This window comes from Euleptes europaea, chromosome 4 (assembly GCF_029931775.1).
Source record: "Euleptes europaea isolate rEulEur1 chromosome 4, rEulEur1.hap1, whole genome shotgun sequence".
In the NCBI taxonomy this organism is placed as follows: Eukaryota; Metazoa; Chordata; class Lepidosauria; order Squamata; family Sphaerodactylidae; genus Euleptes; species Euleptes europaea.
In genome coordinates, this window is record NC_079315.1 from 110,688,105 (window position 1) to 110,759,374 (window position 71,270).

Below are 71,270 nucleotides of genomic sequence, written 5' to 3' on the forward strand. Positions count from 1 at the left end.
GGCTGTGGCTCAGCGGTAGAGCATCTATTGGGCATGCAGAAGGTCCCAGGTCCAACCCCGGGCATCTCCAGTTAAAGGGACGAGGCAAGCAGGCAATGTGAAAGACCCAGCCTGAGACCCTGGAGAGCAGCTGCCAGTCTGAGTACACAATACTGACTTTGATGGACTAATGGTCTGATTCAGTATAAGGCAGCTTCATGTGTTCATACAGTTGTGCAGAAGGTCCCAGGTTCAATCCCCGGCCTGTCCAGTCAAAGGGACGAGGCAAGCAGGCGATGGGAAAGACCCCCGCCTGCGACCCTGGAGCGCCGCTGCCGGCCATGGCGCCTCGGGGTGGCGAAGGGTCCGGCTCGGCAGAAGGCGGCCCCGGCCGTCCCCTTCCCCACGCGGCGCGCCCTGGGCGCAAAGGCCGGCCGAGCGGCGGCGGCGGCGGCGGCGCTGGGCAGGGCCGGCTGCGCTGCGCTCCGCCCCGCCGGCAGGCGAGAGGGCCGGCGGGGCCGAGGGGCGGGAGGGAGGCGGTCTCCAGGGCGCAGCCGGGGCGGCCGGCCGAGCTGCTTGCGTGCCGTCCCCCTCCCCTCCCTGCCCTCCCCTCCCCTCCGCCGCGCGGGCTCTATGACCCCGAGGTTCCGAGCGCCGATGACACGCATCCCGAGGCTCAGTTACGGAAGCAGCCTCCGCAGCAGCAGCCGCCCCAGCTGCCTCCGCCGCCCCCGGCACGGAGGGCAGCCCCGCGCGCAGCAGCAGCAGCCCGCACCGCTCCCGGGAGAGCCGCGCGACGGAGTAGGCAAGGGCGGCCCGAGGCGGCCGGCCGCCCCGACGGGCTCCTGCTGCTAGGCTGGGGGGTGGCCGTCGCCGCTCCCCTGGCCGGAGGGTCCCCGCCCGGCATGGAGAAGCGGGGCAAGCGGGTGGACTGCCCGGCGCTGCCCCCCGGCTGGAAGAAGGAGGAGGTCATCCGCAAGTCCGGGCTCAGCGCCGGCAAGAGCGATGTCTACTATTTCAGGTGAGCCGGACTCTGGCCTCCCCACCCCACCCCGCAGGTGGGCCGGGGTCGATGGAGGGCTCGCCCCGCTTTCCCCGGCTCCCCCCACCCTTCTCCTCCGCCCGGCTGCGGAAGTGCGGAGAGGCTGGGCGTCGCCCCGGAGGCTCGTTTCGCAAGGCTGGTTGGGGCTGCCCGACCGGGGATGGCGGCGGCGCCTCTGAGCATGGGCAGAGCGACTTGCCTCCCCCTCTTTCCCGGCTGTCGAAACGCTCCGGGCTTCCACGCATCTGGGTTAGGCGGGCGCCACTTCGGGGGGGGGGGAGGTCGTTTGGAATGTCCTGCCTTGGGCAGGGGGTTGGACTAGATGACCCCCGTGGCCCCTTCCCGCTCTGTGTGTCTGTGATTCTGTGACCGTGTGCGGGAGGGCTTGTGGGGCTTTGGGTTGTAGTACTTCGTGAGGACTGGCAACTTTTCTGGGGCACGTTCCCAATCTCCCTTTGCTCGTTTTACAGCTCCAGTGGGGGTCTGCTGAGCTTGGGGTTGCGGGGTTCTGAGTGCCAGCTATGGGGGTTGCCATAAGACACTCTCCAGGAACAGAGGAGCATGCCTATTATATTAGGTGCTTGGGAACACAGGCAGGACGATGCTGCTGCAAGTTTCTTAGTTTGTGGGCTTCCTAGAGGCGCCTGGCTGGCCACTGTGCGAACAGACTGCTCGGCCTCGGTCTGATCCAGCATGGCCTTTCTTATGTCCTTATGACACAGGGCTCCCCCCCCCCACAAGACACAGCTGACCTGGGGACCCCTTAAGGTTTTCAAGGCGAGAGTCGATCAGAGGTGGTTTGCCATTGCCTGCCTCTATAGGACTTCACGGAGGTGATGAGAGGGCATCTTAGCCATCTTCTGGGCATGGAGTAAGGGATCACTGGGGGTGTGGGGGGAAGGTAGTTGTGAATTTCCTGCATTGTGCAGGAGGTTGGACTAGATGACCCTGGTGGTCCCTTCCAACTCTTATCTATGGTGGTCTCCGATCCGAGTACGAACTGGTGCTGACGGTACTGAGCTTCTGAGATTTGATGAGATCGGGCTAGCCTGGGCCACCCGGGTCAGGGCAAGGCACAGTCTAGGCCAGTCATAATAGTACACGCCATCTCCGACGCCCTTTCCTTCTGGACACCTCTCCCTGGGCCATTTTACCTGGGTGCTTCATTCCCCACCCCGTCCCCCTCTTCCCAGCACTTCCAGTCTTCTCGCTTCAAAAGAACTGGGTTTTCCAGCTCTTATGCCTGGCAACCTGGCAACCTTTCTTGCCTGGCAGCATGGATGACTAAGGGCAGGCCTAAGGGCAGGACCCAGCCCCAGAAGCCCTCTGACCTGACCCCGGATAGTTTTACCACCCTTCAGTGTTTGCTTTGCTTCTCTCCTGCCTGGCTTTCAAGGACTGGGTTTCGCCTCGTGGCAGCGCTAAAACTTTTGCTCGCACTTTCACTGGCGAGAAGGGAAAAAAAGAAAACGTGTTGTTTAAAAAGCTTCACGGAGAAGTGCGCCACGCTGAAAAAGGAATGCTGTTGTTTGGTGGGGTTTCGCGCATAATGCTCTCGGTTGCGCTCTTCCGTGTCTGCTGGGTGGTGAATTGGCTTGTACATCCTGACTGGTCAGGAAGGGGGTCAGGGTGTGTGACGAGAGGCATCCTCCCGTTCCCCGCCAGGTTCTCTCTGGGGAACGGTGACCCCTGAAAATGCAGAGCCAGCGTGGTGGTGCGGCTAAGAGCGGTGGCTTGGAGCGATGCAGTCTGATCCGGAGAGCCGGGTTTGATTCCCCACTCCTCCACGTGAGCGGCGGACTCTGATCTGGAGAACTGGATTTGTTTCTCCCCACAAAGCCAGCCGGGTGACCTTGGGCCAGTCACAGTTCACTTAGAGCTCTTTCAGCCCCGCCTACCTCACAGGGTGTCTGTTGTGGGGAAGGGAAAGGAAGGTGATTGTAAGCCAGTTTGAGTCTCCCTTAAGTGGTAGAGAAAGTCGGCATATAAAAACCAACTCTTCTCCTTCTTTTTCTTCTATTTCCATGTGCTCTGGGAGGGAAAAGCGAAAGGAGCCTGGTCTCTCAGTACAGGGCCATCGCCCCTCCTGTGAAGGAGTCTCTGGCCCAGCCCTGCCTGTGTGTCATAAAGAGTTACTATGACATGGGATCACTGCCAGAAAGCAGGACAAAGCAGGAAACTAAGGATCTCCCTCCTGGTGCCCTGTCAAATCTCCCGAAATAGTGCATTCCCCACAGGGCCTATCATAGGAGGGCCATTTGGCCTGGGCCTCGCCTTCTCGGACGGGGTGCCTCAAATTTAGACTTTGACGTTAATCTCCGAATGAGGTTATATAGTCACAGAGATACCACTGACAGGACTGAAAGAAGATGGACGTTCATCGTACAACTTCAAAGTTGTGTCGCCTTAGAACAGGGGTGGGGAACCTTTTTTCCGCCAAGGGCCATTTGGATATTTATAACGTCATTCGCGGGCCATACAGAATTATCAACTTAAAAATTAGCCTGCTATATTTGGTCAAACATTTAGCCAAGAGGCACGACCAGAGACGGCTCCGAGTGTCTGCCACATAGAGTGACTCACTTTTGAGCTCTGCTGTCCCCAGCTGGGCCCAAGAGATTCAGGCAGGGCAGCATCCTTCTGAGCTAGAGATCTGCCAGGACCCATGAAGGGCCAGACCAAATGATTTCGCGGACCTCATATGGCCTCCGGGCCTGACGTTCCCCACCCCTGCCTTAGAAGAAGAAGAAGAAGAAAAGTTGGTTTTGATATGCTGACTTTCTCCACCACTTAAGGAAGAATCAAACGGGCTTACAATCACCTTCCCCACAACAGACACCCTGGGAGGTAGATGAGGCTGAGAGAGCTCTAAGAGAGCTGTGACTAGCCCAAGGTCACCCAGCTGGCTTCGTGTGGAGGAGTGGGGAAACCAACCCGGTTCTCCAGATCGGAGTCCACCGCTCCAAACCACCGCTCTTAACCACTACACCACGCTGGCCTTACTGGGCAGCACGCTATGAATGAACCACCTCTGTCAGTGGTGGTGGGGCTGGGGGCCGTGGCGGGCCTGGCTCCCTACCTCTCTCCCCGGTCACCGCCGGGAGCCTCAAAAAATGCGGCCCGTGCCTCTCTCAGCCTCTAAGAGACCCTCACCACAAACCGGCACTATTCACACATGTCGCTTCCCTCCTTCACTCATCCCATGTAATTTTATATATTTATTTGATTTTTTTTAAGTGTCTCAGGACAACTTACAACATGAAAACAGTGGCCGTTAATGTAGGGGCTGTTTCCCCGCGATCCCCCCCGCCGGCTGCTTTGGGGTTTCCTTTTGATCGTGCGTGCCTTTCCCGACGGTCAGCCGTCGCCTCGCGCTTTCCCACGCGTTTGGCTTGCGTTTTCCGGATTCTGGCTGAAACAGCATCTGGAAAACACGGGCAAAGCTCGCGGGGAGAGCAAGGTGGCCTGACATTTGGGAAAGGCACACGAAATCAAAGGGAAGCCCCGAACCAGTCGGCGGGGGTGACCGCGAGGGAAACAGCCCTGCATAAAACGGCCAGAGTAAATGAGTTAAAAACAACATAAAAGCAGATAACAAATATAAAATATTAACGTTCAAAGGTTAAACTCTTAACCAGCGCCGTGTAGTGGTTTGGAGCGGTGGACTCTGATCTGGAGAACCGGGTTTGATTCCCCACTCCTCCCCATGAGCGGTGGAGGCTAATCTGGTGAACTGGATTTGTTTCCCCATTCCTACACCTGAAGCCAGCTGGGTGACCTGGGGCTAGTCACACTCTCAGCCCCACCTACCTCACAGGGTGTCCGTTGTGGGGAGGGGAAGGGAAGGTGAGTGTAAGCCGGGTTGATTCTTCCTTAAGTGGTAGAGAAAGTCGGCATATCAAAACCAACTCCCCTTCTTAAAATATGTGTCTAGCACCGTACTGCTAAGGATAACAATGTCACCCCTGCTGTGTGCCCTCTTTAAAAGAGGTACCCTGTTTTTCAGTAATGGCTTGTGGCAAAAAAGTTCAAAAGGCAACCTTTGTTTTACAACCTGTCGCAAGGCGATGTTCCAAGCTACGGGCCCGTCATGCTTACGAGGCCAGGCTGTGCTTGAAACCTGCCCTCCACAGGGCCTAGAACACACCCATGCGGGCCTGGCGCAAGCCCCTCTGCTTGAAGGGAGCCATGTGCCCCCAGCCGCGCTCCTCTGTTCTTTCTCGGCCCATGCCCGGGACAGGCTGTTCCTCCGTCTTGATTCCCCGCGAGGGAAAGGGTCTGATGTCCATCCAGCGACTCCCTCCCGTGGATCTGTTATCTCCAGATGCTGCCAATCCCGCCCCGCCTCCCTCCCCGTCCTCGGCTGTCTCCAGGTGACACCGCCCCACACCCCTTCTTGTTTTCTGCTGCCACGTTGCATTCTTCTGCCACTGTGGTTGTGACTGTTTTTATTTTTTTGCTGCGCGTCGCGAACACTTCTGTTACGGCGCTTCTCGCTTGCTAGCTATTTTTTTAAAAAAATTATTATTTTAGGTTGTCCTGGCAGCTCCTTGCGAGTTTACAGACCGAAGCTTTACGCTGAACTTTCTTCTGCCTTTTTTTTTTTTAATGAAGAGGAAACATTTGGAGGCTGCAGTTAGAAACGGAGGAAGGATGAAGTGGGGTGGGGGTGCTTAACCCTTTGCCGGCTGATATTATTTCAAAATAACCCCCTCCACCTCTTTCTTCCCCTTCTTTTCAATGGGGAAAAATACAAAGGTCTCAATAATTTCCCCTGTATGGGGAAGGGAGGGCCCTGACCTGGATAGCCCCAGGTTAGCCTGATCTCAGAAGCTAAGCAGGGTCGGTCCTGGCTAGTGTGAATGTGAGACCTTCAAGGAATACCAGGATTGTGACACAGAGGGAGGCAATGGGGTAGGGGGCTGTGGCTCAGTGGTAGAGCCTCTGCTTGGCATGCAGAAGGTCCCAGGTTCAATTCCCAGCATCTCCAGTTAAAGGGACGAGGCAAGCAGGTGATGTGAAAGACCCCAGCCTGAGACCCTGGAGAGCCGCTGCCGGCCTGAGTAGACAATACTGACTTTGATGGACCAAGGGTCCGATTCAGAATAAGGCAGCTTCATGAATTTTTGTGTGTTCATCTGTTCACTTCTGTTTTGCTTTGAAAACCCTACTGGATTGCCAAAAGTCAGCTGTGACTTGACGGCTCTTGCACGCAGGGAAGGGAGGTGCAGCTTGGAGAGGAAAAATGGCTGATAGGGAAAGGGTTACGATTCCCTCACCCCCCTTTCTAATCGCAGTCTTCAATAACTTTTTTTAAAGCCAAAAATCAGGGGAAAGTTACTCAGAATGCTGTGTTCTGTAGGTTTCCCTTTTTCTTAATATGGAATTTAAAAATGTGCGCAGGTGACCTAGCAGGGTTTCGACTGGCATGATATTTTTCAGGTTTTACACGCAAGGGTCAGCAAGGGGGGGGGGCTTGGCTGGGATCACACAATGAATTGGCAGATCATGAGAAGGAAGGCATCTTGGCCATCTTTTGGGCATGGAGTAGGGGTTACTAGGGGTGTGGAGGGGAGGCAGTGGGGAATTTCCTGCATTGTGCAGGGGGTTGGACTAAATGACCCTGGTGGTACCTTCCAATTCTATGATGTTATGATTCTATGATTTTATGGTGTTAGCAGCGGGGCATCCTAGCCCAGCTCTCTGGAACTGCCCATTTCTTTCTCTGCCATCCCGCTTCCTGCAATCCCGAAAAGGACAATTGTACACAAATTTGCAACTCATGTCATATCAGAATTCTGTAAAGTGTAAGCCTTAGGGCTGTTGTGCCGAGTTGATCTGCAGTGCTGGGTTTTACAGACTGGGGAGTTTGCGTAATGTCTGAATCGGTCAGGTTTGGGTACTCTGGAATTCATCTCGGCGGACTGAACCGACTGTGCATGAGACGTGTGTAACTTGTTTTCCCCTCTGCATGGTCAGAGGAGATGGTTGCTGCCCACGTGTGCGACGTTTAGGGAAAAAGCAACCTGAAAATGTCCCCAAAGTGGCCCAACAGATCTGCACCTAATTATTTGGAGGAAGCGGCGGAGGCCATAGGGAGGGACTGTGGCTGTGGCTCAGTGGTAGAGCATCTGCTCAGCATTCAGAAGGTCCCAGGTTCAATCCCCAGCATCTCCAGTTGAAGGGATTAGGCAAGTAGGTGATGTGAAAGACCTCTTCCTGAGACCCTGGAGAGCTGCTGCCCGTCTGAGTAGACAATACTGACTTTGATGGACCGAGGGTCTGATTCAGTAGAAGGCAGCTTCATGTGCTCATGCGTACTGCGCTGCTTTTCGTGTACAGAAGCTGATGTCCAGCAGCTACCTTTTAAAGTGAGTGGCTGCATCTGACCGCTTCTGGATTCATTATTCGAGTAGCTGAGACATTAATATAAATTGTAGGAAGCTTAATGGGTTGAGGAGAACAATGCTTTTAGGCTCCTCTTCTTAGCCGCAGCACATTTCCGTCACTGCTCTGCCTTTTCTCGTCCTCCCCCCCTCCCCAAATCCTATTGCTGGTATTTGAGGGTCAGGCTGCATTTGATCCTGGCACATTCCGTGCCGCTTTAAGAATCGGGCTGTCAGGGCGGAAGGCGTGTGCTGTTCCGGAGCGAGACTTTCTTTTCTGCAGGCCTCGATATCTTTGTCCCCGAGTGACCCACCAAGTGATAGGAGGCAGTTTGCAGGCAAGGGCAGGAGAAGAGCTGAGCAAGAGCTGCTCCACCGTTGCTGACTGATGTACGCAACACGGGTGCGGCTCCTGCCAAAAGGCCTCGACCTGCTGAGGTAGCTTTGCTCGGTTTTGGCAGAACACCCAGCCATACCAGGGTGTATCCGGCCATCTGCAGACTCTGCGGAGCTGGACTTTCCTGCTCCCCCTTCCTTCTGCAGTAGATCCTCTCTAATGGCGTAGGGGCTAAGGGTGTGTGTCTGCTAGGGTTGCCAACCTCCAGGTACTAGCTGGAGATCTGCTATTACAACTGATATCACATGAACACGTGAAGCTGCCTTATCCTGAATCAGACCCTGGGTCCATCAAAGTCAGTATTGTCTACTCAGACCGGCAGTGGCTCTCCAGGGTCTCAGGCAGAGGTCTTCTTCTTCTTCTTCTTCTCCATAGAGGAAATGCTAGCAGCAGGTTTTGACCAATCCTTTCCCCGCATTTCCAGTGTGGGTAGGGTTAGCCAAAGTAAGAGGGGTTAGGACCCAGTTTTTTTGTTTTTCCCCCCAAGTCACAGCTGACTTATGGTGACCCCATAGGGTTTTCAAGGCAAGAGACATTTGGAGGTGGTTTGCCATTGCCTGCCTCAGTGTCATGCCCCTGGGATTCCCCGGAGGTCTCCCATCGAAATACTTGCCAGGGTAAAGGCTGAGAGTGTGTGACTGGCCTGAGGTCACCCAGCAAGCTTCCACGGCACGATTCGAACCAGGGTTTTCCCAGGTCCTAGTCCGACACCTTAACTACTACACCACGCTGGCTCTCAGAGCCCATGTACCATAATAGAAATACTGACAGAAGCTTTTGACCAGTCCTTCTCCTGCATTTGCAGCATGGGTGGAGTTAGATGAAGTAGGAGGGACTAGGGTCCAGGCGCGCGTGTGTGTGTGTAAAGTGCCGTCAAGTCGCAGCCGACTTATGGTGACCCTTTTTGGGGGTTTTCATGGCAAGAGACTAACAGAGGTGGTTTGCCAGTGCCTTCCTCTGCACAACAACCCTGGTATTCCTCGGTGGTCTCCCATCCAAACACTAACCTGGGCTGACCCTGCTTAGCTTCTGAGATCTGACAAGATCTGGCTAGCCTGGGCCATCCGGGTCCAGGTACCATGGTGGAAACGTTAGCAGGAGCTTTAGACCAATCTTTCTCCTGGATTTGCATCCCTGTTTCTACTCAAAAGAGCCCCCAACTAAGGTAGCTTCCTTCCCCTTTTACCTGCCCGACCGGTTGCCCCTTTTCCATCTGTTCTCCAAAGCTCAGGCCCGACTTCCGAAACTGTGGGTGGTTTGGCAGCCGCTGTTCCTACTAACTTCTAGCTGCTGCAGTCGTCTTGTTTGTGGGCTTCCTGGAGGCACCTGGTTGGCCACTGTGTGAACAGACTGCTGGACTTGATGGGCCTGGGTCTGATCCAGCAGGGCCTCTCTTATGTTCTTATTATATTCTTAGGCCTGCTTTACATGTGGATCCAGTTGAGTGCAACAGACCAATGGGCATGCACAGGGCTGGTTTTGTGCAAGCTGTTGGTCGGCATGAGGGTCACCAACCTCCAGGAATTAGCAGGAGATCTCCTGCTTGCAACAGATCTCCAGCCAATAGAGATCAGTTCACCTGGAGAAAAGGGCCACTTTGGCAATTGGACTCTATGGCATTGAAGCCCCTCCCCTCCCCAAACCCCACCCTCCTCAGGCTCCACCCCAAAAACCTCCCGCCAGTGGCGAAGAGGGACCTGGCAACCCTAGTCGACATGCCAGTCTCTCCATAAGTGTCTGGATGTCAGCCAGGCTGCTTTGAGAACGTGGAGAGTTCTGTTCTGGAGCATCATGCAAAGAAGCTAAAAGAAGAAGAAGAAGCTAAAAGAAGGTTTTTATATGCCGATTTTCTCTACCAAGGGAGGATCAAATTGGCTTTCAATCACCTTCCCTTCCCCTCCCCACAACAGACACCCTGTGAGGTAGGTGGGGCTGAGAGAGCTCTAAGAGAGCTGTGACTAGCCCAAGGTCACCCAGCTGGCTTCATGTGGAGGAGTGGGGAAACAAATCCAGTTCTCCAGATCAGAGTCCACCGCTCCAAACCACCGCTCTTAACCACTACACCACGCTGGCAAAAATGCGTCCGTCCCCCCAAGTACCCCAAAACCGCAGCCGTATCCCAAATGTTTATCCGTGTCCTTTAAAACGAAGGTTAGCAGCTGGGTTTAACCTCAAGCTGCATTTTCCAATCAGAAAAACAGCAATGCTTTACTATGATAGCTGTGCACACGCTCTGCACAGGTCAGCGCCACCAATAACAGTAATTTCCTCTCTCTCGAGGACTCTGGCAGCTGCTGGGGTGTGCAGGGGCGGGGGGCAGAAGCGGGCAGATGCTGCCGCTGAGGATCTGCACAAGAAAAATTCTTGACTCCCTTGCCAAGCTAACAGTTCCCAGGATCCTTTGAGGAAAGAAGAAGAAGAGTTGGTTTTTATATGCCGACTTTCTCTCCCACTTAAGGGAGAATCAAACCGGCTTACAATCACCTTCCCTCCCCCTCCCCACAACAGACGCCCTGTGAGGTAGGTGGGGCTGAGAGAGTGTGCCTGCTAAAGAATCTTTGTGGATGCCAATTGGGATTGGCTGCAGCTGGGATTGGCTTCAGTTCCCTGCTGAGTGGAAGATCCGGGTTTTGGCTCTGTGCAATTTTGTGCCGTGGCTCTTAGTCTCTTGATCTCACAGGGCAACCCCTACCAAACTTCAGCGGCTGGCCTGGTTTTTGGTGTTTTTGGCCCGAGGTCTGCATCTGGGGCTCCATCCGCTTTTGAGGGCTCCGAGCTGGACACAGGCTCTTCCTGTTTTGCCAGTCCTAGAAACAGGAAGGGATGTCTTATAATCTGGAGCTCTCCGAAGCAGGGCGAGATTTAGGTGTGGCCCGCTTTCCTTAATCTGCTGCTCCCAATGCCTCCACAGCTTTTCAACTAGGATCAGGATCTCTATGAATATATTTATTTACAGCTTTTGCCAGAACATAGTAAACAATTACAATCTTTAAAAAAAAAGGATTTTAAAAGGGTAGGTATCAAATCTAAATGTATCGCCATAGCTCTGTGAGGTCTTTCTTAACCCACGGGTCGATTGTTCGCCTTGGTATTTGTATGAGAACATTGTTCATAAGTTAACACCTGTTTTATTCTCCCAAGCACCCAATTATATTAAAAAAAAAATCTGCATTCCAAACCGTGGTTCGATTAGGAGTGCTTAGGGGCAAAAAAAGGCCTTACAGGTAGAATCATAGAGTTGGAAGGGACCACCAGGGCCATCAAGTTCAACCCCCTGCACTATGCAGGAAATTCACAACTGCCTCCCCCCTCCACACCCCTAGTGACTAGAAGATGGCCAAGATGCCTAAGGTCACAGAATCAGCATTGCTGACAGATGGCCATCTAACCTATTCTTAAAAACCTCCAGGGAAGGAGAGCTTACCACCTCCCAAGGAAGCCTGTTCCACTGAGGAACCGCTCTGTTAGAAAATTCTTCCTAATGTCTAGACGGAAACTCTAGACATTAATTTCAACCCATTGGTTCTGGTCCGACCTTCTTGAGCAACAGAAAACAACTCAGCACCCTCTATATGACAGCCCTTCAAGTACTTGAACATGGTTATCATATCCCCTCTCAGTCTTCTCCTCTTCAGGCTAAACATACCCAACTCCTTCAACCTTTCCTCATAGGACTTGGTCCTGAACACAGTACTCTAGTTGAGGTCTAACGAGAGCAGAGTAAAGCGATACCATACTATAGAGGTAGTTTATAGAGAATTTGTGGAAATGCTTGAACCTCTGAAGGAGGATGCTTTGAACTCGGAAATGTGGTATAAAAAAAATTACAAATTACAAATTATTGATTAACCAGAAAAAGAAGGCTTATATCAGGATTCGGATTTGGGAGACCCAGGTTCAAATCCCCACTCCACCATAGTAATTTACTGTGTGAACTTGGGACACACACTCCCAGCCTAACCTACCTTGCAGGATTGTTGTGAGGATAAACTGGAGGAGAAGAGTATGATGTAAGCCGCTTTGGGTCCCCACTGGGGAGAAAGCAGGTATAAATGAAGCAAATAACTAAATAACAGTTTTCAGGAGCTTTGGCCTGCTGGCCGGGGCTGCAATCCGAGGGACCGATGCTCTTGGCAAATAGGGTTGCCAACCTCCAGGTACTAGCTGGAGATCTCCTGCTATTACAGCTGAACTCCAGCCGATGGAGATCCGTTCGCCTGGAGAAAATGGCCGCTTTGGCAATGAGACTCTATGGCATTGAAGTCCCTCCCCTCCCCAAACCCCGCCCTCCTTAGGCTCCGCCCCAAAAACCTCCTGCCAAAGGCGAAGAGGGACCTGGCAACCCTACAAATAGTTAAGCCATTCAAGAGCTGGTTGAAAAGCTCCTGCAGGCCAGGCTACTTGCCCGCCTCCTGTCTAGTTAGAATCATAGAGTTGGAAGGGACCATCAGGGTCATCTAGTCCAACCCCCTGTAAGGTTCCCAGCTCCAGGTTGGGGAATACCTGGAGATTTTTGGGGGTGGAGCCTGAGGAGGTTTTGGGGAGGGGGAGGGACTTCAACGGGTTATAACGCCATAGAGTCCGCCTTCCAAAGCGGCCGTTTTCTCCAGGTGAACTAATCTCTGTTGCCCGGAGATCAGTTGTAATAGCGGGAGATCTCCAGCTACCACCTGGAGGTTTTATACTGCAATCTTTTTTGTTAGATATATGTTTCACTACTATATATAAGTAACTACTTATATAGCAGGCTAACTTTATATCTGTTCTACCACCTGGAGGTTGGCAACCCTACCAGTTAGGCGTATACCCCTGAGCAGCGGTTCCCAAACTTTTTGAGGCATGGAGCATTTTTCAGGAGAGAAATTGGTCACGGAGTACGAATTTTCACCTAGCACATACATACTAAACCGAATGACAGCTGTATTTTTCTTTCCAGTCTCTTCACGGAGCACTAGGAGATGTTTTGCGGAGCACCAAGTGCTCGGTGGAACACAGTTTGGGAACCGCTGCCCCGGAGAAGACGAACTTGGGACACAGTTGTTGCTTTCCCAAGAACTGCCTGTGAAATGTGTTTATAAATTCCACGAAGAGCTTACACGCTTAGAGAAAGAGAGAGTGAACTAGCCAGGCTGTAAATACTGGTTGCTTTCCCCTGTAAAGGGAGGGAAAGAATACAGCGCGGCAATGTGACAACAGCCGAAGGTGCGCACCGAAATAGCAACACTCCCATGTTCTCTTTCTCCATGTTCTCTTTCAGCCAGCCTGGTGTAGTTGTTAAGATCGGTGGTTTGGAGCGGTGGACTCTTTGAGCTCTCTTTCTGATGTGCCGAACAGTGAATCGAAGGCTCTCTCTTCTGAGAGCCAGTGTGGTGCAGTGGTTAAGAGCGGTGGCTTGGAGCGGCGGGCTCTGACCTGGAGAACCGGGTACGATTCCCCGTTCCTCCACGTGAGCGGCGGAGGCTAATCCGGCAAACTGGATTTGTTTCCCCACCCCTCCACATGAAGCCAGCTGGGTGACCTTGGGCTAGTCATACTCTCTCAGCCCCACCTACCTCACAGGGTGTCTCTTGTAGGGAGGGGAAGGGAAGGTGATTGTAAGCTGGTTCGAGTCTCCCTGAAGTGGTAGAGAAAGTCGGCATATAAAAACCAACTCCTCTAGGAAAACCCCCCAGTAAGAACCCCTTTTCTTTCAAGTCCTTTGGCCGTCCCTCTGCGTCATCCTTCTCTGCCCCAGTTCCCTTGCTTGTGGCCTGTAATGAACCACCTCAAAAAGGCCCTCGGCTGGCTTTGTTTACTGTGCAACGTTGGCTGTGTTGAACCAGCAAAGCATTTGGGACTCCCCCCCCCACCCCCTTGGGAAGGGGAATGCTTGCGTCCTGTCACAACGGTCACGTCCTCCAGGAAGATGCCCACGCGCCACCGATTTCTGCAAGCCCCCCTCGCCGCCAAAGCCCTGCTTTTCCAAGCCGAAAACCGGGCATTTGGGCATTGTCCATGTCTGTATTGGACCGGGGTGGGGGCACCAGCTTTATGGAAATACGGTGGGCTGTGACCGGTCAACGCCTGGCCCCGCTTCTCGGCCCTGCCCTTCATGACGCAGGCCTGCCGGGAAGCTTGGCTGGAAATAGGAAATGTTGGGAAACCCACAGCTTGGTTAGAAGAGTCTGGCAGTTTCGCTTTTTGTTCGCGGCACTCTCTTCCTGCCCTCGGAGGGGGGGAGTCCTGGCTCTCACTCCCAAGTGTGTGTACTTTTGGCAGGCCAATGTGTAATACATTCTTTTCATCGCCCATCTGCTGAAGCTGGAGGGCGAGAGATTCGAAACAGATGAAAGGAAGTATTTCTTCACCCGACAGGTAGTGAAATTGTGGAACTCCCTGCTCCAGGATGTGGCGATGGCTGCCAACTTGGAAGGCTTGAAGAGGGGAGTGGACATGTTCTTGGAGGAGAGGGCTATCCATGGCTACTAGTCAAAATGGATACTTGTCATGATGCACACCCATTCTCTCTAGTATCAGAGGAGCATGCCTATTATATCGGGTGCTTTGGGACACAGGCAGGATGCTGCTGCTGCAGTCGTCTTGTTTGTGGGCTTCCTAGAGGCACCTGGTTGGCCACTGTGTGAACAGACTGCTAGACTTGATGGACCTGAGTCTGATCCAGAAGGGCTTTTCTTATGTTCTTATGTATCGTGTCCGTCCCCCCCCGGCTAAAAATCTGAGGAAGAGTCTGGTGTAACTATAAAGTTGTTTGATTTTTTTGAAAAAAGATTTGGTGGTCCTAGGATTGCCAACCCTGGGTTGGGAAATTCCTAGAGATTTGGGGGTGGGGTCTGGGGAAGGGTTGGAGTTGGGAAGGGATGGGAATCTCAGCGGGATATCATGTCATAGAGTCCATCCTCCAAAGTAGCCGTTTTCTCCAGGGGAAGTGATCTCTGTCATCTGGAGACCAGTTGTACCACCTGGAGATTGGCAACCGTTGCTGGACCTGACTAATGTCTGAATTTAGGGCGGAGTGATATTTGATGCAGGAACACCTGGCTACTGCCAAAATTGGCAACTTGAGTTCGTGCAATACTGCCCTCATGAATGGATGTGATTATGATGCGCCTTTCTCCACCAGCAGCAGTCTGTTACGTGCTGGGGAGGGCACAGCATAAGGACATCATAACTAGGGTTGCCCGGTCCCTCATCTCCACCGGAGGGAGGTTTTTGGGGCAGGGCTTGAGCAGGGCGGGGTTTGAGTAGGGGAGAGACTTCAATGTCATAGAGTCCAATTGCCAAAGTGGGCATTTTTTCTCCAGGTGAACTGATCTCTATTGGCTGGAGATTGGTTGTAATAGCTGGATATCTCCAGCTAGTTACCTGGAGGTTGGCAACCCTAATCATAACACAGGTCAAGAAGAGGCAGGGGTCATTGGAGGGAGAGCTCAAAGGGGGCTTCTGGCCTTGAAGGAAGCAGAGTGCATGTATCACTGGGCCTACCAGCTGGAAGGGTCATTCCAGGGATGGGTCTCTAGCAATGGTAGAGATTTCCCCTGTCCTCAATAAAACAAGTAAATCACGATGGGTAGCCGTGTTAGTCTGTCAATAGCAGTAGAAAAGAGCAAGAGTCCAGTAGCACCTTAAAGGCTAACAAAATTTCTGGCAGGTTATGAGCTTCCGCGTTATCTGAAGAAGCGTGCTGTGGCTTACCGAAGCTCATGCCTTGCCAGAAATTTTGTTAGCCTTTAAGCTGCTACTGGACTCTCGCTCTTTTCTAAAACGAATCAAGACAGCTAGGAATAAGTTATCAATAAGCCCCTCAAACTGGCACTTCCTGTCGGCTGTTGCTTTAGATACCATTTTTTTAAGGAGAGAGGCAATTTTTCTCTACTCTAAGCCCATTCATTTCAATGGGCTAAGGCTGGAGTAGTAAAAGGTAAAGGTCCCCTGTGCAAGCACCGGGTCATTCCTGACCCATGGGGTGACGTCACATCCCGACGTTTTCTAGGCAGACTTTGTTTACAGGGTGGTTTGCCAGTGCCTTCCCCAGTCATCTTCCCTTTACCCCCAGCAAGCTGGGTCCTCATTTGACCGACCTCAGAAGGATGGAAGGCTGAGTCAACCTTGAGCCGGCTATCTGAAACCGACTTCCGTCAGGATCGAACTCAGGTCGTGAGCAGAGCTTTGGACTGCAATACTGCAGTTTACCACTCTGCGCCACGGGGCTCCTATAAGGCTGGAATAACTCTGCATAAAATTGCACTGTAGAGTATTGAAATATATTATTTCTAGATATTTATATCCTGCTTTTCTCCCCAGCCTGTACCCAAAGTGGCTTACAATATTGTTCTCCCTTCTTCTTCTTCTTTTTTTTTATAATTTTTTTATTGTTTTCTCATTTTATACATCATTAAACATTTTCCTTATATGCTTAACAGTATAAATTCAACTCTATAAATTCTAATCTAAAATTAACAAAACATAATTGACTTCCCCTTCACTCTCTTCTGTCCATAATTAAATTGTGTATACTTTTGCTAACATTATGATCCCCCCTACTCAATTACTTTGTAGATATCTTAATTTATCTCATTGATGTGTCTATAATCATCCTAGTGTTTCCACAATACCAAATAAATGGTGGGGGGTTAAATCAAAGAGTATCCTTTAAACTGACCCATCCTCACAACAACAGAGGAGAGGAGTACAACGTCAGTCATTTTGGGTCTGGCTGACCTGGGGCCAGTCACACGCTCTCACCTACCTCGCAGGGTTGTTGCGAGGATAAAATGGAGGAGAGGAGAATGATGTCAGCTGCTTCGAGTCCCTTTGGTGAGAAAGGCGGGGTAGAAATGAAGTAAATTAAAAAATAATAAATGAAAAATGAACGAAATATAATTTCCCCCCCCCTCGGAATGGAACGCTTTGCATATTTTTTAAAACTTTCCTGCTGAGTAGAAAGTAATACAGGAGGACTTGTGTGTGTGTGTGTGTGTGTGTGGGGGGGGGGCTTTCAGTTCCCTGTAAAATGATGCTTTTGATTTTTATCCTCTTTTTAGAGGTTACTCTTGGAGGGGAAATTCCCTCCCCCACATCCTTTCAGCAGTGACTGGGGGAAGTCCACTCTGCAGTAAAGATTGTGAGTGGTGGAGGAACTGGGAATTTGTCATCGAAGGAAGATACAAAATCCCGTTGCCCCTTCCCCTTTCATTGCCATTTTGTCTCCTAGAATCAGAATCATAGAGTTGGGAGGGACCACCAGGGTCATCTAGTCCAACCCCCTGCACAATGCAGGAAATTCCAAACTACCCCCCCACACCCCCAGTAACCCCTACTCCATGCCCAGAAGATGGCCAAGGTGCCCTCCCTCTCATGAACTGTCTAAGGTCATAGAATCAGCACTGCTGACAGATGGCCATCTAGCCTCTGCTTAAAAACCTTCAGAGAGCTCACCACCTCCCGAGGAAGCCTGTTCCACTGAGGAACAAATGGAAACTCTTTTGATTTAATTTCAACCCGTTGGTTCTGGTCCGACCTCCTGGAGCAACAGAAAACAACTCGGCACCCTCCTCTATAGGACAGCTCTTCAAGTACTTGAACATGGTTATCGTATCCCCTCTCAGTCTTCTCCTCTCCAGGCTAAACATACCCAGCTTCCTCAACCTTTCCTCATAGGACTTGGTCTCCAGACCCCTCTCCTGCCACTGCCGATTAATAATTTGGAGGTTCTTCCTTGAGGCAACTTCTCATCTGCAAATCTTGATTGTATTTATTTCCAAATTAAGTCTGTGGAACAAAAGCTCTTCCTTCTTCTTTCACAGATGTACTTATTACATTTTTTACCCTATTCCCCCCTTCCTCCAAGCACATCAGGCTTACCATGTTCCTTGGGCTTCCTTTTTAACCTCACAACAACCCTGTGAGGGAGGTTAGACGAAGTGTGTGTGATTGGCCCACAGTCACCCAGCAAGCTTCCATGGCAGAATGTGGGTTGCCACCTGGGTCTCCCAGATACTTGTTCAACACTCTCATCCAAGGGTGTCAAATTTAAGGCCGGGGGGCCGGATGCGGCCCCTTGAGAGCTCTTATCCAGCTCACGAGCCAGCCGAGGCAGCCACCCCCCCACCAGTCCCGAGGTGTCAGTGGTCAAAGACTGTTAAATAAAAGAAAATATTGTAAGAGTGTTACTTTGTTAAGCGCATTTGTATTTTGTGTGTGTTAATTGCCATCAAGTCGCTTCCGACTCATGGCGACCCTATGAATGAAAGTCCTCCAAAATGTCCTATCTTTGACAGCCTTGCTCAGATCTTGCAAATTGAGGGTTGTGGCTTCCTTTATTGAGTCAATCCATCACTTGTTGGGTCTTCCTCTTTTCCTGCTGCCCTCGACTTTTCCTAGCATGATGGTCTTTTCCAGTGACTCTTGTCTTCCCATAATGAGACCAAAGCACGATAGCCTCAGTTTAGTCATTTTAGCTTCTAGGGTCAGTTCAGGCTTGATTTGATCTATAACCCACTGATTTGTTTTTTTGGCAGCCCACGGTATCCGTAACACTCGGTAACATTTATATTTTAAGTAAAAATAATATTGTTAATCGGCTTTGCCTGTGTCGTCTTCTATGAAGTTTGTATCTCTGGTACCTGGCATTAAATTGTATGGTACACATGGCCCGGCCCCGACCAAGTGTCATTTATGTCATATCCGGCCCTCGTAACAAATGAGTTCGACACCCCTGCTCTAATCCGTACACCATACTGGTAACAATGCTATAAAATTCACTCTTGGCAGAAGGCGGATTCTTGGAATTCGCTCGGCACCCGCCGGGCCTCATAAGTTTTGCAAGACGGCATTAAAGATTTGGGCCCCGTGCAAATGTAACCTTCTCATAGTGCAATCCTAAACAGAGTTCTGCCCCTTTTAAGTCCATAGACTTCAATGGAGTTAGAAGCGTGAAGCTCCTTTTAGGATCGTACTGTCAGTATCTTAACCCTTCTTGTTCGACCTACCCTGGGCTCTGCAGCTCGAGAGGAGGCAAGTGAAATGGCGGCTGCTCTTACGTAAGGGCTGCCGATCCAGCCAGACTCCAGAAGGTTAGTATGTCGCAATCGGTCTGGTCGGCGTTTTTGGAAGAATATTCTTTCAGGCTTGCCTGACATAATTCTTTCATAGGAGTTTGTCACATGGACGGGGCGTGTTATGCAGAGGAAAGAGCCCTAAAGCAATTCAGCAACGGGTAAACAGAAATTTCCCAGCTCTCAGATACGAAACAGTGATTAGTTCTGCAGACCTGGCTTACCAAAGGCGGTTATTAAAATGTGAGTTGGGAATACTGGCTAGGCAAAGACTCTCTAGATAGGCATCATGTGTGTGCGTTTCCCCCTCCTTTATCGGCTTGAAATCTTTAATCGGTTGGGTTGATCAACTAGCACGCTACTTGATTGATTGGCGGAGGCCAATTTTAATTGGCAGGGCTGCAAGTGAAGTACACATCTTTTTAAAAAAAAATTTTTTATTGCTTTTTATAATAAAACATACAAAGAAAAAAGAAAAAAATTTTTTTAACAACAAAATCATAAAATACACAAAAACATGAACAGAGCACTAATTCACAACTAATACATTATTCTTTTCTCTTTATAAAACACTATAGTGCCCTAAACCTAAAGCCCCACCCCCCACCACTGTGCCCTTCACCATTGGACTTCCGGCGAAGTGTTATGACAATATATAAAGACTCTATTATAATAATCATTATTTAAAAATCATATTGAACTATAATTCATTAACTATACTTGTAAAATCCGTTTTCCCATTTATCCCAATATGCGGCGGCCTTTGACCATATATGTTTAAATTCATCCATATCTTTACCATGTACACATCTTTTAATATTGCAGCGATTTTGGTACTGGTGTGTTGCAATAATATAATGAATGAATGAAAAAGAATGAATGAAAAAGAATGAAAGACGGCTTTTTCCTCTGATGAGGAACTGTAGCTCTTGTTCATTAACTTTTACACTGCCTTACACCACTTTTCCTCTTTTCCATGCCGGGTCTGGATAATATGGCAACCAGTGGGAGACTGAGGGGCGAAGACATGGGGTGGCGGTGGCAATGGTGTGACATCACTTCTGGCGAGAACCTGGGAGTGGCGTAACACCTCTCTAGGAGTCCCCAGAAACTCTATGGTAAAACCATACTCCACAGGTATTGAAGCCAACAAGCCAAATTACATCCAAATTAGGAGCACGAGCTCAACAAAGAGCCAGTATAAGGACGGCTGCCACAAAATGGCGGCTGCAGGAGGCGGAGCCAGACACCAAAATTATTTGCCACATCTTAGCTTCAGTAACACAGTGGAGATCCTTGTGCTATGGTGGCAGTTCCTGCCAAAGCAACATTTTTTTAAAAAATCTGCTGGGCAATAGTCCTACCTGGCCCCACCCATTTCCTTAAAACACTTGGCAGGCACCATGATGCCCACAGGCACGATGTTGGGGACCCCTCCTCTGGAGCATCTTTAAGATACCCTTAAGAACATAAGAAAGGCCCTCCTGGATCAGACCGAGGCCCATCAAGTCCAGCAGTCTGTTCACACAGTGGTCAACCCGGTGCCTCTAGGAAGCCCACAAACAAAACGACTGCAGCAGCACCGTCCTGCCTGGGTTCCACCACTCCCAAAATAATAGGCATGCTCCTCTGATACTAGAGAGAATAGGTATGCAGCATGACCAGTATCCATTCTAACTAATAACCATTAATACCCCTCTCCTCCATGAATATGTCCACTCCCCTCGTAAAGCCCTCCAAGCTGGCAGCCATCACCACATCCTGGGGCAGGGAGTTCCACAATTTATCTTGCCCGAAGAAATACTTCCTTTGATCTGTTTTGAATCTCACCCTCCAGCTTTAGCAGATGACCCCGTGTTCTAGTATTATGAGAGAGGGAGAAAAACTTCTCCCTGTCCACTCTCCCCATACCATGCATAATTTTATAGACCTCTATCATGTCTCCCCTCAGCCGCCTTCTTTCCAAGCTAAACAGCCCTAAGCATTTTAATCGCTCCTCATAGGACAGTTGCTCTAGTCCCCTAATCATTTTTGTAGCTCTTTTCTGCACCTTCTCAAGCTCTGTAATATCCTTTTTGAGGTGTGGTGACCAGAACTGTACACAGTATTCCAAGTGTGGTCTCACCATACATTTGTACAAGGGCAGTATGATAGCAGCAGTTTTATTCTCTATTCCTTGTCTAATTAAGGCCAGCATGGAATTTGCCTTTTTTACAGCAGCCGCACACTGGGTTGACATCTTCATTGAGCTGTCCACTACCACCCCAAAATCCCTTTCTTGGTCTGTTGCTGCCAGCACAGATCCCATCACTGTATATGTGAAGTTGGGATTTTTTGCTCCAATATGCATCACTTTACACTTACTCACATTGAATCTCATTTGCCATTTTAATGCCCATTCTTCCAGTATGCAGAGACCTATAAACACCTTTGCTTGCCGTTCCCTTCATATTCTGGTTATTCTAACACCCCACCTGTCCTTCCAATGTGTCTTTAACATTAAATTTTAAATTTTATTTTTTTGACGAGCCACATTTGGTTCTGTACCTCAGTCCAGTACTGAGCCCAGGTTGTTGTTGATTCCTGTGAGAGCCAGCTTGGTGTAGTGGTGAAGAGCAGTGCTTTGGGACTGTGGAGTCTGATCGGGAGAACGGGGTTTGATTCCCCACCCCTCCACGTGAGCGGTGGAGGCTAATCTGGCAAACCTGGTTGGTTTCCCCTCTCTTACACATGAAGCCAGCTGGGTGACCTTGGGCTAGTCACACTCTCTCAGCCTCACCTACTTCACAGGGTGTCTGTTGTGGGGAGGGGAAGGGAAGGTGATTGTAAGCCGGTTTGAGTCTCCCTTAAGTGGTAGAGAAAGTCGGCATATAAAAACCAACTGTTCTTCTTATAAGGGAAGAATCCTAGGCTGAAGTGCACAAGCCCCCGTACTCTAGAATAATCTCCTTGCTCTCGGTGTACCTGCTTTAGCTTGTCAGCCATAAATTGGACTATATATGCAGTGGAATAAATCTTGAATAGGTTAAAAGATAAACTGAATTGTGTGAGCTGTATTAATAGTAAGCAGATCTGATTCAGTCCCTCCCCCCACCAGGTCTTCCCTCAACTATGACGGCTAGTTGATTAACTTAACATTGAGACTTTTGTAAGTTGTCTACTATTGGAGAGATTTAAACGTGTGTATAATTCTCCCATGGAAATTGATTGCCTACGAAAGCAACTTCATCAGCTTCTCAGGGAGCTGAATTTGAGACTCGAAACATCATGTTGTACTGGCACAGGGTTGTGCGATACACACGAGCCAAGTCGCACTCTTTTAAGGTTAATTGCATCATAGAATCATAGAGTTGGGTCCATACAGACCACGTAGTCCAACTCCTGGCTGGGCATTCCTGACAAATGTTCGTCCAGTCACTGCTTGAAGGCCACTTGAAGACATCACAGGGTTGTCAGTAGGGTTGCCACCACCAGTGGGAGATTTTTGGGGCAGAGCCTGAGGAGGGCGGGGTTTGGGAAGGGAAGGGACTTCAATGCCATAGAGTCCAGTTGCCAAAGCGGCTACTTTCTCCAGGTGAACTGATCTCTATTGACTGGAGATCAGTTGTAATAGCAGGAGATCGCCAGCTACTACCTGGTGGTTGGCAACCCTAGTTGTCAGGTCCCCCACTTCGGTGGGAGACCTCCCTCCTCCTGCCAGCTCTTCCTGCCGCTCCTCACCTGAGTGATAGGGGAAATGGGGGGGGGAAGTGATCAGTGTTGTGTCACTTCCGACACAATCTGGAAATGACATCATCGTGTAAGTGTGGTGCTCTAGCATTCACCCCAGACTCTATGGTTAAACCATAGAATTTTGGGTGAATGCTAGAGCAGCCCGCATTCTGGGTCGTGTCTGAAGTGACATCACTCAGTCTCTAGTGATGTCATGCTGGCAATTCCCCCCCCCCCCCAATAAAGTGAGTCTTCTACTGGTTGTAGCTTGGGAGTTATTTCACAGTAGGGGCTTGGAGAGCAATCCTGAGGATTTTTACTTGGAAGTAAGTCCCATTTTATTCAGTGCAGCTTACTTCCAGGAAAGTGTCCTTAGGATTAGAGCTGCAATAGTTTACGATCCTTTGAGAAACCACAGCTATGCAGAATATTTCTCAGTAAGAGAAAGGAGAACACCTCTGAAATAATTTTAACATGTCTTACTATATATATATATATATATATATATATATATATATATATATATATATATATATTAAATGGGGAAAATGAAACCTTGCACTGAGATTCCATGTGGGAAAATGGCTACGCACGCATTTGATCCAGAGCCCTGAGCAATGTTGTAGATTTTCTGCCAAAAGAAAAAAAGAAAGAAATGAAGTGAAATGCAAAACTAGGCAGCTCGAGGCTTGTTATTTGATGCGTTCTTTCTAGACTTGTCTCAAATGTAAGGCCTGATCTTGCCAAACAGCGCTGTATATATTTAATGTTAATTGTCGGTTAACCCAGCGGCAATATATTGCAATGTGAGAAAAAAAGCATTTAGTGCCGGCGTAAACAGGCGGCGGGCTTGCACGCCTGGAGAGTTTGTAGCCGAAGCCTTCCACTGTCGGAAGCGGCAACGTGGGACCCACTTAATTAACTTTTTAAAATGTATTTGTTTGATTCTTTTTTTTTTAAAAAAACAGAAATTTAAAAAAGCCTTTAGCAAAATAGACCCCCCAATGGAATACAGACGCCTCATGCCTTAAAAAAGCGAAGGTACATAAAAAATTGTGTTTTCTTCCGCCTTGTTCTGGCGTGCCTCCTTAAAGCCATGAGTGATAAAAGCGACGCTTTTTCTAATGTGTTAAGGGTCTATAGATTTAATTCTTCTTTTAGGTGTCTTTTAAATTCCACATTTCCAGTCACATGAACACATGAAGCTGCCTTCTACTGAATCAGACCCTTGGTCCATCAAAGTCAGTATTGTCTACTCAGACCGGCAGCGGCTCTCCGGCGTCTCAGGCAGAGGTCTTTCACATCACCTACTTGCCTAGTCCCTTTAACTGGAGATGCCGGGGACTGAACCTGGGACCTTCTGCATGCCAAGCAGATGCTCTGCCACTGAGCCACAGCCCCCTCCCCACATCTTAGTAAAAGAGACTGCTGTGAGATGTTTAAATGTTGTTATTTTCAAGAGTGTAGCCGTGTTGCTTTGTAGTAGAAGATCAAGAATTGAATCCAGTAGGACCTTCGAGACCAACACGATTTTCTAGGGTATAATCTTTCAAGAGTCAAAGCTCCCTGCATCAGATACCTTTTAGTCTTTAAGGTGTTACTGTACTCACATCTAGCTAGAAAGGAGGGCAGGGCTCTTGTGGTTTTGATAGTTGGGGTTGGGGAGTGGGGAGTGTGGGGTGTTGTCACGTTTGGGTTCTCGGCAGAAATTATACCAGTCCTCCCTAGGAATTGCCGGAAACACTGTGGTTTTACTATTAACTTTCTGGTGATTCCTAGAGAGGCACATCACTTCTTGGTTTCCCAAATGGGGGTTAAAGCGTTTCTCCCGCTGGCGTGCAGGTGGGCAAAACCTTCTGGGGCAGGGGATCTCCTGCCTGTGTGGTATAGCTGTTAAGAATGGTGCACTCTAATCTGGAGAACCGGGCTGGATTCCCCACTCCTCCATGTGAGCAGCGGACTCTAATCTGGAGAACCAGGTGTGATTCTCCACCCCTCCACGCGAGCGGCAGACTCTAATCTGGTGAACCGGTTTGGTTTCCCCACTCCTCCACATGAAACTAGCTGGGTGACCTTGGGCCATTCACAGCTCTCTTAGAGCTCTCTCATCCTCACCTACCTCACAGGGTGTCTGTTATGGGGAGAGGAAGGGAAGGGGATTGTAAAACAGTTTGATTATCCTTAACAGGTAGAGAAAGTCGGCATATAAAAACCAGCTCTTCTTCTTTTTCTTCCTGCTCCACACGGCAACCCTAGCATGAGCCCCATTTGATCTCTCTATGGGCCAGTTCACATTCCACAGAGTTCTGTATATTCTCTCTCCCACCCCTCCACCCCAGTTTTGTGTTTTAATAAAAGACTGCGGATAGATGCTGCAATAGGGACAGAGGAGTGGGCAAAGAGGGGTTGCTGAATCCTTTATCCCTGGGCTGTTTTCCCTCTCAAAATCACCCTTTGCTGCTTTTTCCCCTGCAGGGGAGGAGAATTCAGGCCTGTATCTTTCCTCCTGTCATAGAAGTGCAAGTTTGAAAGGAAAGGTTGCTGGTAGGGAGAAGGTAAACACCCTCTCTTCTCCACCTCCCAGTCATCCATCCTTGATGGCAATGTCTCTGGTGGCTTTCTGGCCCCTGCTTTTAAATGTTACATGGAATTTAATGTACCGTGTGCCTTGGTGACTCTTCCCCCCCTTCCCCGGCTTCCTTTCATGTATCTTAAAATAAAGAAAATGTTTTCGTAGGTGAGACCTTCCTTGGTTTGGAGCATGACCTTTTTCTGGGTCCTGAATCATCCACTCATTGAAGATCAGGGTAGGGTTGCCAGGTCCCTCTTCGCCACTGGCGGGAGGTTTTTGGGGCAGAGGAAGAAGAAGAGTTGGCTTTTATATGCTGACTTTCTCTGCCACCACTCTTGGAACCGTTGCTGAGTCCTCGGTTGCTGACGGCGGAGTCTGAAGCGCATATTTCATGCTCTTCCCTGGTATCAGTAATCTGAGCCGGTTTTGTGACAGTGTGTTTTGACTGTTAGGTAATGAGATTTGGCAGCAGGGAAGAAAAGCTTTAAAGCGCCGTTCTACTTCAAAAAGCTTTCTCTTTCAAGCTTGGTTCCTTCTGAGTGAACAAATCCGGTGCTTTCGGGTATTGGGTTGCACTTTTCCTGCTTCCCTTGTCTCGAAGGCGGCCTCTGGAAGCACTGCTGGCAGAAGGGAGTCCTATTAAGAGAACCGTCGGTGTGGAAACGGAGGCCGGCTCAATCTTTTTTTCTTTTCCCTCCTCCTCAGTAGATTGTCCTGCTTTCTGTTGCACTAGAATCTTGTTGGAAGAAAGGGGATTGCACAGGCATCCTTTAAGATCACAGGCTGGGCGGTGGTGGCCTTCCTGGCAAGGGCATGGGAATAACTCTTTCTCAAGAAAGCCCCAATGCTTCATTTTCTGGGTTCCAGAAACACTTCAAGCTCTAACTGATGTCCCATTCCCTAACCCGTTCAGGTTGAGTTTTTTTTTTTTTTTTTGGGGGGTAGCGATTTCAAGAGCCTCTGAGGAGCTAGGGCCAAGAGTCAACTCTAGGCTGGTGTACTGCAACTGGACACACCTGGGCCATGCCCATGACCCTTCAGGTGCAAAATCAGAGGCAAAAGGAGGTGTGGAGAAAATTGTAGGTATAAACGTCCTGACTGGGCTAAAGGTAGTCTGAAGGGGAGTGCTTCCTGAGCATGGGAGTGCTTCCTAAACTTGTAGTCTGAGAGGGAGGGCTTCCTGAGCATGGGAGTGCTTCCCGAACATGTGGAGCTGGTAGCTCCCTGAGGCTGTTTCTGGCCAGAAAAAGGGACTGGGGACGGGAAGTGTGTGTGGGGGGAGATTAATCTGAAGAGTTTAATCCCTTCATACTGTGCTTCTGATCCAAATCAGGCTCCCATGGACCTGGAAGTTCCAGGCATGGAAATCCCGGCACAGATGTGGTCGGCGGGACCTCTGGAAGAAACTGGGGGCTGCGTGGGGACGACCACATAAAGACGGTGTATGGTGCAGTGAGGCCCTCAGTTGGCGGTTATCTGAATTAGGCATACAAATCCTCAGAACATTTGCTTTGCTCCGGGTTTGGGAGCTGGGCAGGGGCCTGTGGAGGTATAACCCAAATATGCGTATGAGTCAGACCCCCAAGATTGACTCATAGCTCTTGCCTTGGTTATGGCAGCTTAATCATTTTGCGTCCTCTGAATACTCATCCGGTCTCCTCAAGTGGTTTTAGTGGGTGTCATTATCCTGGCTACCGTGTCCGGTGTCGCCCTGAAAGACACTTCTGGCTTCCGCTTGAGCCCTCTTTTGAAAAACGAAGCCTCGCTGAGTCACAGGAAATGCCTGTGAAGTATTTTCTCCCCTTGGTTAATCCCTTTTTGTTTGGGATTTTGTTAGGTAGGCTTCCCCGTCCTACACAGATCCCTCCTGCCCCGTCATAAATCCTGTCGTAAATCAGCTAACAGGATCCTGAGCAGTCTCACTATTAGATCTGTGGGCCCAAGAAGGATTTGGACACGGCGTTCTGATGCAACAGCTCCTCATGTTGCATCAGGGCCAGTTCCAGGTTTTGGGAGGCCCTGGGCAGACAAGGCTCCTGGGAGGCCCTGGGCAGACAACACTGCCTCCGTCTGCCTATCACCAGGCTAGGGTTGCCAGCTTTGGGTTGGGAAATCCCTGGAGATTTTGGGGGTGGAGCCTGAGTAGGGTGGGGTTTGGGGAGGGGAGGGACTACAGTGGGGTATGAAGCCATGGAGCCCATCTTCCAAAGTGGCCATTTTCTCCAGGGGAACTGATCCCTGTCGCCTGGAGATCAGTCGTAATCCCAAGAGATCTCCAGCTGCCAGGTTGGCAACCCTACCCCAGGCCCCTCTTGCCTCCCTTTCCATCCTCACTGGCATGCCTCCCACCTTGTAGGGTTGCCAACCTCCAAGCTGGTAGGTAATGGGAGCACCCTGTTGGGTGCTTCCTTTCTTTGCCCGCTTGCCTGGCTCCTCGCCCTCACTGCTGCTGCTGCCACCGCCCATCCAGATGTGTGACAAGAAGAAGAAGAGGAAGAAGAAGAGTTGGCTTTTATATGCCAACTTTCTCCACCACTTAAGGAAGATACAAGCCGGCTTACAATCACCTTCCCTTCCCCTCCCTACCACAGACACCCTGTGAGGTAGGTGGGGCTGAGAGAACTTTAAGAGAGCTGTGACTAGCCCAAGGTCACCCAGCTGTGGCTTCATGTGTAGGAGTGGAGGGAAAATCCAGTTCACCAGATTAGCCTCCGCCGCTCATGTGGAGGAGTGGGGAATCAAACCCGGTTCTCCAGATCAGAGGCCACCGCTCCAAGCCATTGCTCTTAACCACTACACCACGCTGGCTCTCAGAAGAGAGAGCCTTCGATTCACTGTTAGGCACATTAGAAAGAGAGCTCAAGGAGCATGCATAGCACAGCAACCCTGTTTGATGCACGTTCCTGTTCAGCTGCAAAGTCTTTGCAAGAGCATCTTACCATGTCACGGATGCTTGCAGCTCAAAAGCCACAAATCCCCCTCTGTGCGTGAGTGTGGTCAAGCCCTTAGGTATGCCTAAAGAAACACTTGAATCTGCATGCGAAGTATGAACATACTGTGAAAAGGTAGTGGTTTTGTCCGAAAACCAAAGAGGGGAGGCCCCCGCCCTCTGGTGTGTTATGGTTGCTTACCTACAGAAATAGACGTGTGTCAGGAACTTGGCTAGTTCAGTTTATTTTTTGAGCTATTTTAAGACTTAGCCACTTTCATTCTGACTCTGTTCTGTGAGCCTCAAACGTATGATGCTGTTGAAAAGTTGCACCTCTTCATCCGGACTCCTGGGTACTTGGCTTTGTTGCGAGATTCAAAGCCACACTGCAAAGAAAATAAAAGCCTCACAGTTTGGCGTCCGGACATTCATTTCTAAGCCAACGTTGTTTAAAAAGCTGAACCTTTTTTTTTGCATTTTGGTAAAAAGGTTCGTAGGCGTCTGAGCACCCTTTTTGCATAGCTGCAGCAGACACTGAGAACTGTGAAAATGGGAACGAGCATCTAACGGTTTCTCTTGGCGAATTCACACACGCATGGAGCTTGGGTGATCTTGTCAGCCGGTTGGTTTACACGTGCGTTTTTGTTGCTCAATGACATTAGCATTGAGTAACAGCTTATTGGTGTAGATGGGCCATCACTAGGGTTGCCAACCTCCAGGTGAGGCCAGGCGATCTCCCGGAATTAGACTTGATGTCCAGGCTACAGAGGTCAGTTCCCCTGGAGAAAATGGTTGCTTTGGAGGGTGAACGCCCCACTGAGGTCCTGCCCCTCCCCAAACCCCTGCCTTCCCAGTCTCCACCCCCCAAATCTCCAGGTATTTCCCAATCCAGAGTTGGCACAAATGTAAGCCCATGGAAGGTCCGTTGAGACAGCCTTGAAACGTCTTACAAGTAATAACTTTTCAGCAGTCGAGTCACACGTTCACCTGCTGGTTATTGTGCAAAGAAATGCAATGTGAATGCAGCCTTGAGGCTTTATGCATGTGTGAATCCTCTGAGCTGAAAAGTATTGTGTTCTTGCTCCATCAAGGGATTCTGGGCAAATTGTGGTTTGTTGGTGCAAGTTACCTCACAGGGTTGTTGTGAAGATCAAATGGGGCAATCCATTATATGCTGGGCTGAGCTCATGGGAGAAAGGGGGGGCATATTTGATTATTTGATTATTTGTGACAGTTTCTTAATCTCACCCTTCCTCCAAAGGAACTCATGCGAGTGTGCCTCGTTTTCCTCTCCTCTGCTTTATCCTTACAACAACCATATGAGGTAGCTTGGGCTGAAAATGACTGGTCAGCCAGCAAACTTCATGAGTGAGCAGGCATTTAAACCTGGGCTTCCTTGGTCCCTGTTCAACATCGTAACCACTATCCCACGCACACTGTTATTTGTCAGCTAACCGGCGTTTCCCGTAGTCGGTGGATGGGGCTGTTTTGCTTAGAATAAATTTTAGATGCTTCCACTCCTATTTCTTCCTCTTCTCAGTTCCTGTCTCTAAAGTTCTGTAAATTCTGCCCACTTTGCATCAAATTTGGCAGCCCCAACCCCCAAATGAAATGAGCTAATACAGTGTAATAATTCACAAGTTAGACTAGGATCTGGGAGACCCAGGTTCAAATTCCTACCCTGCTGTAGACGTTTGTCGGAGTCCCTTGAGCTGCTGACTCTCTCTCCCAACCCCCAACTACCTCACCGTAGTGTTGTGAGAACCACATATGCCACCCTGAACTCTTCGGAAGAAGAGTGGATTAAAAATGTAGAAGAAGAAGACTTGGTTTTTATATGCCGTTTTTCCCTTTTAAGGAGAATCAAACCAGTTTACAATTTCCTTTCTTTCCTCTCCCCACAACAGATGCCTTGTGAGGTAGGTGGGACTGAGAGAGTTCAGAGAGAACTGTGACTAGCCCGAGGTCACCCAGCTGGCTTCATTTGCAGGAGTGGGGAAACCAACCCGGTTCACCAGATCAGCCTCCGCCGCTCATGTGGAGGAGTGGGGAATCAACCCCGGTTCTCCAGATTAGAGTCCACCGCTCCTAACCACTACACCACGCTGGCTCTCAGATCAACTATCCCAAACTCAGGGATTAGAAAGCCAATTACTGTACAATCAGATGGTGCCCCATTAAGAAGAAGAAGAGTTGGTTTTTATATGCCGACTTTCTCTACCACTTAAAGGAGACTCAAACCGGTTTACAATCACCTTCCCTTCCCCTCCCCACAACAGACACCCTGTGAGGTAGGTGAGGCTGAGAGAGTGTGACTCGCCCAAGGTCATCCAGCTGGCTCCGTGTGTAGGAGTGGGGAAACCAATCTAGTTCACCAGATTAGCCTCCGCCGCTCCTGTGGAGGAGTGGGGAATCAAACCCGGTTCTCCAGAGCAGAGTCCCCCGCCCCAAACCACCGCTCTTAACCACTACACCACGCTGGCACCATTTTTTTTTCTGGAGAAAGAACCAAAATAAACTATGAAAAATAAGCAAGTGGATGGAAAATGGTCCCAGAGCTGTGTAACGTGGCACCATCTGACTGTACAATAATTGTTTTTCTAACGGAAGATTATTTTTCATAATCTCTGAGTTTGGGATCATCTAGGGCAGCACCTTGAAATCCCCCGATACCGACTTTGCCATGTTGCTAGGGCTCTTGCATTTTCCAGCATACAGCTGTTGAAACAGGAGAGTGGATTGGCTGCGTCGAGATGGCCATCTGCGAAAAGCTCGTGGCAACGCAAGGCAGATTTAACTCTTTATTGCCGCATGCATCTGGCGTTGCCACCAGGTACGTCCTGGGAAAAATGCGTTAAGGAGATGTGGGGGTGTGTGGGGTGGGAGATAGATGTGCATTTCCTGCAGGGGGTTGGACTAGATGACCCTGGTGGTCCCTTCCAGCTCTGTGATTCAGTTATTCTAATGTCGCTTAATGCTGGCACAGACATTGGAGTCCTTGGAGGGGAGGGCAGTAGAGAATTAGTAAATGGCTTGATAGGGTGCTTCCACACCTTTCCTTTGCCTAGCCCTGCTGCTGTCCCTTTGTTGCCCAGACTGCTACTCTCAGGGGTTGAGTCCCTTCCCTCCTCTCCCTCCACCATGAGGACTGATCATGCTTTCTACAACCTCTCTCCATCTGAGCTTAGTTAGCTAAAAGCCTTTACTCTGCCTTTCCTATCGAGCAAGAAAGAACTTTCTTCTCTGAGTAAAAAGCCTCAGTGTGAAATTTTCTCTCAAGCAGCCGGACGATAGAATTCTGCAGCGTACTCAGTTCTGTTTTCGACGGGGAATTGGGGCTAGTCGCAAGAGCCAAGAAAGTGTCCTCCGCACGTCTCCTGGTGTTTGGACAGACTTGTCCGTCCTTCCCACTTCACGTGTTCCGTGCAGGAAACGAACCCCCAAAATAAACACAGAGAAGATGCGTGCCGCTGTAAAGAGGGAATCCGTCTCGCTGACATGGTTTGAGCACTTGCCCAAGTACACCTCGGTAAATACATTTGTTTGAAGTACAGTTGGCCAATTTCCATGTTCTCAGCAGACGCTCTCATTTTTCCAAGACTAAGCCGGGAGCCGGAGCAGTCAGGCAACCTTGTGGATGGGACAGGAGGATTTATAATACAGCTGGCGCCATTTAGCGCTAAAGCATTTTGCGATCATTGTAATGTTGGAAGCTGCCCTGAGCCCATCTCGGGATGGGAAAGGGCAGGATATAACTTGAATAAAATAAAATAAATCATGGGGCACATGTGCTCCGATTACATGAGGTCATTGATTCTGTTGAGAGACAGGTAAAGGATGCATGGACTTCTACAAAGATCCTCTGATTGTAATTTGTTTGTATGCTGGTCTTTGACTGTAACAATAGATGGATGGATGGATGGATGGATTCTAGAAAGATCCCATCAAGGGACAGGCTGGCAGTGGTTCTGGCTTTCTAGAATGCCTGTAAAAATACCAAGAGTTGGGGTGCTTTGGAGAAATGCACACATCTTCAACGAGGACCCTTTGCTGCTTTTCCTTTCAAGCAAAATCATGAGAAAACAATTGTAGCGAATATTGGCTCAAACTTGGCATGGCACCAGGAGTAGAGTTGTTTTGCAGTAGGATCGGGACTAGCCAGCTAGCCACCCCTACTTCGAAACATAGGTACTGAAATTAGACGAGTGTAATCTAAGGGCCACCCTGACTTGGATGGTCCAGGCTAGCCCGATCTTTTCCAATCTCAGAAACTAAGCGGGGTTGGCCCTGGTTAGTATTTGGATGTGAGACCACCAGGGTCACTGTGCAGAGGCAGGCAATGGCAAACCACCTCTGAATGTCTCTTGCCTTGAAAACCCTATGAGGTCGCCATAAATTGTAGCCCTGACCTGAAAGGTCCCAGCATAGCTTGATCTTGTCAGATCTTGGAAGCTAAGCAGGGTCAGCCCTGGTTAGTATTTGGATGGGAGACCACCAAGGAAGTTCAGGATCTCTATGGAGAGGCAGGCAATGGCAAGCCACCTCTGTACTTCCCTTGTGTTGAGAACTTCGCGAAGGGTTGCCATAAATTGGCTGCAAATTGACAGTACTTTGCACCCTCAACCTAAGAGCTAAGCTTCACCTTTTGGGTGCTTGAAAGTAGACAGGAGAAAAGGCTAAAACCCTTCTTCCCCTGTGCCGTGGTTCTGATCCTAATTGTGTCCCCCATGCATTTGGGAAACAAGTTCCCTCACACCTGACATGTGTCTGTCAAAGTCAGGTGGAGGGACCCCACGCATCACATATTAAAAATAATAATAATGTGTAGTTTGGCCCTAATGGAAACCAATACCATGTCACCTTGCATCAAACATTTTTGTTCTTCTCTTGTGTATTTATTTATTTTTCATCTGTAGTCCGAGTGGGAAGAAATTCCGAAGCAAGCCTCAGCTGGCCAGGTACTTGGGGAACACGGTCGACCTCAGCAGCTTTGACTTCAGGACGGGGAAGATGATGCCCAGTAAACTACAGAAGAACAAACAGAGATTAAGAAACGATTCGCTCAGCCAAAATAAGGTTTGTTGGCAAACGTGCTTTATGAACGTGCAAGTTTTTAAAAAAGGGCTTGTCCGCAACCTCATTTTCTTCGCTTATAAGTGCCTGTTTCTTCGGGGATCCTCCCCCAGTTCTGCACATGTTTTGCTCCCTCTAGTGGTCAATTAAATATATAACAGGTTTAAATCCAGTGTATCTCCCTGCAGATTTCAGCTGCAGGGTTATATGCCAGATTTAATCTTGTGTTATATTGAATTGACCACTAGAGGGTGCAAAACATGTGCAGAAGTGGGGGAGGATCCCCAAAGAAACAGGCACTTATAAGGAAGCAAAGCACATGGGGAACTGACCCCCCTCCCGAAGAAACAAGACCTTAGAAGTGAGGAAAATGAGAATGCAGAAAATCCCAAAGTCTAAAAACCATTTTAATAGACAAAAAGGGGAGAGAGAGAGAATGAGAGAATGCACCTGACATTTTTGTATTTATCTTTGTCAGTTGTGAAAGTGTGTTTGTGTCTTTAACTGCCCAAAAAAAAGAGGAAGAAGTTTGCAGGGTAAAATGTCAATGAATTTTTTAAAAATGAGCATTTGTGCATAATTGAAAGTAGCAGCATCTAGTGCTTTATCTTTGTGCCCGCTGTGTGACTGATTCTCTATGTCTGCTTCCCATTTTCATCTTGCGGCAAGCTATTACAGCTCTAGGCCTCCACATTGCCAGCCTCTATTGCCTTCTGTCTCCTTCTAGTTGCTTCAGGCAGTCCCTGAGGATTTTGTTCTGTCCTCAGTGGAAGTCACATTCTAAGAATTTTGCCTCTCTAAAAAGGAGAACTTCTGTATCTCTTGACATCCTCTCAAACACTGTGTGCTTTGAAGGCAGTTCACACATTAGCTGCAAGTCAGGTGTTGAATGTGCGGTGTGTGTCAAACGGCCCACAGAATTGCTGGAAATGTCATTTTATTAGATCCATTGCTCATCGAAAAGGCACCTGGTGCGTGTGGCCAAGGTGTGAAACAAGTTATCACTTAAATCTCGGCCCTGTTAGAAGCTCTCACTTTATCTCTTCTGCATGTCAGGTGTAAATAACTCATTCCTTTCTCTCCCCCCCCCCCCCAATCTTCCTTTGAACAGGGTAAACCAGATTTAAACACAACGCTGCCAATTAGACAAACAGCGTCTATTTTCAAACAGCCTGTAACCAAAGTCACCAACCATCCCAATAACAAAGTGAAGTCGGATCCACAGCGGGTGATTGAACAGCCCAGACAGGTGAGCGGGGGTGAGGCGGGAGGGCAAAAGAGTGCTTTAATTGGTTCTATAGAGAAATAGAAAGTGGCTAATAAGCTTCCATGGGAGGGAAGGCAGAACAGTATAGTCCGATCTCATCAGATCTCGGAAGCTAATCAGGGTCAGTTCTTGGAAGGCAGACCAAGGAAGGCTCTGCAGAGGAAGGCCATGGCAAACCACCTCTGCTCATCTCTTGCCTTGAAAGCCCCTTGCTGGGGTCGCCATAAGTCAGCTGCAACCTGATGGCACTTTACACACACACACACACACACACACACACACACACACACACACACACACACTGTGAGAGGAGGGAAAACAGCATAGTATAGCCCCATCTTGTCAGATCTCGGAAGCTAAGCAGGGTCAGTACATGGATGGGAGACCACCAAGGAAGACTCTGCAGAGGAAGGCAATGGCAAACCACCTCTGCCCATCTCTCGCCTTGAAAGCCCCTTGCCGGCATCGCCATAAGTCAGCTGCAACTTGATGGCACTTTACATACACAATAAACCGCCATAGTGGGCATTATGTAGAATGCCACATCACAGCCCAATTCGGGCTTGAGTGCCAGTTAGGGCTGTTGAATTTTTTGGGGGGTTAAATTCAGGTTTGGGTTTATTGGCCATTTTTTTTCTTCAGGAAAACCCAAATGCCGAATTTCTTATACCAGTAAAGGTAGGAATTCAGCTTTAAATTTGGGTTTCCTGAAAAATTCAGCCATTTAAACCCTATGGAGGCTTTTTGTGGCTTTCCACGGCTCCTGGGGGGCATTTTTGCAGGTAGAGGTCTCAAATTTTCAAAGTATCTAGAAGGGACTCTCCTTGCAAGAACCCCCAAGGTTGGTAAATATTGGGTCAGGGAGTCTGGAGTTATGTGGTCTGGAAGGGGTCGCCCCCATCATCCTCCACTGAAAAGCATTGGCAAAGTGGCTGTGTTCAGATGCTTTAGTGTGATCTTCACAATGTATCTCAATGGAGAAGCCGGGCTTTAAACGGAGGGAAAGTTCATCCTTTGCCTCCATAGAGATACAATGTATCTGGTAGGATTGGCTACATGGAGACTGCAATTATAAACATTTTTTTTAACTGTTAGATTCCCACTGGTAGTTTGGATTTTGGCCTTGTGGCCCGTTGAGATTTTTTGGTACTTATGGGTACCTTAGTAAAAATGCAAGCTGTCAGGCTTTTTGTTAGCCAGCATGGCATAGGGTTAGGAGCGGCGGACTCTAATCTGGAGAAGCAAGTTTGATTCCCCAGTCCTCCACATGAAGGCTGCTGGGTGACCTTGGGCTAGTCACAGTTCTGTCTGAACTCTCTCAGCCCCACCTACTTCACAAGGCGTCTGTTGTTTGGAGGGGAAGGGAAGGTTTTCGTAAACCGCTTTGAGACTCCTTAAAGGTAGAGAAAAAGTGGAGTATAAAAACCAACTCTTCTGCTTCTTATCACAAACAAGCTGTTAAGTGCATTAGATGCCAAAGGGGCAATTGGGACAGGATCAGCCCCCCCCCCCACGCCCCCGTGCCATGATCATTGTGGGAAATCCTGGGCTTCTACATGTGCATGTACCATTCACAGCTGACGCCCAGCCGTGTATATTTTTCTTGTTCTTGTTCTGCCCAGTGTGTTCCAGGTTTTTATCTTATTAAAGCTGGAAGTGGTCACAAGAACCATAGCTGAGCCAGTTTCACGTAACGGGATCTGAGACAGAGAGGTCCATCTTACTCAGAGCGGCAGCTGGAGGGTTTTAATTCCAGGATTCAGTTCAGCTATTTGTCTGTGCCCATTTATGCAGGGTCAATTCTGATGCTTGCTCAAAGCTTCTTTTTTAAATCCACCGTTTAAAATGCCTATTCACGGTCCCGATGCAAGAGGAGAAAGTAAAACAAATTCCTCCCCCCACTCGCCTGCTCCTTCGTTCCTTTGTCTGCATAGCTATTAGCAATCGTTGTTTGCATAGCTAACCCATGGTTGTGATTCTTCATGCTTCCTTGAGTGGATGCTTCAAGGTGGGGACAGAGCAAATAAGACATGCAAAGCAGATATGCACCAGCTTCACAGTGACTTCTGGAATGACGGTTCAGCATGAGGAACTAAAAAAAAATATGCGGGGCACTTCAGCCTGGAATGTGCTGCTAATTACCAAGCATAAATAGCCTGTCTGTGTTGCGCCCGGGTTGTTTCTCAGTTGCAGCATTTGCTGTCAAAAGCTGCAATATAATCTCCGGAACGGTCATGAAGGCACACAAAGTTCATCTTGTGATCTTCCTCTGGGTGGGAGACCACCTGGGGACTATATGAAAACCACTCTGAGGTCTTTAGCGCAGATGTGGGAGGGGCTGTGGCTCAGGGGTAGGGCATCTGCTTGGTAGGCATGAGGTCCCAGGTTCAATCCCCAGCAGCTCTAGGTAAAAGGGTCAGGCGGTAGGTGATGTGAAACACCTCAGCCTGAGACACTGGAGAGTCATTGCCAGTCTGAGTAGGCAGTACTGGCCTTGATGGACCAAGGGCCTGATTTGGAATAAGACACCTTCCAGAATGAGTTTTTTAAATTCATAATAAAACTTTGGCAAAGGTACTGTCCTCCGTCCCTTGTAATTCCAAAGATCCTGAAACCTTGTACTCTTGAATAGTGAGAGGTTTTTTTTTGGGGGGGGGGAAGTGGAGGTTGAGCCAAAGACTTTTACTGAATGTCTGTTTCCTCCTCTGTCTTCTGGATTTGTATTTGGAAATTGTCTTTTTACCAGCCTTTAGACATTCCTAAACATAAGCTTATCCTTACGGCTGACCATGAGCTGTCAATGCAGAAGGTCTAGCTGGTTCCCAAAGTAGATACAGTGTTGAGAAGAGACCCCAGAATTACCTGTAATATCAGCTGTCCCTGGGAACCAGATGTTTTTCTCCTATTTTCTCGCTGTCCTCTCTTTTTTGCATGAAGGCAGTGTGATTGCTATTAATGAACACAAGGTGGTGCTCCAAATTCTCTACTTAGTACTGTAAATTTGAATGTACTCAGATGCTCTTGCAGAATTTTGCCTGTAATTCCTTGAAAAAACAAAAACAAAAAGCAGGGTTCAAGGTGGCTTAAAATATCGCATTCATTTTCTTCCAACCTGTTTAATTTTAACACGAGGGAAGACTTATGCTCCCACTGAAAAGGAAAGTGTATCGTTAAGTCACAGTGGATTTACTGTGACCTCATCCAGGGGTTTTCTAGGCAAGAGAGATACTCAGAGATGGTTTGCAATTGTCTGCTTATGCATAGCAACCCTGGAAGGGGCTGTGGCTCACTTTGTAGAGCATCTGTTTGGCATGCAGAAGATCCCAGGTTCAATCCCCGGCATCTCCAGTTCAAAAGACTAGGCAAGTAGGTGATGTGAAAGAGACCCAGCGAGTGTAGTGGTTAAGAGCGGTGGTTTGGAGTGGTGGAGTCTGATCTGGAGAACTGGGTTTCATTCCCCACTCCTCCACATGAGCGGCAGAGGCTAATCTGGTGAACTGGATTTGTTTCTCCACCCTACCCATGAAGCCAGCTGGGTGACCTTGGGCAAGTCACACTCTCTCAGACCCACTGAGAGAGTGTGACTTGTTGTGGGGAAGGGAAGGTGATTGTAAGCCAGTTTGATTCTTCCTTAAGCGGTAGAGAAAGTCGGCGTATAAAAACTGACTCCTCCTCCTCCTTCTTGCGATTTGTGAAGCATCCTCTGAATCTGCTCAAAAGAGCAAGAAGTCCACAGCAGATGTGATTGTATGACAGGAAATGCTCACCCTGTCTCCTTTGGTTGCGTCGGGCCTCTCCGAGGCGTGAGGAACCCAAGGTGGATTTCTTAAGGGTTCTAGAACCATCAGGGCATTATTACTGCAGCCCCAGGGCTGCTGTAGGTTTGGGGAAGCCGTTCTTGGCTGTTCAACAAAAACTAACAAAGAGGATGCTGAAGGAAACCAATTAACACATTCAAATGCGAAGACCTTTAAGGTTCTGTAAGTGTCCTTCCCCCATCCCCCCTTGCGTTGAATGCTTTGAATAGAGAGAAGGAGTTGGTTCAGACATTCAGTACCCTAATGATAGCTTTCACAAGGCGGGGACCAGGCATACTTGAGACGTATACATACCCAGCACCACATAGATGACCTGTTGAGGGGCCGTGGCTCAGTGGTCGAGCATCTCCTTGGCATGCAGGAGGTCCCAGGTTCAATCCCTGGCATCTCCCGTTAAAGGATCGGGTGTGGGATGATGTGAAAGACCTCTGCCTGAGACTCTGGAGAGAAGAAGAACAAGAGTTGGTTTTTATATGCTGACTTACTCTACCAATTAAGAAAGGACCAAACTGGCTTTTTGAACCAGCTGGAATTTTTTGGATCAGTCTCAAGGGCAGCCCTACATAGAGCAAGTTACAGTAATCTAGCCTGGAGGTGACCATCGCATGTATAACTGAAGCTATGTTGGGGCGGGAGAGATAAGGCACCCTGATATCCTTTGTCTATTGCTCTCAGCCATGAGAAGAATGTTGTCACAGATCGGAATATCTGAACTAGCCCAAATGCTTAAAAAAACAAACAAAAACCTTTGCTTAAAACAAACAAACAAAACTCAGGACCCCACTCTACTGCACACCTTACAGTGGTGCACAAGGAACTTTCAGAGTTCAACACATAGTTAAATTGTGGAACTCCCTGCCCCAGGATTTGGTGTTGGCTGCCAACTTGGAAGGCTTTAAGAGAGGAGTGGACATGTTCATGGAGGAGAGGACTATCCATGGCTACTAGTAAAAATGGATGCTAGTCATGATGCATACCTATTCTCTTCAGGATCAGAAGAGCATGCCTATTATATTAGGTGCTTTGGAACACAGGCAGGATGATGCTGCTGCAGTTATCTTGTTTGTGGGCTTCCTAGAGGCCCCTGGTTGCCCACTGTGTGAACTGACTGCTGGACTTGATGGGCCTTGGTCTGATCCAGCAGGGCTTTCCTTATGTTCTTAGAGAAGTCTCCATGCGCCATAAGAATGCGTTGCTGTTGCTGACTGTCATGCTAGGAAACCAGCCCCAACTGTTTGCTAATGGAATCCACCATTGAGATTTAGCACTGATGGAGGGAAAGCAGGCATTAAATAATTGAGTTGCCCTCCAATATGTGTAAACAGAGAACGAAGCCACCTGACCCAAGTGGTCACTGTCATGGTTCCCTGTCTCAAAATTAATCTTAATTGGACATCAAAATATTAATGGCCTGTGTGGGAAGCACTGAAATTAAGCAATTGCGTGATGTGCAAAGCTCATCCATCACATCATCAACCCAAGCGTTCTCTGCAGGGATCGCCTAGCTTGGCTGACATAATTGTAACCTAAATTGATTTAAAAACCAGCTCAGGGCGAGCGTTGACGAGGTCCTTGCAGTAACGATGTGAAGGAAAGCAACCAGGCCATTTAGGTTCTATTAAATTCGGCTTAAATAATGTTAAAAATTTACTGCCGTCTCGTGACAAACTGTTGGGGGGGGGGTAGCACATTTCTTTTTCATGAGCAGCTGCTATGTTGGGGATGTCTTGACTCTCAAGGAAGGAACATGATTCAGGGTGATTTGATTAGATGCCGTAGTCCTCTTTGCTTGCAGATCTTTATGCGGTTGGTCGCTGTTGGTGTTTTTGAGGACTCATAACGCTAGGGGTGTAAGAATATCTCCTTTTTCCTTTTTGTATTTTCTGGTTCTGTGAACCTTTTCCTTTTGTCCATTGTCATTACTGCTGGTTCCCTGTTTGTTCCCTTTGTTTACACAAGATGCGATTACTGCAAAAACGAGTGTCCATTTAAATGGCCACATTTCTATCAGATTTCATTGGTACGGCTGGATGCTGGTGGGGAGACAACTGCAGTTTCGTCTTGAGTGGGGAGAGAACCCATGTCAGAGACCTCAGGTGCTTTTTTAAAAAAAGCACAATGGTAAGAAGAAGAGTTTGTTTTTATATCCCAATTTTTCTCTACCATTGAGGAGTCTCAAAGCAGCTTACAATCACCTTCCCTTCCTCTCCCCACAACAGACACCTTGTGAGGTAGATGGGTCTGAGAGAGCAGAGAGAACTGTGACTAGCCCAAGGTCATCCATCAGGCTTCATGTGAAACAGTGGGGAATCAAACCTGGTTCTGCAGATCAGAGTCCAATACTCCTAACCATGCACCATGTTGACAACAAACCTTGGTAGCATGCTGACTTAACATGCTAGGTAGAGCAGCAGGTCAGAGTCCAAAGTCAGGTTACCTTTGTCATTTCTCTAGGGTGAGCTACCTCTTCTTTAGGACACCGGTAGCAAAATCAGAGCCACAATTAAAGAGTTCTATTGTTCCATGAAGTAGGATTAGCGTAGTATGCTCCTTGGGTCCTTTATGTGTCCTTTAGAAATGTTGCACTTAAAGTGATCATAGAATCATAGAGTTGGAAGGCTCATAGAGGCCATCTAGTCCAACCCCCTCTCAATGCAGGATCAGCCTAGAGCATCCCTGACAAGTGTTTGTCCAGCCACTGCTTGAAGACTGCCAGAGAGGGGGAGCTCACCACCTCCCTAGGCAGCCCATTCCACAGCTGAACTACACTCAGTATAAACATTTTTCCCTCACTAATATCTAGCTGGTACCTTTCCACCGATAATTTAAACCCATATTTTGAACCCATAATTTAAATTGATGTGTGTGGGTGATAGCAATGCCTAGACTGGTTTTGTTCTGTGTTTCCACCACAGGGTGGATTTTTAAAAAGTACCTTAATGTTTTAAAATATTGTCGAAGGCTTTCACGGTCAGAGTTCATTGGTTCTTGTAGGTTATCCGGGCTGTGTAACCGTGGTCTTGGAATTTTCTTTCCTGACGTTTCGCCAGCAACTGTGGCAGGCATCTTCAGAGTAGTAACACTGAAGGACAGTGTCTCTCAGTGTCAAGGGTGTAGAAAGAGTAATATATAGTGGCTGAACATGGCTGAACATGGACTGACACAAACAGGACACAGGGTCTTATTCCAAGACACTGAAAGACTGGACAGTTCTACCAACTATTTTGTCAGATTGCACAGAGAAGCCATTGAAATTCACAAACATCAGCACAACTTTAACAGAAAAGAGGAGAGTTTAAGAATGAATAAGGCTTGGCTTCCTGCCCTGAAAAACCTCCAGACAAAGACAACATTCAACAATAGCCATACAGATTAGTTTTGGATTACACACATTAACAGATCACTTCAGGATACAATGGTTCCATATTAACATACCATATCCTCATTAGCACATTATCTTGATACTTACAGGACAATACTTTTGCAGAACAATACTCAGCTCAAACCCAACCCCTTTCTGACTATATATTACTCTTTCTACACCCTTGACACTGAGAGACACTGTCCTTCAGTGTTACTACTCTGAAGATGCCTGCCACAGTTGCTGGCGAAACGTCAGGAAAGAAAATTCCAAGACCACGGTTACACAGCCCGGATAACCTACAAGAACCAATGAACCTTAATGTTTTGTTTTTTAAAGGGATTCCAATTCAGCGACAATTTTTTCCCCCCAAAAAGTAACTTGGTTTACAACAAAATCTAAACTTAGTGCAAACATATCCTTTCTTACAATCAAGCTCTTCTTTGTAAATGATGAACTCTGGGGAAAAAAGCTTTGTCATCCTTGAGCACAATAGTTCATGCTGATAGTTCAGGCCTTCAACTTGCGGCTTGGCGCTGGGGGGGTCAGAAACGGACCGTTCTCTGCAGGTTTCGGCCACTGATGTATCTGGGTGAAGTTTTACTGCTTTTTTAATGCCTAAGAACTACTTGATCTCTGTAGTTGAGTCGCTGTTCTCATTATAAACGTTTCTCATTTGACCTCCTGTTGGAGCTTCATGACCCCTCTTAGTAGAAATGAAGTTTTGACCAGTCATTGCTGCTCATCCCTTTCTTTTGGTTGAGATTCTTTGTGGGGCGCAGGGTAGCAATATGAAACGGGTGAAGAAACACACTAAACTGGGAATGAACCTTGACATGGCCGCTGGACATAAAGGAGAGCCTATTTAAGGTCATGATAATTATTACCTAAAAAAGAACAGTGGTGGTGGTGGAAAGTGCTATCAAGTCGCAGCCAACCTATGGCGACCCCTTAAGGTTTTCAAGGCAAGAGGTGTTCACAGGTGGTTTAAGACCATAAGAAAGGCCATGATAGATCAGACCGTGGTCCATCAAGTCCAGCAGTCTGTTCACACAGTGGCCAACCAGGTGCCTCTAGGAAGCCCACAAACAAGACGACTGCAGCAGCAGCATCTTGCCAGTGTGGTGTAGTGGTTAAGAGTGGCGGATTCTAATCTGGAGAACCGGGTTTGATTTCCCACTCCTCTACACGAGCAGCGGACTCTAACATGGTGAATCGGGTTGGTTTCCCCATTCCTACACATAAAGCCAGATTGGTAGGGTTGCCAGATCCCTCATAAACTAGACTAATGTTTGCTCAACCAATCATAAGAACATAAGGAAGGCCCTGCTGGATCAGACCAAGGTCCTCAAGTCCAGCAGTCTGTTCACACAGTGGCCAACCAGGGGCCTCTAGGAAGCCCCCAAACAAGACGACTGCAGCAGCGCCATCCTGCCTGTGTTCCACCGCACCCAATATATTCGGCATGCTCCTCTGATCCTGGAGATAATAGGTATGCATCATGACTAGTATCCATTTTTACTTGTTTGCCATTTCCTGCCTCTCAGTGCAATCTTAAGGAGAGTTACTCCCATCTAAGCCCATTCGTTTCAATAGGCTTAGACTGAAGTAACTCTGCATAGGATTGTGCTGTCTGTGTCGCAACCTTGGGCTTCCTTGGTGGTCTCCCTTCGAAGTACTAACCAGGGCTGACCCTGCTTAGCTTCTGAGATCTGACAAGATCTCAGTACATCTTATCGTTTTCCAAAACAGTAAGCTACCTATTTTAGCACCAAGTACTAGTCCAGTAGCACCTTAAAGATTAAAGATTTCTGGTAGGATATGAGCTTTCGTGGGTCACAGCTCACTTCTTCAGATACAGCTAGAATGCGACTCCATCTATGCTTAAGTAGAGAACAGAGGGGGTTCTGGTTAGCTGTTGATCTAACGGGCTGTGCGGATTTCACACACACACTGTGTCAGAATTCGAAAGGTGCCAGCAGGCACGAAAAGACTGGGGATCCACAGTATATAGTTTGTGTGAATGTCTGAACTCTGGTTCCAACTTTGTACTGTCTGCTAAAAAAAACACCAGGTTTCCAGTTGCACATCAGATATGGTTGTAAGAGATTAAACTTTTCTCTAGCCCTTTTCAGACGTTTGGTTCTCAGTGAGTTTTTTTTAAAAAATGGGCCCAACTCACTGATTGAACCCCGAGAAACACCAGAGCTCTTCACTGAGTCCCATATGAAGGGAAAGAAATTGTGTTATTGGGTAGAAGAAGAAGAGTTGGTTTTTAGATGGCGACTTTCTCTACCACTTAAGGGAGACTCAAACCGGCTTACAATCACCTTCCCTTCCCCTCCCCACAACAGGCACCCTGGGAGGTAGGTGGGTCTGAGAGAGCTGTGACTAGCCCAAGGTCACCCAGCTGGCTTTGTGGGGAGGAGTGGGGAAACAAATCCAGTTCACCAGATTAGCCCCCGCCGCTCATGTGGAGGAGTGGGGAATCAAACCCGGTTCTCCAGATCAGAGTCCACTGCTCCAAACCACCGCTCTTAACCGCTACACCACGCTGGCTCTCTTGGTAGCCTGAATTAATGCTTGCTCTAGGAGATGTTTCCATTTAAGAGCTCCCATTAAGGGCCTAACTATATGTTAGGTTTCAAGTCTGTGGGGACTTGTAGTCAGACGTTTGCATGAGTTCCCCACTGGCAACTTGGTTGTGAAGGGTGCAGGACCCTGATTCTGGTCAGGACTGTGGCGTGTGGGGAGGTGAAGGGGCTTCTGCCTCCCCTCTTGCACCAACCCGAAATGGGGGCAGCACATGTACTAGGGCTGCCAGTCTCCAGGCGGTGGCTGGGGATCTCCCAGAATTACAACTGGTTTCCGGGTTACAGAGGTAAATCCCCCTGGAGAAAATGGCTGCTTTGGAAGGCGGCCTGTATGGCATTAAACACCACTGAGGGTTCTCCCCTCCCCAAACCCTGGCCTTCCCAGGCTCCACCCCCAAAATCTCCAGGAATTTCCCAACCCAGAGGTGGCAACCCTAACATATACAGATGCGCTACATGTAGAATTGCTAAGGTTGCCAGGTCCCTCTTTGCCACCGGCGGGAGGTTTTTGGGGCGGAGCCTGAGGAGGGTGGGGTTTGGGTAGGGGAGGGACTTCAATGGCATAGAGCCCAATTGCCAAAGCGGGCATTTTCTCCAGGGGAACTGATCTCTGTCGGCTAGAGATCAGTTGTAATAGCAGATCTCCAGCTAGTACCTGGAGGTTGGCAACCCTAAGAGTTGCCAATGGGGCAAATAGCACCCCTGGTGTGGTATGGGGGGATCAGAGCTGAAGTTCCATCTTCTGACGTTTCACATGCCCTGTGCATTTGAGAGTAGTGTTCCCAGAATGGAACTTGTTGCTGACATCTGATTAGAAGTTCCCATGCAGTAAGTTAGGGCCTGGAGATCTCCCAGGGTTACAACTGATCCCCAGACGACAGAGATGATGAAGAAGAAGAGTTGGTTTTTATATGCCGACTTTCTCTACCACTTAAGGGAGACTCAAACCGCCTTACAATCACCTTCCCCTCCCCTCCCCACAACAGACACCCTGTGAGGTAGGTGGGGCTGAGAGAGCTGTGACTAGCCCAAGGCCACCCAGTTGGCTTTATGTGTGGGAGCGGGGAAACATACCCAGTTCACCAGATCAGCTTCTGCCGCTCATGTTGGGGAGTGGGGAATCAAACCCGGTTCTCCCGATCAGAGTCCACTGCTCTTAACCACTACACCACGCTGGCTCTATTCCCCTGGAGAAAATGGTCGCTTTGGAGGGACGAATCTATGGCATCACTCCCTGCAGAGGTCCCTCCCATCCCCAAACCCTGCCCTTCCCAGGCTCTGCCCTCAAATCTCCAGGGATTTCCCAACCTGGAGTTGGCAGCCCTACCATGGAAGATGAGCATAAAGCATAACTTGGTACTAAGTCTTTAGCAGCAAGAGTTCCAGTAAGAATCAGCATTGAGTAAGGTCAACCCATTCTCCAACCTCCCCCAGGATGCTTCAGAGCATAAATTCTAATCCTGTGCCGATCATATATTACTCAAAAGCTTCTGTATACCCGCAAGTGGCCCACTGACGTTGCAGATGGTTACACTTAATGCTGAGAACAAAATATTCAGTCTTCCCTGCAGCGCTTTGCCATTTTGATATTAATCGGGGCCTTTCGATCTTTCAGCTATTCTGGGAGAAGCGGCTGCAAGGCTTAAGCGCGTCAGATGTGAGCGAGCAGATCATAAAATCCATGGAGCTGCCGAAAGGCCTTCAAGGTACTCTTTGCCTCAGTGATGTTTTATGCACTCTGACAAACTGGCGGCTTTTGAACCAGGGTCCGTAGAAACTGGGGCACTTTGCTAGAATCCTTGTTGTTCGACCGCTTACAGCTTCACGTGGGAATGATTTCCCCATCTCCTGTCATTCTCACCCTTTGGTGATTAGGAGATGATGGACAACTCGGACGGGGCCTGAGCTGCTGGCTAAGGCCAGGTTGAGTCCATGAGGTATGGCCTGGACCCAAATCTTTCATATGGGAGAAAGCAACTATGTGGGCTGACAAGAAGAAGAAGAGTAGAAGAGCTGGTTTTTATACCCCGATTTTCTCTGCCTTTAAGGAATCTCAAAGCAGTTTACAATCACATAAGAAAGGCCATGCTGGATCAGACCAAGGTCCATCAAGCCCAGCAGTCTGTTCACACAGTGGCCAACCAGGTGCCTCTAGGAAGCCCACAGATAAGACAACTGCAGCAGCATTGTCCTGCCTGTGTTCCACGGCACCTAATATAATAGGCATGCTCCTGGAGAGAATAGGTATACATCATGACTAGTATTCATTTTGACTAGTAGCCATGGATAATGCTATCCTCCATGAACATGTCCACTCCCCTCTTCAAGCCTTCCAAGTTGGCAGCCATCACCACATCCTGGGGCAGGGAGTTCCCCAATTTAACTATGCGTTGTGTGAAGAAATACTTCCTTTTATCTGTTTTGAATCTCTCACCCTGCAGCTTCAGCAGATGACCCCGCGTTCAAGTATTATGAGATTATGAGGTGCTTTGGAACACAGGCAGGATGGTGCTGCTGTAGTCGTCTTGCTTGTGGGCTTCCTAGAGGCCCCTGGTTGGCCACTGTGTGAATAGACTGCTGGACTTGATAGGCCTTGGTCTGATCCACCATGGTTTTTCTTATGTTCTTATGACACTTTCCCTTTCCCTCCCCACAACAGACACCTTGTGAGGTAGGTGCGAGAGCTCGGAGTGAACTGTGACTAGACCAAGGTCACCCAGCAGGCTTCATGTGGAGGAGTGGGGAAACCAACCCGGTTCACCAGATTAGAGTCAACCGCTCTTAACCACAACAGCCACGCCGGCTCTCTCAAGATCCCTCGAACCAGCCTACTTCATGTCTGCGAGTCATCGCTACAGTTCTCGCATGTCTTTAAAGATCATTTGATAACCAATCTTTAAAATTGCCTTGCTGGGAAATATAAAATGGTCCGCCTCATTCAGCGTTTATTGGCCCATCAGTAGCCTTTAAGGGGCTAACAAAGAGGGCGAGGGTGGAATGTATAATTCAGTGTCGTGTAGTGGTTGGAGTGTTAGACTAGATCAGGGCCCCCCAACCTTTTTGAACCTGCGGGCAGATTTTGGAATTCTACACAGCAAGGTGGGCGCAGCAACAAAATGGCTGCCGCAGTATGTCTGCCAAATGGGACCTGCTCAGGTCTGGGAACTGAGTCTTCAGCGTCATTTCCAGACATACCTTTTACCCAAGGTATCATCATTGGCTCCATCATCAACCAAAAGGGAGATTGCTGCAGCCAAGAAATCAGAAGGAGATTGAGACTGGGAAGGGCAGCCATGAAGGAGCTAGAAAAGATGCTGAAGTGTCAGGATGTGTCACTGGCCACCAAGATCAAGTTAATTCATGCCATCGTATTCCCCATTACTATGTATGGGTGTGAAAGCTGGACAATGAAGAAAGCCGATAGGAAGAAAGTAGACTCCTTTGAAATGCGGTGTTGGAGGAGAGGGTTACGGATACCCTGGACTGCCAAAAAAAAAACACAAGTCAGTGGGTTCTAGATCAAATCAAGCCTGAACTGACCCTAGAAGTTAAAATGACTGAACTGAGGCTATCGTATTTTGGTCACATCATGAGAAGACAAGAGTCACTGGAAAAGACCATCATGCTAGGAAAAGTTGAGGGCATCAGGAAAAGAGGAAGACCCAACAAGAGCTGGATTGACTCAATAAAGCAGGGGTGGGGAACCTTTTTCCTGCCAAGGGCCATTTGCCCATTTATAACATCATCCAGGGGCCATACCAGGTGTAGATATCCCGGTAGGGGGGGAGAGGCTAGGGTTGCCAGGTCTCCGGCTACCACCTGGAGGTTGGCAACCCCAGGGGAGGCCACGCAGAGAAGGCCTGCAGGGCTCCCCCGGTCCTCCCCCCCCTCCCAGGCAGAAGGGCAGCCAGTGGTGGGCCCGAGCAAACGAGGCGCCAGGGAGGTGCAGCCCGCGGTCGATTGGCAAGGGAAGAAGGAAGGAAAGCAGAGAAAGAGGAAAAGAGAGAGGGAGAAAGAAATGGAAAGAGGGGGAGAAAGAAAAGGATGGAGGGAGACAGACAAAGAAAGAGACAGAAAGAGAGGAAGAGAGAAAAGCCTTCCCCACCCACACACACCTGCCGGCCCCATGTGACCTGGCCCCAGGCTCCATGCCCTCCCCACCCTCGAGACCACAAAAGGCCCCCTGAAGCCTGATCGGCTCCTGCGCGCATGCTCTGCCGCCGGGAGCCGCGGGCTTCTTCCCCCCCCCCTCGCTGCTCAACAGTCGACAGGCAGCAAGAGGGGCTTACAGTGTGCCCCGGCGTTCCTGCACGCTGGGGCTATAGGGGGCAACCTTGGGGGAAGCGTCCCTCCCCCTCCTCTCGCCAACCAACAGCCATCAGTCAGCGAGAGGAGGTCCAAAGGGCGCCGCAGCACCCCTGCAAGCCTTGGCCCCAGGAGCACCCTCAGGGAGGGCCGCCCTATGCTGCGCCTCCGCGGCGGGGCCCCAGAGCTCCCCAGGGCCACAAAAAATGTCCTCGGGGGCCACATACGGCCTGAGGTTCCCCATCCCTGCAATAAAGGAAGGCACAGCCCTCAATTTGCAAGCCCTGAGCAAGGCTGTCAAAGATAGGACATTTTGGAGGACTTTCATTCATAGGGTCGCCATGAGTTGGAAGCGACTTGATGGCACTTCACACACACACACTTCTTTTGGCCAAAGTCCACATTTGCCCTGTGGATTTCGTAACATGCAAATCATCCCTCAATCTAACTTACCTCTCAGGGATATTTGGATAAATTTTTTTGGGGGGTGGGGGAACCATGTAAGCCATCTTGAGCTCCTTTGAGAAAGAACAGAATAAAAAACCAATTCCATTGGCCGTTAATCGTCACAGCCAAGTACGTCACAGCCAAGTACCTTCCTTAGCTGGAAATTATTGTTCTTGACTACTGCTGGCAGATGACAGAGCCCCATGGCACCTTGTCTCATAGCCTCTGCCTTCTGCTCTACCGTACGACTTGGCTCACTTGCTGGAGCCGTCTGAGAGGGTTTCGGGCACACATCGAAAACTGCCTCTTAGTTTGTTTTCAGGGCTGCTGAGAAAATTAGGGACGGAGCGTCCTGTCTTTGGACTCTGAAATCAGACAAGCCGTCCGTCATTATCTGACTCCGCAGCGTGCCATATTTTAACGGGCGAGTGTTGCGTTCCTATTTTAGGAGTCGGCCCAGGAAACAACGATGACACCCTCTTATCAGCCGTTGCCAGCGCCCTGCATACCAGTTCTGCCCCCATCACAGGACAGCTTTCCGCTGCCGTTGAAAAGAACCCCGCCGTCTGGCTTAATACGTCCCAGCCTCTATGCAAAGCCTTCATTGTTACAGATGAAGACATTAGGTAAGTCTCTTTTTCAGCAAAAGAGGGGCTGAAAAATGCACGGTGTGCATTCTCTGGGGTGGAACAGGTTTTTGTTTTTTGTTTAATTTAGTTAGGAAGTATACCTTGCTCACATTGGGTACTTCCTGCCTTTTACTCCCATGTGGTCTAAGATGGTTGCCAAAGCTCCCCTCCCCCAAGTTTATTCTTCATGATTCCACTGCTCTTATTTTATTGATTTATTTAAAACATTTATCAGCCACCTTTCTACCTAACAGAACTCAAGGCATAAGGTGGTTTTTGCTTCAGCGTGGTGCCAGCGTGGAGTCAGCGTGGTGTAGTGGTTAAGAGCGGTGGTTTGGAGCAGTGGTGCCAAGCAGATACTCTACAAACTGAGCCACAGCCCCCTCCCCATTCTCGAGGCTGTGCATTAAGCTCTTCCTCACAACAAGTAGATTAGTCTGAGAGAGATTGATCTACTTCATAGGATGGTTGTGAGGAAGAGCTTAATGCACTTTGTTCTTCGGAGGAAAGGTAAGGCACCGACATAATGTAAACATTTTTGTTCCCAATCATCAGCTCAGTGAATCTGAGTCATCGGCGTTTGTAAATGATTGAAGGGAACTAACAATTGCTTTTACTTTCTGAGATGTCCCTTCACCTACCTCCAGGTGCCAACCTATACCATATAGGCTGGCACATGGAAGTAGGTGAAGGGGCATTTCAGAAAGTAAAAGCGATTGTTAGTTTCCTTCAATCATTTACAAACGCCGATGACTCAGATTTTTCAGGATACCAAGGCAGACCACACATCCCTCTATTCAGCATGGACCTCTCTGACTGGTAGCATTTTTTTCCGGTCCCCTCCTTATCTTGCTACCATTTTTTTTTATCCCAGCTTTCCTCCCAAGATCACAGGGCAACATACATGGTCCTTCTGGGTTAACCTCACAACAACGCTGCGAGGTAGGTTCGGCTGAGAGAGGGTGACGTGCCCAAGGTGACCCAATAAACTAAGTGGGGTTTGGAACCAGGGTCTCCCAAGTGCTAGTCCATGACTCTTAACCACTATACCACCCTGGCAGACAGGTTTTCCAGACTTGCCAAAGTGAGGGTCTCTAGGTCAATGAATCAGAGAAGGAGGAGAAGGAGGAGGATGGTTTTTAAATGCTGATTTTCTCAACCTTGAAGGAGTCTCAAAGCGGATTACAATCTCCTTCCCTTCCTTTCCCCACAACAGACACCTTGTGAGATAGGTGGGGCTGAGAGAGTTCAGATAGAACTGTGACTGGCCCAAGGTCACCCAGCAGGCTTCATGTGGAGGAGTGGGGAAACCATTCCTGTTCTCCAGATTAGAGTCTGCAGCTCATGTGGAGGAGTGGGGAATCAAACCCAGTTCTCCAGATTAGAGTCTGCAGCTCATGTGGAGGAGAGGGAGAATCAAACCCGGTTCTCCAGATTAGAGTCCACCGCTCATGTGGAGGAGTGGGGAATCAAACCCTGTTCTCCAGATTAGAGTCTGCCTTTCATGTGGAGGAGTGGGGAAACCAACCCGGTTCACCAGATTAGAGTCCACCCCTCTTAACCACTACACCTTCCTGACACAAGGGTGACCTTGTGACCATCTTCATGCACAGAATGTACTTTTGGATGATGAGGGGAGGCTGTAGCTCAGTGGAAGAAGCTCTGCTTTGCACACAGAAGGTCCCAGGTTAACCCCCAGCATCTCCACTTAAAAGGACCAGGCAGTTGGTGATGTGAAAAACCTCTGCCCAAGAAGGTGGAGAGCCGCTGCCAGTCTAAGTAGACAATACTGACCTTGATGCACCAATGGTCTGCTTCATGAGTAAGTTCCCTAGTTCAAGCTGGAGACAGAGGGGTGAATAAGGTACTAGGTTACACCGGGATGTTCCCCTGTTATTCTGGCCAAACAGATTTGAAGTTTGAGGTGGTGGTAGGGGGGCTGCTTCAAACCCACTTCAACCAGAAGTGCATATGTGAAAGAAATAAAGCAACCTTGTCTCTATCGACCATTCTTCAACTCTCTTCGGAAGTATTTTCGGTCTCTTGCTTTACCGGGTTAGCAAACTGTCAAAGTTGCTTACTTTTGGGGAGCAAAACGTTTTGGAGGCACAAAGAGGCTGCAGGCATCCTGACTTCCAGCTGTTCTCTCGTATCTCTCCGGCTGGCTTGCCAGATGTTTCTTGACCCCAATTTGCACAATAATCACCAGTCCAGACTGGAAATGGCTGCAGATGACCCTAGCCAGGAATTGTGCTCTAATTCCTGCCTAGGTTTCTCGACGCTTCTGCAATCACGTTTTTTTTTATATGCCTGCAAGAGTAAATTCAGCGCCATATTACACAAAGAGGTGTGTATCTGAGATGGTTATTTCCAGTATCAGGCTCAGGAAATTCCAGTTGGTTTAGTCTGTGCATTACAGGAAAGACTTCCCCCTAGTTCTTGCCAAGGGCAGCAAAATGGAGTCTGTGTCATCCTACTTCAGGCTGCAGGCAAGGGCTCATACAGCTGAATGCTCCTTCTATATGCTCCCTCCATGTAGAAAACCAGAGTGACAGGGAGAAGTTTTTCCCTGAGATGCTAATTTTCAATGTGGAAATTTTTTTTCCTGAAGGAGTTAGTATTCAGTTGCGAGACCTCACTTCTAATCTGAAGTCTCTGGCGGCCCTGCAATCTTTTTTCTTATTTTCTCTCAACTTGGCCAGGAGGTGGGTATCTCCCTCGCCTTTCAGCCTAGGAAGTCCGCTGTTTTTTATTTGAGCTCCAAATTCAGTCACACCCTATCTCCGTTACTTCTCAGTACTTACACCATACAGAGGGGCCACGTTTCCACCACTCAGGAAAGCCCCCAAAGCCATTTTGTTTTATTTACTTTGTTTATACCCTGCTTTGAGAGCCAGCATGGTGTGGTTAAGAATAGTGGACTCTAATCTGGAGAACCGGGTCTGATTCCCCACTCCTACACATGTAGCCGGCTGGGTGACCTTGGGCTGGTCAACAGTTCTCTTAGAGCTGTCTCAGCCCCACCTACCTCACAGAGTGTCTGTTGTGGGGAGGGAAGATGATTGTAAGACAGTTTGAATCTTCTTAAAGTGATAAAGAAAGTCAGCATATAAAAACCAACTTTTCTTCCTTCAAGGCAAGTGGGTTATAGAGGTGGTTTGCCATTGCCTTCCTCTGTGTTGCGCCCCTGGACTTCCTTGCTGGTCTCCCATCCAAAAGCTGACCAGGACCGACCCTGCTTAGCTTCTGAGGCTAACCTGGGCCATCCAGGTTAGGGCACCAGTACGGATTCCATTCCCAAAATCTTTTTTAAAATTTTTTTCAAGTGCGCACCCTTAGTGGTTGATGCTCGCCTTGTCTTTAAATGGGGCAAATCTGGAGAAATGCCACAGCTCCCCACCCAGCGTGCAGCCTGAAGTGATACAGTCCCAGAACAACTTTATCACATGATGTGCTCTTTCCGTAGACCAAGCCTCTCCAGTTTTATCTCTCTCTCCGCAACAGCTCTTACAAACCATTTGCTTAATCCGAGTAAAGGGAGAGAGCTCGCCTAAACATAATTTTAACGATGTAGGTAAAAGTTTGGTTGAATATTGAACAGGCTTAGAACTGTTTGAACTTGACAGAAAGAGACAGGAAGGCGGCTTTTGATGTCGTAAATCCCCAAATCCTCCTCTTTCCTGTTGAAAGTTATTTTGGCAATAATGGGCTGCAGCATCTTTTAAAGTTCAGCGCTAAGCATTTTTTCAGCTTCACTATGTCCTGTGCAATATAATGGCAGCATAAAAAGTTAACACAGCATGGTTTTTTCTCCCTTTATTATTTCTGCCTCCAGCGGGAGTGAGAGAACTCATAAAAAATCCAGCGTTATGTGCTGGGATGGTTGGGATGCCCCGCTCTCACCAGCAGAGGACACTCTGGATCCACAATTCTCTGTCACTCTGCATGGAAGCCAAATACTAACTAATCAGAAAAAAAGGATATTTTAAGGTTTCATTGCTTTGGCAAATCACCTCTGCCCCTCCTGGTCATTCTTATCATCTCTGTCTCTGTCTCTCTCTCTCTCTCTCTCTGTCATCATATGGCATTGCACAGGCAGGAACCTCTTTTTAAATTGTTTTATGTAAAGGGAGTACAGAAAGGAAAAAAGGAGGAAGGGGGAAAAATTAAGTAAAACAAGTTTCATCTTCCGAGCCTTAACATAATATAAATTTTAGCAGGAAAAAAGAGAAATATTGCCGGACATTCTTTCCTTAATCTTGCAGATTCTAAAGGTAAAGATCCCCTGTGCAAGCACCGGGTCATTCCTGACCCATGGGGTGACGTCACATCCCGACGTTTCCAAGGCAGACTTTCTTTGTGGGGTGGTTTGCCAGTGCCTTCCCCAGTCATCTCCCCTTTACCCCCAGCAAGCTGGGTCCTCATTTCACCGACCTCGGAAGGATGGAAGGCTGAGTCAACCTTGAGCCGGCTACCTTGCAGATTCCAGCATTTTACAATTCACTAAAAAAGAAGAAGGGTCTATTCCGTCTCTTAAACCTCTAGAGAAAATCTTATATCTTAACTCCCCTCAATTGTCTTGAACATACATACCATTAATCTATCGCTTCAGTATCTCTTCGTTAATTGCTTTCTGCATAATTAAATATTTAATTGCCACCAAAATAATAATAATAAAAAGCCACTGTTGATTCAGTTGCCCGTCATCGTGGTTCTGTTCCTTCAGAGCTGCCCCCTCAAATTAGCATAAGAAACCAAACTGAACACTTTTAACGAGAAAGTTATTTACTTCAAGCCCAGAGTTCTTATTTAATCTGCCATACTGCGTTTCCCTTTAAATGCAGTTCCTTTGAGCGCAAGTCGACCATCACGATTTTATGGTCTGGAGCCTCTTTCTGGTGCAGTTCTGTGAGGGAGGATCGCATCGAGCCCCATTTAAGAGAGGGGAAACGTCTCCGCTATTTTCCAGGGGGATCCATATTTCGACTGTCCTTCATTTTGAAGCACACCCTGGGTATTTCTACTCTGTTTGGCCTCCTAAAATACGAGAGCTGAGAGACACCCACTGAAGTGGATGGGCGGTCCAGAAAGAAAACACTTCTTCGTGCAGAGCCTAAGTAACTTGTGGAACTAGCTGCCGCAGGATGTAGCAATGGCTACTATCTCAGACGGCTTTAGAAGGGAACTATACAAATTCAGCCTGACCTAGATAGGATGTAAATGGCCACTTGGTTAATCACAAATGAAAGAATCCCGCTACAGGGCTGGCCGGGGCTGGTGACATATCTCAAAAAATACACTACAGCCAATTGCAAAGCAGCGTTGTCGGGGAAGGGGGAAGGGACTCGGACACTCTGCATTTCGCTGACCATACTCATCCGACTGGGCCTGATCCTGTTGCGCAAGAAATCTGCTATTGAGCTTTTAAGCTCCCCACATACACGCCAAAAGATGATCTGGAAACTCATAAAACAATCTTAGAGAGCCAGTGTGGTGTAGTGGTTCAGAGTGGCAGACTCCAATCTGGAGAACCGGGTTCGATTCCCCGCTTCTCCACATGAAGCCTGCTGGGCGACCTTGGGCCAGTCACAGTTCTCTCTGAACTCTCTCAGACCACACATGGCAGGCAATGGCAAACCACCTCCAAACGTCTCTTGTCTTGAAAACCGTTTGGGGTCGTCATAAGAAGCAGAAGAAGAGATGGTTGTTATAGCCTGCTTGTAAAAATACCTCTAAGGAGTCTCGAAGCAGCTTACAATTGCTTTCCCTTCCTCTCCCCACAACAGGCACCTTGTGAGGTAGGTGAGAGAGTTCAGAGACAACTGTGACTAGCCCAAGGTCACCCAGCCAGCTTCATGCGGAGGAGCGGGGAAACCAACCCTGTTCACCAGATTAGAAGATTAGAGTCCGCCACTTATGTGGAGAAGTGGGGAATCAAACCCAGTTCTCCAGATATGAGCTTGCTGCTCTAAAGAGAGTCAGGGTGGTGTAGTGGTTAAGAGCAGTGGTTTGGAGTGGTTGACTCTGATCTGGAGACCCGGGTTTCATTCCCCACTCCTCCACATGAGCAACGGACTCTAATCTGGTGAACTGGGTTGGTTTCCCCACTCCTACACATGAAGCCAGCTGGGTGACTTTGGGCTAGTCACAGCTTTTTTAGAGCTCTCAGCCCCACCTACCTCACAGGGTGTCTGCTGAGGGGAGGGGAAGGTGATTGTAAGCCAGTTTGAGTCTCCCTTAAGTGGTAGAGAAAGTCGGCATATAAAAACCAACTCCTTTTCTTCTTCTTCTTCTTCTTCTTCTTCTTCTTCTTCTTCTTCTCCTCCTCCTCCTCCTCCTCCTCCTCCTCCTCCTCCTCCTCCTTCTCCTCCTCCTCCTCCTCCTCCTTCTCCTCCTCCTCCTCCCATGACATGATGGCAAAACACATACACACAAAACAATCTTCTCCTCCCATCCTTTGGGCACTCAGTATATCGAGGTGCCTCTCTTTGCATTTCCCTGACATTGCCTACCTTCTGCTTAACAATAAGTCTCGTTCGTCACCACTGACATTTCCTCCCCACCTTTCTGAGCACCGCTAACGTCTGACCCGGTGCAGTGTTCTGCATGCAAAGTTGAAGTAAAATCTCTGTAAACAGGTCCGTGAGCCATCTTTATTTTTTAGCAATCGGCTTTCACTTGGGTGCATTCACAACCTTGGCACAAGCTCAGCTCGAGAGCTTGGGAAATAAACCGGTCACTCGGCAGCTCCTGAGCCAGGATGCAGCTGCAGTAGCTTTCGAGGCATTATCTGCCCCGAAGCCTTTAAGATGCTTGACATTTTAAAAGACCATTCAGGGGGCTTATTTCTGAGCATTGGAGAGTCTTATGTGCTGGCGCAGGCAGGAGCCAGGCAGCAGGGGAGAAAGTTTGGGCCCAGTCAGTGGCATGTCGTACGGGTTTGCGCAGTGCCACAGGATCTTGGCTACCGTGAGCGTGGCATGTTCGAGCCGTGGTGGGGGCGGGAGAGGCAGGCCATTTTATTTAGGAAGAAGGGGAGAACATTGTAAGCCTCTTCAAATCCCCTTTGGGGAGAAGAGGGGAGTATAAATAAGTATAAGCAAATAAAGCTGGAAGTATTAAGTATAAGCAAATAAAGCTGGAACGTGTCCAGAGGAGGGCAACAAAGTTGGTGAGGGGTCTGGAGACTGTCCTATGAGGAAAGGTTGAAGGAGTTGGGTATGTTTAGCCTGAAGAGGAGAAGACTGAGAGGGGATATGATAACCATCTTTAAGTACTTGAAGGGCTGTCATATAGAGGAGGGTGCCGAGTTGTTTTCTGTTGCCCCAGAAGGTCGGACCAGAACCAGCGGGTTGAAATTAAATCAAAGGAGTTTCCGTCTAGACATTAGGAAGAATTTTCTAACAGCTAGAGCGATTCCTCAGTGGAACAGTCTTCCTCAGGAGGTGGTAAGCGCTCCTTCCCTGGAGGTTTTTAAGCAGAGGCTATATGGCCATCTGTCAGCAGTGCTGATTCTATGACCTTAGGCAGATTATGAGAGGGGGGGCACCTTGGCCATCTTCTGGGCATGAAGTATGGGTCACTGGGTGGGGGGGATAGTTTGGAATTTCCTGCATTGTGCAGGGGGTTGGACTAGATGACCCTGGCAGACCCTTCCAACTCTATGATTCTGTGAAATCTTAATAGGGGATCCCTATTGCTTTTCCAGGCCGGCAGGGACCCCTGTGTACCGGAAATAGAGTGCCATCTGTGTTTAATTTAGAGATTGCTTGGTTTTAACTGGGGTAGTTTTTATTTTATTTTAAAGTGTTCTGTTGATGTTAGCTGCCCTGAGCCCGGCTTCAGCCAGGAGGAAGGGCGAAATATAAGTCTAAAAAATAAATGAATAAATAAGTGCCCTGGCCTAGATGGCGTTCACAATGCTTTTCTATGGAGAAATTGGACCCCCTGTCCCAAACTTTACCAAACTTCGGGGCTCATGCAAGGAGTGTCTCTTGCAGGTACCCTGAAAATTCGGTAATCCTACCTCTAAAAATCCCCCCAAAGAGCTTCGAAAAAAACTCCCATAGGCTAAAATGGACTCAAATATTTTCGGGATAACCTTAAAAAAGCCTGAATACTCATTTACCAGTATGGGTACTCAGCTTATTTCAGGTTTCCTGAAAAAAATTTGGGTCCAATAAACTCGATCCTGAAATTTACTGAATTTTTCTTTTTCTTTTCTTTTCTTTTTTGTACAGCCCTATTTGCTACAGCAGGAAGTGTGGGTTTTAATTTCTAATTCCAACATGTGTTTCATGAGGTGGAAAGTCATTCCTCCTGAATGTTTGGGTGTTATTGGATTTGAAACTGGACTGCTCTTGGGTCAAAGTGAACTGAAAATTACACATGCCAACGAACACATAGTTAAATTGTGGATCTACCTGCCCCAGGATGTGGTGATGGCTGCCAACTTGGAAGGCTTTAAGAGGGGAGTGGACATGTTCATGGAGGAGAGGGCTATTCATGGCTACTAGTTAAAATGGATACTAGTCATGATGCATAAGTATTCTCTCCAGGATCAGAGGAGCATGCCCATTATATTAGGTGCTGTGGTGGACAATGCTGCTGCAGTTGTCTTGTTTGTGGGCTTCCTAGAGGCACCTGGTTGGCCACTGTGTGAACAGCCTGCTGGACTTGATGAACCTTGGTCTGATCCAGCATGGCTGTTCTTATGTTCTTAACACATGTAAATGTGAAGTATCCCAGACACCTGCATGCTGGTACAATTTTGAAGCCCCTGCTTGTTTGCTTTTCCTCTGACCGTACTGTGGAGACTTTTGGCCTGCCATTTGCATTAGCCAAATCTTGGTGGTGGTGGTGGCAAGTACTGGCAGTTCCCAGACGACTTATGGCAGTCGCGTAGAGTATTGAAGAAAAGAGACAAACAGAGGTGGTTTGCCATTACCTGCCTCAAGACCCTAGACTCGCTTGGTGGTCTCCCATCCAAGGACTAACCAGGGCGAACCCTGCTTAGCTACTGAGATCCAACAAGTTTGGGCTAGCCAGGGCCATCCAGGTCAGGGCTGCCAAATCTTAACTCGTAAACTTTCAAATATGGATTTTTGAATGATTCCCCAGGAAACAAGAGGAACGAGTGCAACAGGTGCGCAAAAAGCTCGAGGAGGCCCTGATGGCGGATATCCTGTCACGAGCTGCAGATGCTGCTAATTTAGAGGAGGTCGAGATGGACCACGAAGAAGAAGCATAAGAAACCAAGAATCAGGTATGGTCCAGGCTCCAAAGTTTCAACATGACAAAGACATATTTCCCTTCGTTACAAGAAGAAGAAGAGTTGTTTTTTACATGCCGACTTTCTCTACCTTTTTAAAAAGAATCAAACTGGTGTATAATCTCCTTCCCTTCCTCTCCCCACAACAGACACCTTGTAAGGTAGGTGGGGCTGAGCTAATTCAGAAAGAACTGTGACTAGCCCAAGGTTACCCAGCAGGTTTCCTTCACACAGTTACTTCTCTTTGGGCTTTTGGTTTTTTGGTGGTGGTTGCACATGTAAGAGTGGTGGACTCTGACCTGGAGAACCAGGTTTGATTCCCCACTCCTCCACATGAGCGGCAGATGCTAATCTGGTGAACTGGGTTGGTTTCCCCACTCCTACACATGAAGCCAGCTGGGTGACCTTTGGGCTAGTCACAGCTCTCTTAAAGCTCTCTCAGCCCCACCTACCTCACAGGGTGTCTGTTGTGGGGAGGGGAAGGGAAGGTGATTGTAAGCCGGTTTGATTCTGCCTTAAGTGGTAAAGAAAGTCGGCATATAAAAAGCAATCCTCCTCCTCCTCCTCCTTCTCTGCTCCTCCTCTTCCTCTTCTTCCTCCTCTTCCTCTTTTTCCTTCTTCAAATAAAAATGTATATTTTTAGTTCCTAAGACCCAAAAACACAACAAAAAAACCTCTCTCACCCTTTACCCCACAGGTACTTAAACAGAATTATCCCTGGAGGAAATTCCTGGAATCTGGTGCGATTTTTTTTGATGTTCCCAATTGGTTCCCCGTTGATAAGAAGAGGACTCATGCACATTATATAGCTTTCTAATAGCATTAAAAACCAAGGCCTTTTTTTGGCTCGTATTTTTTTGATGTATATATCTTCTTCAAAAGAGAAAAGGAAAACCGAAACTTTATTTTGTGTCTTACGACTTTAAAAAGTCTCTCTTTTTTGGATAATGTCAAACAATTTCCTAAAAAAACCAATGTGGCGTTTTTTGATGCCAAATTGCAGTCCTACTGGAACTTTATGGCTAGCACTAAATTTTTTTTTTGGGGGGGGCTGTTTTGTTTGTTTTCTTTTGTGTATGTACGTGTGAATGGGTGCTTGTAATAATGGATCAGGAAGGTTTCCCCGATTTAAAAAAAATTATGACACAGTAAGTGTGCGGGTGTGTGTACATATATATAAAAAAAGATTTTATACTTCACTTGAATAAAAGCATCTGTACATTGTCCCATTGTCCTTCTTGAAAGAGAAATAAATAATTATATTCGGAGCAACTATGTTTTTAATCTGCACTAGAATAAATGCGAGTTGGCGCATTGTGCGTGCCCAGGTTCATTTTAATAGCAACGTTGATCATGGGCACAAAAAAATGTTAAACCTAGTGAGCAGCACAGACCCAGGAGACCTGGGTTCGAGATGATGGTCCCGATCCAGCTGAGTTGTATTTTGTTGGAATGATATCCTTTTCTGCCCACACCGCAGGTGCCCGTTAAATCCAGCAAGAAACAGGATGCCTGGTGGATGGGCACCCATGGAGCGCGTGGTTCTCCCATGCTGGATTTGGGCGACGGTCTCTCGACCTCAGTTCTCCATTTGTAAAATGGGTATCAATGGCCTACCTCACAGGGTTGTTGTGAGGATGAACCTAATAAAGAGTGTAAAGCACTTTGCAAATGATATGTCCTGTATAATTAAGTGAAAGAGGTAGCGTGGTCACTGGTGTTCAGCAGGTGATTATCTTTGTAAACCGTGCAACTTTTGTCTGGTTTTTTAGATCCAGCTCACACCTGGCAACAGCACATCGCTGTGCTGAAAGAGAGACAACAAAAGGGAAACGAAAATGATCAAAGTCTTGGAATGCAGTCCCAATGAGAGAGAGTGGACAGGGAGAGGTTTTTCTCCCTCTCCCATAATACTAGAACGCGGGGTCATCTGCTGAAGCTGGAGGGTGAGAGATTCAAAACAGATAAAAGGAAGTATTTTTTCACACAACGCATAATTAAACTGTGGAACTCCCTGCCCCGGGATGTGGTGATGGCTGCCAGCTTGGAGGGCTTTAAGAGGGGAGTGGACATGTTCATGGGGGAGAGGGCTATTCATGGCTACTAGTTAAAATGAATACTAGTCATGATGCATACCTATTCTCTCCAGGATCAGAGAAGCATGCCTATTATATCAGGTGCTGTGGAACACAGGCAGGATGCTGCTGCAGTTGTCTTGTTTGTGGGCTTCCTAGAGGCCCCTGGTTGGCCACTGTGTGAACAGACTGCTGGACTTGATGGGCCTTGGTCTGATCCAGCAGGGCCTTTCTTGGGTTCTTATGTTCTTATAATGAGGAAACACAAGAATTTGGTACTTTAAAATATGTGTGAGGGAGGAACAGATGGTGCCAGGGCTGGAGGCAGGGAATGAATAAGGGGAGATAAGTGGGAGGAGGAGAAGAAGAAGAGTTGGTTTTTATATGCTGACTTTCACTACCACTTAAGGAACATAATAATACGAACATAATAAGAAATGCCCTGCTGGATCAGACCAAGGTCTGTCAAGTCCAGCAGTCTGTTCTCACAGTGGCCAACCAGGTGCCTCTAGGAAGCCCACAGGCAAGATGACTGCAGCAGCATTGTCCTGCCTGTGTCCCACAGTGCTTAATATAATAGGCATGCTTCTCTGATCCTGGAGAGGATAGGTATGCATCATGACTTGTATCCAGTTTGACTAGTAGCCAAGGATAGCCCTATCTTCCATGAACATGTCCATTCCCTTCTTCAAGCCTTCCAAGTTATAAGAATATAAGAAAAGCCCTGCTGGATCAGACCAAGGCCCATCATGTCCAGCAGTCTGTTCACACAGTGGCCAACCAGGTGCCTCTAGAATGCCCACAAACAAGACAACTGCAGCAGCACCATCCTGCCTGTGTTACACTGCATCTAATCTAATAGGCATGCTCCTCTGATCCTGGAGAGAATAGGTATGCATCAAACCGGCTTGCAGATATTTTTCTCTGTCTCATAATACATGCGTTGGTGGCTGTTAGGGTTGCCAGGTCCCTCCTGGGCACTGTTGTGGGGCTGGGGTGGGGGGAAGAGTTGCCAGCTCTGAGTTAGGAGTCTCCTGGAGATTTGGGGGTGGAGCTTGGAGAGGACAGGGACCTCAGTGGGGCACAATGCCATAGAGTCCACCTTCCAAAACATCCTTTTTCTCCAGGGTAACTTCTGTCTGTAGTCTGGAGATGAGCTCCCAGGAGATCCCCAGGTCCCATCTGGAGGTTGGCATCTCTCATGGCTACCCATGATTCTGCTTAGTTGTAGCAGCCTTTTACTGAGTCAGACCATTGGTCTATCAAGGTCACTATTGTCTAGTACTCTGACCGGCAACAGCTCTGCAGGGTCTCGAGGGCAGGTTCCCCCCCCCCCCACATCACACAGTGCCTGATCCTTTTAACTGCAGATCCCAGGGATTGAACCTGGGACCTTCTGCATGCCAAACAGTTGTCACCACTTTGGAAGCCTTTAATAAAAGAATTGGACAAAATTGTAGAAGATATGTTTTTTTTTCCAATACCTATTAGCCATGGTACCTCAATGGAACCTTCAAGTATGGTATCTCTGCATATAGTAAATGCCTGAATGCTAGAAACAACCAAGAAGAAGAAGAGTTGGTTTTTATACCCCAATGTTTTCTACCTTTTAAAAAGGAGACTCAAACTGGCTTACACCAGCGTGGTATAGTGGTTAAGAGCAGTGGACTCTGATCTTGAGAACCGGGTTTGATTCCCCACTCCTCCACATGAGCGGCAGATGCTAATCTGGTGAACTGGATTTGTTTCCCCACTCCTACACATGAAGCCAGCTTGGTGACCTTGAGCTAGTCACACTCTCTCAGCCCCACCTACAGTGAGGGAAAAAAGTATTTGATCCCCTGCTAAATTTGCCCGTTTGCCCTCTGATGAAGAAATGACCAGTCCATAATTTTAATGGTAGGTTTATTGTAGCTGTGAGAGACAGAATAGCAACAGGAAAACCCCCAGAAACCAGGAGACAAAAGTCAGAGATTGATGTGCATTATAATAAGTGAAATAAGTATTTGATCCCCTATCAACCAGCCAGATTAGGGTTAGGGTTAGGATTCTGCTGTTGACAGAAGCAATCCATCCATCAGATTCCAAACTAGCCACCATGACCAAGACCAAAGAGCTGTCCAAGGATGTCAGGGACAAGATTGTAGACCAGCACAAGGCTGGACTGGGCTACAAGACTATTGTCAAGCAGCTCGGTGAGAAGGTGACAACCCTAACCCTAACTGTCAACCTCCCTCGGTCTGGGGCTCCATGCAAGATCTCATCTCGTGGAGTTCCAATGATCATGAGAACGGTGATCATTGAAGCAGTGAACGGTGATGAAGCAGCCCAGAACTACACGGGGGGAACTTGTCAATGATCTCAGGGCAGCTGGGACCATAGTCACCATGAAAACAGTTGGTAACACACTACGCCGTGAAGGACTGAGATCTTGCAGAGCCCGCAAGGTCCCCTAGCTCAAGACAGCACATGTACAGGCCCGTCTGCAATTTGCCAATGCACATCTGAATGACCCAGAGGAGAACTGGGTGAAAGTATTGTGGTCAGATGAGACCAAAATCGAGCTCTTTGGCATCAACTCAACTCGCAATGTTTGGAGGAGGAGGAATGCTGCCTACCACCCCAAGAACACCATCCCCACCGTCAAACATGGAGGGGGACATATTATGCTTTGGGGGTGTTTTTCTGCTAAGGGGACAGGACACCTTCACCACATCGAAGGGACGATGGAAGGGACCATGATTCATCAAATCTTGGGCAAGCACCTCCTTCCCTCAGCCAGGGCATTGAAAATGGGTCGAGGATGGGTATTCCAGCATGACAATGACCCAAAACACACAGCCAAGGCAACAAAGGAATGGCTCAAGAAGAAGCACATTAAGGTCCTGGAGCGGCCTAGCCAGTCTCCAGACCTTAATCCCATCGAAAATCTGTGGAGGGAGCTGAAGGTTCAAGTAGCTACACATCAGCCTCGAAATCTTACTGACTTGGAGAGGATCTGCAAAGAGGAGTGGGACAAAATACCTCCTGAGATGTGTGCAAACCTGGTGGCCACCTACAAGAAACGTCTGACCTCTGTAATTGCCAACAAGGGTTTTGCCACCAATTACTAAGTCATCTTTTGCAAAGGGATCAAATACTTATTTCACTCATTATAATGCACATCAATCTCTGACTTTTGTCTTCTGGGTTTCTGGGGTTTTTCCTGTTGTTATTCTGTCTCTCACAGCTACAATAGACCTACCATTAAAATTATGGACTGGTCATTTCTTCGTCAGAGGGCAAACGGGCAAATTCAGCAGAGGATCAAATACTTTTTCCCCTCACTGTACCTCACAGGGTGTCTGTTGTGGGGAGGGGAAGGGAAGGTGATTGTAAGCCGGATTGATTCTCCATTAAGTGGCAGAGAAAGTTGGCATATCAAAACCAACTCTTCTTCTCCTCTCCCCACAACAGACACCTTGTGAGGTAGGTGGGGCTGAGAGAGTTCTGAGAGAACTGTTGACTAGCCCAAGGTCACCCAGCAGCCTTCATGTGGAGGAGAGGGGAAACCAAACTGGTTCCCCAGATTAGAGTCTGCCACTCATGTGGAGGAGAGGGAGAATCAAACCCGGTTCTCCAGATTCAGTCCGCCACTCTTAACCACTACATCACTCTGAGCCCTCAGCTGGGAATTGGTCAAAATAGAATGGTGGGCATTAGTCTGATCCAGAAAGACCCTTATTTTTAATTATAGAAGCCAGGGAAATATCTAGGTCAGAGTGGGTTTTTGATACCATTGTCTTCCTCCCCCTCATCTCCACCATTGGTGAGATGAGATTTGCATTGTCCCTAGAAAGTAGTACCGGCTCAGAGCCCTGTGGTGGTTTTACAATGGAATCGCCTCACCCTTGAATATTGTATGCCCAGCCTTGGATATGGGGTATTGTAGGCCGAAGCTTTGATTTTGGGGATTGTAGACCCAGCCTCAGATATTGTAAGCTCCAGATGGAGTCCCGAGATAAGAGAAAGTAATCTGAAGGGCTTTGCCTAGGGATAAAACTCTCCCCTGGAGCAGCCATTCTTTGAGGACATCGTATCTGAAACCACCGGCAATTCTGTCCCTTATCTGAGACACAGTTTTTACTGAGCCTTCCGAATTCTTTTAACATACTGATCCATTGTCGGCTGTAAAAAATTGTTTTGTGCATCTGAGGCATGTAACATTCTTCCAATGTGTCAATTTTTACTTTTATAATTCTTACCTTTTGTGAACCTGGAATTATTATTAATGTCCAATGCCTCCTCTCCAGCGACATGTAGAAAAATGGAGGCTTTGGTTTGATTACTAACTCCCGTTGTTCTTGTAGCTACCAAATGGAGTTTAAACCTCTGTTTCTGTGAATCCCCTGATAACTGCAGGCATGATGGTGGTTGTGACAGATACACATGAACACATGAAGCTGCCTTCTACTGAATCAGACCCTTGGTCCTTCAAAGACAGTATTGTCTACTCAGACTAGCAGCAGCTCTCCAGGGTCTCAGGCAGAGGTCTTTCACATCACCTACCTGCTTAGTCCCTTTAACTGGAGATGCCAGGGATTGAACCTGGGAACTTTTGCATGCTGAGCAGATGCTCTACCACTGAGCCACAACCCCTCCCCATCCATGTTTACTAAGGCTCTTGCTATGCAGCAGTACTTAGGCTTTCTTCCATCTTGCTTTCTCTGGGTGTGACTCTCACAGTTCCTTGTCTTCTGCTTCCACCTGCACAGCAAGGAAATGGCCTTTAAGTGCTCCCCATTTTCCACTTCTGACACCAGCTAATAGTCCACCGAGAAAGACTACCAGAATGAGGAATGGCCATCCAACAACTTTTAAGATAAAGAGCTACTAGAACATTTCGGGTAGGAGTTTCTAAGCCTGGCTGTAGAACTACGATCATGTGATCTAGCTGTACGTTATTACCCTGTTGTCGTTTCATTGTTCTGTATTAATGTAGGACTAATTTTCTTATACCTACATTCTGTATCATTACTAATGGGGGCTGTGGCTCAGTGGTACAGCCTCTGCATGGAATGCAGAAGGTCCCAGGTTCAATCCCTGGCATCTCCACTTAAAAGGACTAGGCAGGTAGGTGGTGTGAAAGACCCCTGCCTGAGACCCTGGAGAGCCGCTGCTGGTCTGAGTAGACAATATTGACTTTGATGGACCAAGGTTCTGGTTCAGTAGAAGGCAGCTTCATGTGTTTATGTGTAATATGTTATGCTTATTCAGATTTCTGCAATACTAATCCTAGTACATTGAAAAAGAAGAAGAGTTGTTTTTTATATGCTGAATTTCTTTACCTTTTAAGAAGAATCAAACCATTTTACAATCTCTTTCCCTTCCTCTCCCCACAACTGACATCTTGTGAGGTAGGTGAGGCTGAGAGAGTTTGGAAAGAACTGTGACTAGCCCAAGGTCACCTAGCTGGCTTCATGTGTAGGAGTGGGGAAACCAACCCAGTTCACTATATTAGAGTCCACCGCTCAGGTGGAGGCATGTGGAATCAAACCCAGATCTCCAGTTTAGAGTCCACCGCTCTTAACCACTACACCATGCTGGCTCTCTCATTAGATAGGTGTCTTCTCATATTGATAGTATTGACCTACACAGTGCTTATTAGAGCTAGATTTGAGTCCAGTAGCACTTTAGAGACCAACAAGATTTTCAGGGTAAGCTTTTGAGAGTCAAAACTCCATCAGGTGGAAGCTTGAAAGCTTAGCTCGTACCTCAAAAACCTTGTTGGTCTCTAAAATACTCCTGGACTTGAATCTATCTCTTCTACTGCAGACCAACATGGCTACTCTTCGAAAGCTGTGATTAGATGTCTCTTCGTATGGACTGTTTCCGCCTTGCACTATGCAATCCGCTTTAAGTCTCAATGAGAAAGGCAGGCTATAAAAATACAGTAAATAAATTTAAATATAAGAACATAAGAAAGGCCATGCTGGATCAGACCAAGGCCCATCAAGTACAGCAGTCTGTTCACACAGTGGCCAACCAGGTGAGAGCTCAATTCAGAGAATCAGAGAATCATAGAGTTGGAAGGGACCACCAGGGTCATCTAATCCAACCCCCTGCACAATGCAGGAAACTCACAACTACCTCCCCCACACACACCCAGTGCCCTGAAAATGGCCAAGATGCCCCCCTCCCATGAACTGCCCAAGTTCATAGAATCAGCATTGCTGACAGATGGCCATCTAGCCTCTGCTTAAAAACCTAGAACATAAGAACATAAGAAAGGCCCTGCTGGATCAGACCAAGGCCCATCAAGTCCAGCAGTCTGTTCACACAGTGGCCAACCAGGTGCCTCTAGGAAGCCACAAGCAAGACGAGTGCAGCAGCACCATCCTGCCTGTGTTTCACCGCACCCAAAATAATAGGCATGCTCCTCTGATACTAGAGAGAATAGGTATGCAGCATGACTAGTATCCATTCTAACTAATAATCATGAATACCCCTCTCCTCCATGAATATGTCCATTCCCCTCTTAAAGCCCTCCAAGCTGGCAGCCATCACCACATCCTGGGGCAGGGAGTTCCACAATTTAACTACCGGTATGTGTTGTGTGAAAAAATACTTCCTTTTATCTGTTTTGAATCTCTCACCCTCTAGCTTCAGCAGATGACCCCATGTTCTAGTATTATGGGAGAGGGAGAAAAACCTCTCCCTGTCCACTCTCTCCAAACCATGCATAATTTTATAGACCACTATCATGTCTCCCCTCAGCCGCCTTCTTTCCAAGCTAAACAGCCCTAAGCGTCTTAAACGCTCCCCATAGGAGTTGCTCTAGTCCCCTAATCATTTTGGTAGCTCTTTTCTGCACCTTCTCAAGCTCTGTAATATCCTTTTTTTAGATGTGGTGGCTTACCACCTTCCAAGGAGGCCTGTTCCACTGAGGAACCGCTCTGTTAGAAAATTCTTCCTAATGTCTACATGGAAACTCTTCTGATTTAATTTCAACCCGTTGGTTCTGGTCCGACCTTCTGGGGCAACAGAAAGCAACTCAGCACCATCCTCTATATGACAGCCCTTCAAGTACTTAATGATTGTTGAAGTACGTCTTCAGATGCGTGCCTCAACAGGCTTTACAGTAGGGCATTTGCTTAGCTACTTCAATTGTTTGCTTGCCTACTTTAATCTTGCTTACCTATTTTAATTGTCCGTCCAGTACCAGGCTTTGTACCTGACTCCCTCCCAAAACCACTTCCTTGAGGAGGCTCACCAATCTTAATCGGGCTTATAGATGGCCAATGTGGGCAAAAAGCTGATTGTTAACACCGGCGCGCCGGCAAACCCATCCGTCTAGCCGAGGCCGCATCTGATGAGCCTTTCAGGATTTCTGGGTCGCAAAGACGATCCGCTCATTGCACAGTGATTTTTCATAAAAGCCACCCATTAAGGCACTGTGGTGAATAGATTCTAGTGGCTTTATAATAATGTGCATCGAACTCCTGCAGCCGAAGCCGTTCATCTTGGGCGCCGCTGCCGTTTCCTGCAGTCTCTCCTGGGTGAAGTTGTTTCCAAATAAGCCATTGATCATCGGGATCCCACGGTCCCGCAAAGCAACCTTGCTCCCTGGGTTTGCCTCCCCTGTGCTTCTGGATAATTCATTCTTGTTAAAGAGACACAAACGGAGGCCTGTTAGACACGCACTGAGCAGTGACGGGAAGAGCATTAAAGGAGGACTTCTCTGCTTTGCAAAGAAATGGTCTGGCAAGATGGGTTTCGTGCCAAGTTGGAAGTTGGAGCGATTCCAAAGAGATGAGGCCGTTTCACACATTACGGCGTGACGACGTTGAACACCGGGTGGTACTCATCCGTCCGAGCACTCTCATCGGTGTAGTGTTGATAAGCTTTCAAACACTATTTAACAGTATGCTATCTGTTATATTTACTCAGCAGCTGAATTTCCATGTCTGTGCCCAAGGCTGGACTTTTTATCCCCACCAGTAGCGGAGTATCATCAAAAGATCCTGGAGAACAGAATGGATTTGTGTATCTTGGGGACTGAAAGCTGCCCCTTTTCTCCTCATAGAATCATAGGATCATAGAGTTGGAAGGAACCACCAGGGTAAGATGCTTCTCTGCTGGAAAATTACAGCCAACGCAAGCAGGTAATGCCAAATTAGATGGAAACCTGGTCTTCATTGATAGGTCCATGGGCTGAGTTGGCACAAATGTGGAGGAAGTTCTTCCATGTGAACAGCCATATGTGGTGTTGCCAGGTAGACTTCCCAAGAAAGTCACTTTCTTGGGAGCCAGCAGGGTGTCATGGTTAAGAACGGTGGTTTGGAGCGGTGGACTCCAATCTGGAAAACTGGGTTTGATTCCCCACTCATCCACATGAGCAACAGAGTCTAATCTGGTGAACCGAGTTGGTTTCCCCACTCCTACACATGAAGCCTCCTGGGTGACCTTAGGCTAGTCACAGTTCTCTCAGCCCTACCTACTTCACAAGGTGTCTGTTGTGGGGAGAGGAAGGCGATTGTAAGCCGGTTTGATTCTCCCTTAAGTGTAGAGAAAGTCGGCATATAAAAACCAACTCTTCTTCTTCACTTGAACACATGAAGCTGCCTTATGCTGAATCAGACCCTTGAGCCATCAAGTTCAGTATTGCCTACTCAGACTGGCAGTGGCTCTCCAGGGTCTCAAGTAGAGATCTTGCACATCATGTACTACTGGATCCTTTAACTGGAGATGGAATCTGGGACCTTCTGCATACCAAGCAGTTGCCCTACCTGTGAACTGTATCCTCTCCCCACAGCCAATGCAAGATGTATTTGTTGTTCTTGCAAAAGCCATAACCGTGCAAAGAGGCAGACTGTCTGTGGGATCGGTTGGAACTGTTCCATAGCCCCAGCTTGGAGTTGACACTGTGTTGGTTGCACATGCTGCTCAGTGGCTTCTGGGAGCAGCTCCATATTCACCATAGCAGTTGGGGGTCTGAGAGTTAAAGCAGCTGCGGAAATGGGGTGCTTCTGGAAGTAAAACTGGAAGTGCCGTCATTGCATGCACACGCCCACATGTGCACATGGCTGCCACTCCAGAGCGGCTAGGTGGATTGGTGGACAATTGCCCTCCAATACCACCCGCCTGGCAACCCTAGGGATGGTCTCCCATCCAAGTACCGACCTTGCTTAGCTTTTGAGATCTGATGAGATCAAGCTATACCCTGCAGCCTTCCCTCCTTTCTAGAACCGTGTGTGTGTGTGGGAAATATCCCAGGCAAGTAGTGGTACATATTTTTTGGTGCGTGTTTGTGACTAGGAGAACATGACTCGTGCATCCTTTTCAAACGATGAGATGAGATAATTAAGTGATAATTGTCTCCCCCCCCTTAGGGGAAAGAGAAATGGCTCAACAATAAATAACAAGGCCACAGGCTGAGCTGCTGATTCACAAGCACTTTACCTCCTAGCTTGAAAACCTAATGATCTGTTATACTTCCGCGGCAATGCTAATTATTATTACAGCTGTTTATGTAATTGCTGATGCTCCGGCTGGAGCAAGAAGAAACATTGAATAGATCCTACAGATCCTAAAGCACTGACCAGTTCTTAGTAATTATAAGAAATTTGGAAGTTGCAATCTGGAATCTTTATTGTGTGTTGCATGTATGTTAAGTTGGATATATTATTACACTGTAGTGGTCTATGTTGCTGGTTCTTCTTTTTTTGCTAGTGCCTGGAGGTTGGCAACCTTAGGAGAAGGACAATCTTTATTCTTGTCAACAGAGCACTATGAGGTGGATGACACCAACGCCATGACCCCGGGAGGAAACAGAGAAGTGGACAAGCAGGAAAACGATTGAGGTGGAACTGATTCAGGGATGTCTACACAACTTTGCCATTGGTGGCAAAGAGGGACCTGGCAACCCTACCTTCCTCCCCTTCCATTTCTTTCTTAGAGGTCTTCTCCTACTCCCAGGGACCATCATTTCAGTCTGAGGGGCTGTCATTCCAGGCCCAGAACACTTCTGCTACTCCCAGGGGCCATCAATCCACTCTGATGGCTGTCATTTCACTCCCAGAGCACTGATTCTCTTCCTAGGGACCGTCATTCTACTCTGGGGGCTGTCATTCTAAGCCCAAAGCACTTCTGCTACTCTTAGGGGCTGTCATTTACTTGAACGGTATGTCATTCCAATCCTAGGGGCCGTAATTCCGCTCTGGGTCCTGTCATTCCAGAACAGGAATTCAGGTTCCTCTGCCTATACCTTTGATAGTGAAAAGCTGGCATAGAGCTGAGGTGGCTTGGTGCTACTTGTTAAAGATCCAAGATATGTGTGTGTGTATACACACACACACACAGAGAGAGAGAGAGAGACTGA

General features: G+C 48.2%; 1 protein-coding gene across 1 annotated transcript; it reads left to right on the forward strand.

Moving 5' to 3' along the window:
- The first annotated feature begins 876 nt into the window (after window positions 1–876).
- MBD2 (methyl-CpG binding domain protein 2) lies at window positions 877–59,716 on the forward strand. Its single transcript, XM_056848151.1, has 7 exons — window positions 877–1,000; window positions 32,987–33,146; window positions 34,255–34,392; window positions 45,799–45,889; window positions 49,384–49,561; window positions 58,685–58,829; window positions 59,533–59,716. The coding sequence occupies exons 1-6, from the start codon at window positions 885–887 to the stop codon at window positions 58,812–58,814; spliced, it is 813 nt and encodes a 270-aa protein (XP_056704129.1). The 5' UTR covers window positions 877–884; the 3' UTR covers window positions 58,815–58,829; window positions 59,533–59,716.
- The last annotated feature ends 11,554 nt before the right edge of the window (window positions 59,717–71,270 follow it).

Bases quoted from the DNA above. Each gene is read 5' to 3' on its own strand.
- MBD2 (XM_056848151.1), top strand. From the start codon at position 885: ATGGAGAAGCGGGGCAAGCGGGTGGACTGCCCGGCGCTGCCCCCCGGC. The intron at 34,393-45,798 runs GTGAGCGGGGGT...TCGATCTTTCAG, and splicing joins TGATTGAACAGCCCAGACAG to CTATTCTGGGAGAAGCGGCT. The intron at 45,890-49,383 runs GTACTCTTTGCC...TTCCTATTTTAG, and splicing joins GCTGCCGAAAGGCCTTCAAG to GAGTCGGCCCAGGAAACAAC.